This window comes from Cuculus canorus, chromosome 14, assembly GCF_017976375.1.
Source record: "Cuculus canorus isolate bCucCan1 chromosome 14, bCucCan1.pri, whole genome shotgun sequence".
In the NCBI taxonomy this organism is placed as follows: Eukaryota; Metazoa; Chordata; class Aves; order Cuculiformes; family Cuculidae; genus Cuculus; species Cuculus canorus.
Window position 1 is genome coordinate 17051664 of NC_071414.1, and position 71051 is coordinate 17122714.

Consider the following 71051-nt stretch of genomic DNA (forward strand, 5'->3'; position numbering starts at 1 on the left):
TCATTTCTAAGAGAGAATGATTTAGTAATATAGTCTACAGTGTTTGTAAAGGCTCCTTGATATAGGGCCAGGGAGAGCTGGAACAGTTTGGATCCATTTCCTCACCGCTGCTGAGGACAAATATTGCAATGTGCGTTAGGAGGCTTGAATGGAAAATAATTGCCTTCATTATTAAGTTCAATGTACAGACATATGTTCCTGGATAAACCACTTTTAGAACTAGCCAGATCCACGTAGCTTCTTTTCCATAAAAATACAAGAAGCAATATTTTCTACATTTTCAGTCAAATACATGAAATAGGCATGCATGGTTTTATCCAGCGAAGCATAAGCACATTTCTGAAATTCACATGCACACAGGTTTATTGCTTTTTCCAAGGGATGCAGGGGTGGGAATAGGTCTCACAGAGGATGAAGATGCACCAGGACTTCAGCACATGCAATGCAGAGGGAAACTGGAGACGTGGATTTTTATAGGAGACACAGCACATTGTAAAGCAAGATATCTTGGGCCAAATCCAGTTCCTCTTGTTCAGGGAAACTGACCCCTTGATTTAAGTGGTGCTTCTCACTCAGGCAAGGTAAACAAAAAACTCAGCTTTGGGCATTTATGGGAAGAATAGAGAAGTGATTTCTTTAGTGTGATGTAATAGGACTTTGTATGAGCATTAGCCCCAAGTGCCTGGAAATCTGGAATTCAAATAAAGCAAAACCTCACTACAAATAAAGAGCTTCTTAAAACCAAAGTTGTTTCCACCACTGCTTTTAAGAAGCAGAGTTGCTAGCGACTGAGAAAGTGAATAAGTGATCCTCTGGCCTGGGAGGATTCCAGTAGGATTAGTCTGGCAGTTGGAGCACAGTCAAGACAGTACTAATTTCTTCATTATTAGTTTTTAATTCTTCTAAGTCTGCTTTTCACAATGGTTTGGCACTGTCTGCCCTCCCCACTCTCTGACTGCGAAGCTGGCAAGTGGACACATTTGCTTTCTTCTTTTATTATAGCAGAGGGATGGGCTAATTAATGCTGCGAGTCCAGTGCGCCTGCAAAGCTGGGAGAAGGGGGAAGGCAACACTCCCTCACTCCAGCTGCTGCAGGAGAGACGTTTCAGCCATGAGCAGGAACAAATATTTACTAGACAGGCTTTCCAGTCATATGGTCCTAATCTTCACAGCAACATAAAACTCCCAGGATGAAATCACGGTTCTTTAATCCCAAACTGCACTTTTTCCTAGAGGACAGATCAGGTAGGTAGGAGATGAAGCACTCTCCTTCCCGCCGGGGGCTGGTGGAGAGCAATCCACAGGGTTTAAGGGACACGGTGATGTGCAAATGCACACCCATGAGCATGCATAAAGACTTGCTCCAGAGCACAACAGAGCTGCCAGGATGCAATGTTAAATTTCCAGCACCAACAGCAGGTACCTGTTGCTCTGATTTTTCAGAACTTGTCAAAATCCAATTGCTAAACTCCCTGGAAGCTCCTTCAAACAAAATACATTATCAAAAGTAGGGGAAAAAAAAAAGAATAAGATAAAACTATTTTTAAAGGTCATTCTCCCAGGTGTTTACTGCTGAGAGTACTTTTTTAAGTTGGTTGAGATGTCTTTGGTTTGCTCTTTAGCTTCCGCTGGACTTTGGTGATGTACACTTCAGACTGGAGAACCAGGGAATTCCCCAGCTGTTTTTCCTCCAGTTACTTTTTGGATTAGGAGTTATCCAAATTAGGAATTGTATCTGAATCCTGCTGAGGTCTGAGCTAACAGACTGGCTCATGACTTCCAGACAGACCCTTATTATTGTAGCCCAGATGGTACTAAATAAAGACCATCTCAAAACCCATGAGACATCCAATGGCAACATCTTAGGGCTGCAAGAGCAGCTATATTCCTTTAATTCACAGAGCAGCTATATTCCTTTAGTTTTCCCCTCACGTAAAGAGAGGTGTGCTTGTCGTATAATAATATGCCAAATATTGTGCAATATTAAGTGAAACAACTCAAAATATGTCGCTCATCAGAACACAATGTATAGCAGCACTGTGTCTAGGGACAAGGCTACGTCAAGTAGGACTGAGCCAAGGGAAAAAGCACAACCAATATATTGTGTGTTGCGTTTTCAGCTGGAAGGTTTCCCAAACCTCAGACAAGATGAAATTTGGGTCATTCCCAAAGAACCTGACAGCCAAATAATCAAAGAGGTTGGAAAGTCAGGTCATATCTCTTATTTTGAAGAAGTCTCTGAAATTTTATGTAAGACTGAGTAATTTCTGAGCGTGACTAACTGAGAGCAGCCCATTTAACTGCGGCCAAGAACTTCCCAAGAGGGGAGCTCAGGTCTCCCACAGCCCAGGTGAGCCTTGACCACCAAGCATCAGTTTTGGCTTTGGGAAATCTCTCTCTCTGCACAGTTTTTTTCCAGAAGTCTTGGGTTTTATGTCCCACCTAAAGAAAAACAACAATTAAAACCTCCAAGTTTCCATGTCTCTCCCCCACATCTGTGGCAGGACTCTCACATTCATCTCTGATCAGCGATGGGGTCTAATTGGCTCATGCCATTGAGAAGACACACAAGGTTGCTGGGCCAAAGGCAGGCTCACAGACCGAGCCTCAAACATACTCACAAAATCTAAACAGGCGTTTGTACCAGGTGGTGGTTTGGGGTTTAGTTAAATCTCTGCTCGCCACCTCCCCAGGATGAGCATCGCTCCGCCCCAGACGCTCAGTCCAGGAGAAGAAGGTGGCTGGGAAGCCACCGTGGGGGAGAGCTTCTGACCCCTCGCTACCATGCAGAAACCTGGACCGTGCCAGACTGAGCATGTTTTGCTTTCGGGGACATTGTAGTCACCTCCAAAAAATAACAGGAGAAGGGAAAAGCAAGAGAAAGCAGCTGATCCTGCAGACTTATCCTCTGATCCTGCATTGTTTACCCTCTTTCCTGACTGGGTCCTTTATTTATTTCACATGTGGTGAGACTCAGCCCTTGGCTCTTCAGTTTTCTTTTCTCCTTCTACCTCATTCCCTTTGAATCCATCAGCCAGAGAGATCAGCGGTGTCGCAGGAACCAGACCTTTCTGCTAAATCCCTTCCAGATGTCCAGAGTCACAAACATGTCAGTCATTGACAAGACCCTAATGATAAGTTGCTCCCTGTTCATTAGCGATGGCTACTGTTTCCTGGCAGAAAAACTTTTTCTCCTCTCCTCACCCCACCCCGAGAAAGCTCTGAAAGCAGTTTTTGCAGGGAGCATTTCTTCTTCCTTCCCCGGGAACGTGGCTAGTGCCTGACAGCTCATGAGGTTCTCCGTGGTGCAGCTGCCATCAAGAACTGCTCTCACCTTCCCCAGTGCTGCCCCCCAAACACCAGGCACGAGGCACCACATCGCAGAGGCATTTTAGGATATGGAGAGAAGAAACAACTGCCAGGCATGGATGCAGCCAGTGGGATTTGACAGAGACCCCAGACCGTGAGGTTCTCCAGCAGCTTGGTGGCATTAGACAATGCACCTTCTGCACAGGCATCGCCAGCCCTGAGGAGTCAGGGATGAACTCAAGCAAACACCAAGGTCAGGATGGCTTTGGAAAAGCAAGCGGGTAGGAGGGCTTTCTGGGAACAGTTCAGAATAGAAGAGAGGAAAATCTGACTACTTCTTTCTCCTAAGCACGCAGGGCCACATAGCAACATTCCTGCCTCGATAACGGAGAAGGCCGGGTGCTGTGTGTCAAAGGGCTCTCTCAAGCACAGGATGCAATGGGATATTGGATCCAAACCTGAAAGCCAAGTTCCTTTCCTTTCTGCTTGACCAAAGACATGTCATGGTTTTCCTAAACTGTTGCAATACATTAAATTTCACACCCTTCAAGTGCATTTTGTCAGTCTGTGATTGCTATGTTGGATTGGTCTAACGCCCCCAGCTCCTCACAAGCTCAGCATGTACTTCTTCCATGCTAAAATCGTCCTTACAAAAATCAATACTGCCCATTGTGGTGATTCCTGGCATTTATATTTTCCCCTCCTTTCATTTCAGTTAATGGATAGAATTTTAAAAGTGCAGCTGTCCAGGAAAGGCTGTTTCTTCCGTGGAAACTGCCAGTCTCCATGCTGGGATGGACTGATGCAACATCCTTTGCCGTGCTCCCAACCACACCACTGCAGGGAGATCATCTCCAGCAGCTCGTCCCATCTTGGCACAGAGGCTGCAGGGAGGTGCCAAGCCAAAACTTGTGCTGAAGTCTCTGAGAACTGTTCTTTTAATGTAGATGCTTATTAACACGACCCCGGTTGGGCAGATTTATTCCTTGATCCTTCAAATTACAAAAAAACATTTCAAAACTTGATCCCCATGAAGGCTGGGCATCGTGTCAGCTTTAAGAAGCTGAAAATAGTGATGGGTTCTCTGCAGTGAGCAAAAAAAAACCCACTTGGAGTCTGTCATTTGGATTTATGAATGTAAAGTCTACTCTTTTGACATAATCTTCTTGATTTAAGCTTGTGGTTTCCATACACATTTTCCATAAAAATTAATATGAGTCATCTGGGGAAATCTCTCCCAGGTTGACAGGATGAAAGGTTTGACTGCTGGAGCTTTGTTCCTCGTTTGTGGGTTCAACGCTGACCTGTGCAGGATCCAGCCCACAGCTGGGGTTTGAGCCCCGTGTCCCACTCAGCAGGGCCCTCAGTGTTTGGGTGTAAACCCAAAGCACCAGGGAAGGCTAGGAAATGCCTCTGGAAAATGCACTTCGGAGCGCAGCCTCAAACCAAGCATGAAATATTGGCTAGATAAACCAGAAAGCCAGATGCTGCTCACCTCTTTATGCTGCAGAGCTCTTGTGAGCTGAGATGTTCTGCCTGATGTGAAACCATCTCCATAGGTACCAGAACCATAAATGAGTGAGATAGAAAACGGAGCAACTCAGAAAAAGAAAACTAACCCAAACCAGGAGTTTTGGTTACGAAACAGTACAAATATATGTTGTGAAAGAACATACAGATTTCTCTTCAAATACATTAGCGCATCATTTTAAGCCAAACCCATCAGTTTTGCAGAGGATCACCCACATCACACACATTTCAAAAGCAGCTGGAGGCTGAATCCTTCCCAGATTCAGGTTATCCACGAGAGCCACCATGGCAAGCCCAGGAAAGCATTGCTTGAGAACCAGTCCTCCAGATTTCCCAAGACAAAACCACTAGAAGATGCAACCCTGTTCAACAGTGAGCCCACAAGTGCTGTCTCAGCTCGTTGTCTCTCACGCAGCTCCCACTGATGATTTATTTCCTTTTTTTTCTCCAGTACAACCAGACCCCTGACCACAGGAGAGGACCGCTAGCTCTCTCCAAAGCAAGACTGCTCTCCCCTTCCTGGCACACATTCACACACATTTGCCGGACACTCAGAAGTAGAGTGCTTTATGTTTCTCCCAAGGAAATTTGGAGAAACCCATTTCCCAAAGCCCTCTTTTTCCTTTCTCCCCCCGAGATGCGAGTTTGTTTCTCCAGCCCCCAGCTTTGCCCCACGGCTCCCCATTCCCTTTCCAAATGCCCTGGAAGGAATGCCTTTCACAGAAAATATTTCTTAAAGCAAATAGATGCGACGAAAACCTCACAAACCTGCAATATTGGGAGCGCCATGCTAATATAATAAAGCTTCTCCTGTCCCTTGAACCCTGTGCATCCCCAAGCCTGCACCCACCCAGACCCACCACCAAATGCTTCCCAGTCTCTCCCTCCTGTATGCCTCAGGGTACCTCCTCCTCCTCTTCCTCCCACCCCTCATCTCAGTGATGGAGAGCAAATATCTCAAGCCGGACCACAACTGTTTTCTTCTGAAGCGCAGACAAGTACGGTGGAAAACACAAATGTAACTTTATCCCTCCCCACGAGGGACAAAGCCATGCAATTTTTTCCAGTAAGTGATACAGCAGGACCAGAAAACAGAGGGCCCTCCAGGCATTGACTCCAGTTTGGGGAGCGAGGTGGGATGGAATGACAGAAAAGCAGAGTGAAAAATGAGATAGGTGAAACCAGGGGGCAGAGCCCTCTGCAAATGTTTTGCTTTGACGCCTGTAGCGGTGGTTATTCATTTTCCTGTAACTTTATACTGCTCTTATCCAAAAGAGGCAGTGCAAAAAAATGACATTATGAGCACTTAAGGATTTACATGAAGTGTTTGTATCAGAGCACACGCGTACGGCGAGCCCTGCAGCGGCTGCGATTGCCCCATGGCCTGGGGACAGCCTGGAAACAGGGACCGCTTGTCACCAGGAGCAGCAGCCCTGGGGGAGGTCCTGGCCACAGCCCCCAGCTTTGCCCCACACCTCAGCACGTGCCTGGGACTGAAATCAGGGTGAATGCCCTCTGTCGAGTAAATGGTTTGGATTCCTTGCTCATAGCAGCAAGAGCCCGATGTGCCCACAATATGATGATTAATGAACAACTCCACTGCATAACTCTCAATTAGTCTTTTTAAAGACTGATTAATTAAATAGGATTTTTTTTCCCCCTATCATTGGAAGGCTCTAAGTATCCTAAAGAAAGAAAAGAGGATGCGTAGCAATGCTAATTTTACTACGAGGATAAGTCCAATGCCATTTAAGTGACTGAATTTAAACCAAAAATTAGAAAATGAAGCAGAGCCCATACATACTATGGGCTATTTATTTCTTGTCACTCTGGCTTTCCAACTCTCCTTCAGCTTTCTTGCCTTTTACATAGCACACACTGCACTATTGTCTTGTAAAAGCCTTAGTTCAGCAAATGAGAAACATATTGCAGAATCTGACAATCGCAGACCACGATTCATCTGCATCGTGGTACCTACAGTAGACTCCGTGCTGCTGTCGAGGGCTGCTTCTCATTCCCAGCCACCGGCAGAGACGGGGAGGCGACCCAAGATTATGGCTCTGGGTATTAAGTGTGGGAGGATGAAATCATCACGATGAAGATGAAGAGAAGAGAGAGAAGGGAAAATATCACAAGTACTTATTGCTGTTCAATATGAGGAATTAACCAATTCCATCAAATTGTCACCTGCAAGCATAGACCAAGCCCATGCTCTCCACTACGAGTAGGTTCACCAGACTGAAGAGAAGCATCGTGAAATGGAGGTGCCTCCCTGGGTCTCACCAACCCACATGCATAAATGGTATTTGAATACCAGACGCTTCCTTAGACTCTTGGACACCTTCACATCTAGCGGTCAGAATTTGACTTTCCCATTTTGTCTGCACACTGAGAAAAGTCTGGCACTAGCATTAGTCCCTGATGCTACTGCTTCATGTTCTGCTTAGACCGTAAAAAGCAGAAAAGGAGGAAGAAATAGCCCTTCCTCTTTGAATAGGGGCTGAGGGGGGGAAAGGTAGAGTGTGAAAAAGCAAACTCAGAAGCACAGAAGTTGTGAAATGTAGTCTGCAAGACAGTCATCGAGAAAATTTTCTCCTACATCATAGCTCAGACTTCCCTTTATCTACAAAAACCATTTCCCTTCTTCCAAGAGCTATCAAGTTTTTCAGAATAAAAAGCAAGAAGGCACAAATGTCGTAAAACCTCTAAGCTCTTAAATAATTAGAAGCCTGCATTGGTATTACACCGAGATAAATGATTCCATATAGCCCAAAGCTAATCTGTACTCCTGCTAAGTACCTTAGTCTTGAGTAACTGTAGGAGTAAAGAAATATTGTACATAAATCTCTCATTCATCTTTCCATATAGAAAAATAAAGTGTGGTTGGATTTGAAAAACATCAATGGAGTTTCTGTTTTCTTCTTGTTTTATTGCACAACAATGTAATGTTGGAATTTGGACAAGTTTGTGAAACGTAAGAAATGCATTTGCATTACAGTAATAAGCAGGACTTTTGATCAGTGCTAATGTATTATTCTTTCTTATATATATATACACATACGCACACGCATATATGTTTGCAACGTGTTACTGTAAATCAAGTGAAAATGTAGAGCAGATGTTCTGTAGTAGCTGGGATTATCGTGCCTTGGTTGTGCCTCCATGGGAAGCGACCCACAGCGGCTCAGAACATGCCTTCTCTATAAAGTAATGGGGCTACTTGAAAAGAATATTTATACATGGGGCTAACCTAGTTTGTTTAAACATAAGAGGTGACTTGTCTTCTTGGTCTGCTTTTAGATGAGTCAGCCTGTATACAGACGGTCTCATTAGAAGAATATTTTCCAGTAATTGGTCATCTGTAATTGTTTGCACACCCCGAGGACAGGTTTTCTCAGCCTTTTCCCCAGCCCACGCACGGGGATGCGGCGAATTGAACCCCGGCTGCGTTTCATAGAATCACCAGGTTGGAAAGAACCCACTGAATCATCGAATCCAACCATTTTGAAACCCTGCTGGGCCCAAAAGATAAGACACCAGAACAGAGTTAAAAATAACTGGTCAGAAAGAGGTTTGTTTCTGGTGGGGAACTGCACATTGAGTGTAAACAGGTTATTTATCCCCCACTAGTCCCATTTATCCACACTGTGCCCAAGACAAGGGATTTATGTATCTGCATCCCTAAAGGGCAGCCTGAGAGAAGATCAAAATAACAATTCTTCAGAATAAACTGCTTAAATTACACTTGGTTGGCTGCTCGTATTTCTAAGGACAATGCAGTGACTGCCGCAGAGATGTGTCACTTTGCAATCCATGTTTCTCTACAGCAGAGCTTATAGGGACTAAAATCATAATATAGTACGTAAATATATAGCAATTTCTAAGAAACTAAGGATTAAAGCAGCAAAATCCTCAGCAGCACCAAATAAAGTACAGAAACAGATGCACACGTAAGCAGCATCAGAGAGAATATAGCACAAAACTATTTCAGAAACACCAACCTCTCTATCCAAGAGAGGTCAAACACGAAGGTGTGTGTGTGGAAGGGAGGACCCAGTTTCTATGTGCAAACGAAGGGGTTACACACCCTCAGGCCCTCTGCCTGCTGCTTTGGCTCTTGGCAGTGTTTCCAGCAGTTTTTTTCCCCATATTTGGGGATCTGCATGTGATTTTAGGGATGCCAAGAGCCTATTTTTGCAAGACGGAAGGGGCAGAGGGAGCCCTCGCCAGGGCGGCACCCACAGTGCAAGGAGGGGCCACCTCAGCGAGGAAGGACCGCAAACGAAACATGGGAGACATTGCAACACCCCTGCAAATATTTTCCACATCTCAGAGCGGACAGTCAGCGGTGGATGAAAAATTAGAGATTTCACACACGTACATACTTTGTTTTTTAAAGAAAAAAACACTAGTTTCTATGCCGTGCTTGCCAAGGGGCAGCTCTAACTCATCCCCTTGGCCATCCCTGTTGATTTTTCCTCTCTACAATTTGCTAAACAGTGGGATTTCCATGGTTACCAGGGCTTGCTACTGGTATGCCTCAAACATATTGTATATTTTTGTTGTGGGGATGCAGACGGCGAAGTGCTCCTGCAGGACTGCCCGGAGCAGCGGGTGCAGCCGAGCCCCGTGTCGCTCCCTGCTGGGCTCTGCCATGGGCATGAAGGTGATGGCAGGGACTAACCCAGGTGAGAGGTCGTAAGAGATGGTGCTTCATCCTTCTCCTTCACAGGGCAAGACATCATGTAGCCACTGCATGTGTCATTAAACATCTGACAAGGACCACAAGGTTGTGCTTAGAAGTGCTTAGGAACATGGTTTAGGGAGTGTTAGGAATGGTTGGACTCGATGATCCAATGGGTCCTTTCCAACCTTGTGATTCTGTGATTCTGTGCCTTGGGAGCCCCTGGTCCCCTTTCCTGGCTTTACCCCTTGTACATGCACCAGTACCTCCAGCTAAGGAATCAGCATGATTTGCTGTGCCCAACTCCCAACATCCAAATTTTTTTCCTCATTTTCTTTCTGGCACATGTACGCAAACACACACACACATATGTTGCATCAGTGGTGGGCTCATAGGAGGGAATTGCTATGTTAAAATCAGACTTTAAAATAAATAAAGCCAACACAATAATTATTTTCCACCGAGAGATCATATATTTTCCTACTTTTGATGTCTACTAAGCTAATTTCAATCAAGAGTTTGTATAATTTCCTGCTTTTGAAGTATAATGAGTAAATTGCATGGAAACCTCCATAAAGCACAGAACTCATTAATAAATGTATAGTCCCTTTGTCCAAGACTTCCAACTTTAAATCAAACGCACAACAACCAGATGGTTTTCACATTACTGCATTTCAGGATTTTACTGGAAGTGATCTCATCATACATACTTAATGTAGGTGTCCAACTGTGCGTGTTATTCCTATCACGAAGCAGACCTTGCAGCTTTAGGACACCGTGTGGCAAACACAGCTATTGTTTAAAGTGGATACCGATTACATTAAGTTGGCCACAGGGATATGAAGGAGACCCAACTAGATGTAATCCGCCAATTTTGATGAGTGTCAGAAGTGAGGAAATTATATCATTCAAACATTTGAACTTATTGTTAGGAAACACCGAGCCACTGTTTCTGGGAAAGATATTAAATTTAGTCAATCTAGTAAATCAAAGACTTTTCTGTTTTTCTTTGAAGTAGGAAATTAACTGCAAATGCAACAGATCTAGAGCAGGACAGAGAGACCTGAAACAACGTGTACGTTTCTCAAAAAGTCAAAAACCAAGGCTTGCTTGCAGGGAGGGGTGGAATAACATTTCAGTAGGAAAACACTGCTTCATCATTTTTGAAGAAAATATATACAGTTAAGCTAGGATTTGAACTTTTTGCTAGGAAGCATGGCAAGCCGGTGGAGGGAGGTTTCCTTCCCTGAAGGGATGGAGAGCACAGGATGCGGCTCAGTCAGCACACTCGCGCGCCACAGCTCCGGCTTGCTGTGGTCATTAGGGAAACACCCACTATGGATTCCAACCTAAAGGTACTAATTAGTCACCTATTAGTTAAAAGCAAGAGTTGGCCAAAAGTTATTCAGGATTGTTTATCATCAGAGCTGAGCAGTTGGCAGCATTTTGCCTGAGGGAAGCTCCCACCACATGTTCACAGCAGAAGAGCCCGAGCAACTCCCCTCCTCTTCCCCACGTGTCTGAATAAGACTTTGAATTTCCCCAACACCATAAAAAAACCAACTAAACAAACAAAAATCTCACAGGAACGTTTCTCAGGGGCCTTCATACTCTTTTTGGTTCCTTCTCCCACTATGAAATCACACAGAGCATCCCGGAGGGCAGTTGCTGGAGCAGAGTCGCTGAGGCACTTGCACACCATGGCTCTGCTCTTGGAACCAAGGGGCCATGCGAGGCAAGGAAGAGGGAAAATAAGTGTTTAATTAGAGAAATGGCTGAAATTATCTCATCTTGCCCTCCCCATCAATTCATCCCAAACCGCTTTTATGCGCCTTCCTGCAAAGATCAGGTTCCTCCATACTGCTCTGCCACAGCTTTCCGGGACACCCTCAACAGCAAGGAAAGGCTCCCAGCCTTTCTACAGGGAAAGAACCATCAAAAATGAAAATACTGCCACTTCCTATCGGGTCAGCTTTGACTCACAGCACAAGCAATGAGGAAGCAAGAATACTGCCCAGCACCTGGCTTGTTTCCTCTTTCAGAGATGTGGGAAGTTCACCCAATTTCTCAGCCCAATAATTGGGAAGGAGAGAAGAAAGCAGAAATTACTTATTTTCTCTTTCTACCAGGAAAATAAGGTCAAGAAGCTGCTGGATATATAGCTCTTACTTGCAGGGAGATCATCTGAGCCCAACACATCTGAGCAGGTTCAGTGGAAATTGTCCAAGTCCTGGTGTAACAACAAAGATCACATTGGCACATATAAACACAAAGAAGTGTCACATTTAAATGAACGCATTTTCTCCTTTTAGAGAAATAATAGGCTTTTCGAGCACATCAGCAAGCCCTTCAGTGATGTCTAGAGACAGGTCAAAATAAATAGATAAATCACACAGGCGTGAGGAGGAAAGCCCGTGGTCGCAGGCTGTACCCAGACCTGAGCTGTTGCGCTTAGCATGGCCCTAAGAGGTCAGTGGGAGCAGCAGGGCTGAATGTTGGAGCTGAAATGCTCAGTGCAGCTCCTGCAAGAATTACATCACTTTTTAGCCCTCATTAGATCAATGCACACGGCTGTTAGAGCAGCTGAGGCGATGAGGGGTCCTGCCTGGGTGCAGCCTTGCTCTTCTGATGCAAAAGAAATATATTCATCAGATTGCTCACAACACACTCGACGATATCCCATCAATAATTTTTGTAAGATCTGAATCATTACGAAGAAAATGCAGACTTGAATTCGGAGGCTGGATCCTATTAGGCTGCACTGAATCGCAATGCCCCAACTATTAAAGTGACCACGAAAGCCCGATCCCATTTGAGATGTGCAGTGTACCTGCTGGATACCTGCAGAGAGCAGATTTTGCAAACCTTCAGACCGTTTTTGCAGCAGTCCTCATTATCTCCATGCTAACTTCTGTCAATCATGACCGGCACGATTATAAAATAAGTAAATCCCCATACCACGACCAAGGAGTTGGGAACCTTCTGGAGACTTGGCACTCGTGTCGCACTGCTTGCCAGTGGGAGAACTCAGCCCAGAATCCCACTTCTATGACAATAACAAAGCCTCGATCAACTCAGCCTTCAGCATCAAGACGCAGTCTGTAATCTAGCAAAATTATCCTCTGCCCTTTCTCGGCGGGTGCCGGGATGCCCGGCTCACACCAGCACCGCTCCTGCCCGAGCAGGGGAAAAATGTCCCTTTTTGCAGGACTGGTGTTTGGGTTTGTGGTTTTTTTGTTAGATTTTGGTGTAGTAACTGCTTGATCGCCGGCAATTCTCTGGCACTGTTTGGCTGACCCTTGGTGGCAGAGAAATTATTCATGACTGGTTGATATAAGGATCATAATCAAGCGACTTCTGAACCCAGCCCTGCAAAGGAGGGCTTCATAACTGTGGTATCAAATTCCTCCTTCCCAACTGTGCGTATTGTGTGGGCAGTTTATAAAGCCTGTTATTGCAGGGGAAAAAGCTCCTGCCAGTCCATACAGCAAGGAGCAGCCGCTGAGCACTGAGAGAGGTTTCGTACTTGATTTAAAGGAGAGCTAATTTCACATAGTATTTGCATTTTGAAAGTAAGAGTATAAAGCCTCACATAATCCACCAGGTAACGCCCTCCTGTGACGCTGAGAGCTCATAGTGTGGGCAAAGCAATATTCTGTCCTTGCTACAAACACACCCCAAGAAGCATTACAAAATTTTAACTACCCCAACACAATTTGATACATAAAGGTTTCTTAAAAGCATATAAAATTAAATATAAAAGGACACTTAAACACCTCCTGTCCATTGCCTATCAAAAATCTTTTCACATAGCTGGAGATCAAAGACTGCTTTCTGAATGAGCTATAACACCGCTATACTTTTCTTTAGCATTAAGTGGAGATTGGTTTTCATATGGGTATTAAATAATTTCAGTTTGCAGACAGAAAGAGCCCCTTCCTCCCCTTTAAAAAGAAAGAATAAACAAAAGTAAGTGATAAAGAGATCCTTTCCCTGAAATTCAACTGTGCAGACATGAAAAGCTGCTGCACCCTCTGCCGGATGCTGAAGAGAGGAGTCCTTCAGACAAGCTGTGTACATTACCTTTTGTCCTGTACGACAGAAATTAATCATCCCTGAAGATGTCTTTCCAATGGTACAGCACAGATGAAACCACAACATGCCTCAAAGGAGATCTTGTCCTGGTTAGAGATGACCAGTGATGCAAACTGTGCTCTGGGCACCAGGAATGATGAACCCAGAATCAGTCACGTTTAGGAGTGAATGGGTGGCTGACAAGTTTGTTTCCAGCAATAATCAAAATTAAACATCTTTTAGCCTAAGTACCCGAAGCAGCTCATGGGACAACCTTGTAGAAGCATCCAGGAGCAAATGGAGGAGATACATCCACCACTCCTGGTTTGGGCATATCTAGGACAGAAACACTGGATAGGGTCCAAGCGCTCCTCAGTGCCCAAGAAGCATCCACCAGTTAGCAAAAATGTTCCAGGGAATTCTCCCTCCTGCACCAGGTTTTGGGGATCCACAACCCTGTGTGAGCTGGACTCCCCTCACAGCTCTCAGTGGGACACCATCTACTTCTGAGGGGCAATGGGACAGAGCTGAGAGCCATCATCCAGGTCTCAAGATAACCAGAGATAAAATGCTCTTTGTTGCCATTAAAAAAACCATTCATCCATGAGGTTTTCCAGAACCACAGGTCTCCCCCATTTTACCATACAAACAACTAAACTAAAGCTGTGTGTCTAAGCAAGACCATGCAAACAAGTAAGAATTTCTCAGAGCCCTGGAAACATGCAGACTGCCTGCAGACACTTGATTGTTTCTTAAAAGGGAAAAAAAGCCTCTTCTCTGGCTTTCATTGCATCAAAGCAACAAAGCCCAGGGAGGTTGTGCTTAACCCTTATGCACCAACAGAAGGAAACGCACAGCAGGAAAGACCGTCTTCCAATAGAATCCCTACAGGAAAATTATCAGCAACCCAAGCAATAAAACACAAGGGCAGCAAATGAACTGTGGATTTAATAGCGAAAGGAAGAGTTATTTACAGACCCTCTACTAATGGCGCAGTGCAGTTATCATACCTGAAACACATTTTCAGCAGCGCAGGGCTGATACCACTGGAAGTGGTGTTTAAGGTATCAAAGCAGCTGTGACACCTCAAATGCATCAAGGGGGACCCTGGACATGTTCACATCCTCGACTGTGAGGTTACTCACCCAAAAAAAGTCGCTACTGGGTAACTATTGGCTGTGTTTAAATTAAATGGGATGATTTCTCTAGTTTAAACTAAAATTAATTTGAATGACTGCAAACACTCCAGATTCATGTGTTTGTGGCTCCGTGGTAGGATGCCTTCTCACTCAGAGTGGCCTCAGCTCATTTTCTGGCTTGTCAACATAGCCCTATCACTCTTCTCCTCACGATTCCCCCTTGGTCATGTCAAACATTCTGATTCATCTCCATCTCAAGGCTCTTCACAGCTCATCCCCACACTGACCACCTCCCACATGCTGTCAAGCCTTCAGCACCCACTTCCAATCTGCCAGCGTCAGTTGCCTCCCCTGCCAAAGGCAAACTCTTCAGCCGGTCACCTGCTTGGCTGTGCACAGGGGACCTTTTGTCCATCACCCAAAGGCTGCCTTCAGATGTCTCCTGGAGGTTGGCTCCTTCGGTGGAAAAGCAGGCTAAGCCCTTGGCCCACGTTGCTGGCCAGTGTGGTCTCCCTGCTGCTTTCACCCTCCTGCAGGTCCAGCCCAGCAGACCCTCTCACCCCATGTGCAGATCTTTAGTGGCCTTTCACACAGCCCAGAGCATGAGGAACCAGAATGGCTTCATGGGAATCATCAGCCACGGCCACAAAGCAATGAATCATCAAACACAAAACCAGAATACTGTCCAAAATTCCAGCTTCTGGCTTTTCTCCTTGCCGAGTGAGCAACAGTTTAATGATGCCTTCCCACCATTATCAAGAGACTTGTGTCAAAACCAAACAAATCCAAGCTTTTGAACCAGTTGTGCTGCACAGCTGGATTCATGAGCCATGAACATCCTCAGCCAAGGCACTGGCTATGGAAGCAGCTCCTTCGCTGATTGCCTCCACTTTGGGAAAAGCAGGTATATACGATGGAAGTATGGGTATATGAGAAATTAATTTTAGACAGATATCAACATTCTGGCAGTAGCAGATCTTTCTACTTTGAATGACAACGCAAGCAGGTCCTCCTTCTCTGTCCATATCTGTACTCCAAGCCCCGTCCTCTTCTGTAGAAACCCTCTCCCCACACAGGCTTGAGCAGAGGAAAGGAGAGAAACTTCACCATAGCACACATTTAAACAAATAGTTAACTTTCCCTGAATCAGGACCATAGACTTTAGGAGGGATTACTTGACCTAAAGTCAGCAACTTTTTCCACCAACACTAAAAATACCCTTGAATGAGCGATGGAAATATGATAGTTTAAACGCTTAGCCGTACTTTGGGCTAGACAGTGGTTTGTAATGATACGGTTTCCATTCAGAGACCTGCCAAGGGGCCATTCTTTATTTAAGTGAGAGCAGGACTCTGCCATCCCCAGGGCAAGGGGGGCAGAGTCCTATCTGCCATCGCCCATCAGCAAAACCAGCCTCAATTCCTGCACAACGTTTTCTATCTGCCACTTTTTAGCAAGTCCAGCAGCTCCTCTTAAACTGTAAAAGAAAATACGCTAAACACAAAAGGGTAACAATCACCGCAGCAGACCTGTGGACTTATTTTTATAGTCATCTTTATGTGCTTTCATATTTGAATCCCCAATATATCGCAATTCTCGGTGCTTCTAATGCCAAAGTCCCAAGTTCTTGATGACGAGCTGATCCGAGGGGCTGGGGTACCTGCGTAGGGGAGATTTGGGAACTTGGACCCCACAAGACCTCGTTTGGGATTTTGAATTAAACAGCTTCGGTGAAATAAATGTCTCTCTTCTTTCAAATGAAAGTAAATGCGCTGGAACAGAGCCCTGGATAGCAAGAGGTGGGGGAGCACAGAGGCGTGCAAGGAAGTAAAAGTAAAACAGCATTTCCATTTCTGCCCCCAAACCTCTGTTAACGGCAGCCACCAGGTCAGTATTTAATGCCAGACAATGAGCACATCCCTGGAGGAGGCAAGAGGTTCACCCTACACTATGCACTCCTTCCTCAGCTCATGGGAGTGGGAGGGATTGCACACACAAAGCAGCAAAAGAAAGAAAGAAATGATCCCAGGGCATGTGAGCAGCCAGTGGCTGCAGGCACCAGTTCATCCCAGTGGGGAGATGCTGGTGAGCATCCACATAGACCCCAGTAGTGGGGCTGAGGTTTCCTCAATCTGAGAGGGAGCAGTAGAGATGGCAATTATACATACAGGCAAACAGAGACATTTTATCTCTATATACACACAGGTACAGCAATCCAGGAGATAAGGAAGGTCTGTTTGGCAGGACTGTATCCACCTGCTTTCCATCAGAGGGCAGTGACAGCCCAGCCTTTTCCACCATCCCCTGCACAGTCCAGTTCTGCTGATGAACACCTCCATGATCCGGAGAAACACTGCTGCCCTTCCCTGGTCCTCCCATTTCTCAGGTGTCTGAAGCCAAGACCTGGCTGGAACGAGGCTTCCACAGGCTTCTCCTGGATGAATCCAGTTGTGCCGAGAGGAGCTCTTGCTCAATAACTTTTTTTGAAAGGGAAAAAACCCATAATCCCAATCCACTCCCAAACCCAGCAACAGGACGAGAATAGAGAGGAGACCACTGAGGAAAATACACAGAGCGACCATCACCCTGGGACGTGAGGGACTTACAGGGGCTGATGCACCGCGAAGGGGTGGAAGGGACGTAGTGCTGGTGCAGCTCATCCCATTACACGCTGGTGGGGACCCAGGACCCCAAAGACATTTCTTTCTGCGAGAGCCAACAGGTGTTTGCACACAGTAAATGGTGAGATTTAACGCTAACAATGGACTAAATTAAACACTGAGTGCAAAGCCTCACAACCTGCCTTCTCCTGGGCTTGGAGGGGCATCTCCTGGGACAACCCAGAGGCAGCTCTGCATCAGCTAAGGAAGTGCTGGAGAGACAAGTGTGTTTTCACGATTGCACACAGCAGCTTCGGTTGCTCACATTAACTAATAAAAAACCACTATGTGTTTCTACAGATTGAAGCAAGGCTTTTTGAGGAACCACAACCCCCTTCTTTTCCACAGGCTGCACGTTTCTAAACTATTTCCCGACAAACTCTGCAATAAAGTCTCTCTAAATTACCCTCATTAGTTAAATTGGGTTTCATTACCATCCTTTCCCTCAGTGCCCATTACACCAGCTGGATGCTGCATTTCAAGAATCTATTACATTCAACAAAAATGTTTCCTCTTAACAACATAACAGATAATTATGAAAAAAAAAAAGACTTCTAAGTCTAGAAGACTTCTAGATAACTAATTCTTATTTCCTTAAAGGTCCAAGATGCTATCAGAGAAGGGGAGGCAGATGAGACAGCTGCTTTTGGACACCAGAGCGCTCTCTAGAATGCCCTCTTCTTCCAACTTATATATGTTTAATACACACAATTAACAGAAGCAATAAGTTGTTATCCACATAGATAACAGCTTTTTGACCAATCCAAGTCCTCTTTCATGCACTTGGCGGTCTCTAGGGAACACAGGCAACACAGCAAGAGGTAAAGTGTGCTGCCTCATGGGATTACAGCTCATCTCCTTCTTGATTGGCTCCTGTGTGGCATTTGCCACCATCAAAAAAGCAAGAAACAAAAATAAGACGTTGATAATAGGCATCTGCAGTGCCATGCCTCAGGGCTTACTTCCCTTAATGTCATAGTAGAAATTAAACTAGAATCTTGCACAACCTGGATATTTCCAAAACCCGACATTTAGGTAACCAACTGCCCTCTTTCCTTCACTGCAAGCTGCTCATACCCAGGGCTTCCACTCTACTTGAATCCTAAGGTCTTTTAAGCAGATTGAGGTGTTTCAGGTTGCACTAGCCAGTCAACAGAAGAAAATAAGAAGGCTCCTGTCTACTGGGTGTAAACGCTGGGTAATTCCAGTAAAGCGCAGCCCGGAGCAGGCTGTGAGCTTCAGCGTGCCTGGGTCACCGAAAGCTCAGGATTGAAAGGGTGGGAGGGAGGAGGAAAGAGCATAAGTTGGGAATTCACAGCCTTTCGAGCATTGCCAATAAACTCAGTCACACCTTAGTAGTTGGTAAAACAGAAAGGAAATTATTACAACAATTTGCATCCCTTCCATAACACTGGGGGGGAAAAACTCCCTCATATTGCCGAGTGCCAGGCTGAGACAAACATTTCCTTTTCAATGAAAACTTTATTAGATCCCAGCACGGTTACAATTTTGGAAATTGCTTTTAGTGAGTTTGATGAGGTTTAGAGCTACGATTTAACGTCATTGTCTTTCAAATTTATTCTTATTCGAACTGCATTTTATTTGATTGCTCTGTGGTGCTTACTTGCACACCAGTAGTTCACCATTTTGCTACTTGTTCACACATTTGCAAGCAAAACACCCACCTCCCCCAGTGCTATCCCCAAACACAGCACAGTGGGGATTCAGAAACCACAGGGCACCCTGCAGAGCCTACAGAGCTGCAGTATTTGGGGTTTTTTTGTGATTTCCCCCCCTCCCCCCTCCACACATCAATGCTATCCAGGCTCTGCAGCTGCTGCTAGAGAGAATTGCCTTTCCACACACATACATTTTACCTCTATTTCTCAGTAGCTCCCAGCACCACCCAAGGAAAAGCCCTATCCTGACTCACTTACCTCCCACACAGCTTCCCCCACCTTGTCCCCTGTCGAGGAGCCCCTCATTGCTGGCAGCACACAGGCTCTGCCCCCCCCTTGTCCTACTTTTAACTCTTTCACACACCTGTTGTCAATGCAAAATTAAGTAATTGCCAGTTGCTCCCACCTTTCTGCAACCTTTTTTTTTTCTGCCAAGACAAAAAAACAGCTTTGGCTACAGCTGGCAATGAGCAAAATGTGAAGAAATTAATAGGTTACGTTACTTCTGCCCTTGCAATGCTGTTCAGACACAGAATGAGGCTGTAACCCTCATGCAACGCAGCGTGGTGGGCGCAGAGAAGGTGAACAAGGGATCAGCTGTACTTGCATAGTTCACACTAAATCTACATTAATCATTCTTTACCTCCTTGATTTTTATCTCAAGGTATAATGTGAAATGTCAGCAAATAATTCACTCTTCACCGCGTTTAATTCACTCAACAAGCTCCGTAAAAACTTCTCAACTCAGTTAGCTGAGTCAAAACAAAGCCAAAAAACATCACAGGGGGGTGCACAGAGCAATGCTTCAAAGACCTTTTTAGTCTTCCCATATTCCACACACCAGAGGCAGCAAGAGACCCTGGAGAAACTAAGACACATTCTGGGAATCCAGATTTCCAAAGAGCTCTTTGCTCAAATTTCTCAGTTACAAACTGTCCTTAACATATGGGGAATGGATGAGTGGCTGGGAGGTGGTGGATCCTCGATGCTACAGCTCGCTCATCGTGGACTTCGCTGCTCTCTGCAACCGAACATGAACATTCCTTCAATAAGCCAGAAATTTCACTTGTGACTGCATATGGAAAAGCACATTATTAAAGGGCTGCTTCACTACAAATTGCTTTGATTTTCTTCGGTGCTGTCTCAGAATTTGTGCTGCATTCTCTTTTGTTTAATGCAGCTGGGGAGAAAAAAAACTGTATAAAGCTAAAACCCAAATCTTTCCTAAGACCAATGACTGCAAACATAAAACAACATTAACGAAGGAACTCGCTCCTTTTCCCCAGACTCCTGCTTCAGGATTGCCTTGGCACACCCAGGCTTCTTTTTGTCCATGTGAGGCATTTATTTCCATCAGTGAATCAGCTGAAGTCTTTCCCGGGACAACAAACTCTTGTGAATAGGACAGGGCTCTTCAGGCCAAGGCTGCCAACATGCTACAGGGGCTAAAAGGGCTCTACGAGTGCTGCAGCCTCACTTCTTTACTGACACAACTGCAGCCCTGGGTGAGAAGGGAAATTGCTTCAGTGGGAGCTGAGCGGTGGTCCTGACAGCAGATTTGTACTTCCTAAGGATCTACAGAAAGATATTTGCTACATCCCTGAAAAGCGCTTAACCTGCTGTGTGCCACTCACCTTCCCAGGAACCACTTCAGCTTTGCTATGGATGAAACATCAGTGTTGTATACATATACAACCCAATCCCACAGGGCAGATAGCAACCATCACTGACGGTGAGCCAGATCAACTGAGTGCTCTGTGAAAAGAGCTTTTCCTTATGCTGAGAACAGAAACATCTCAGCAAAATTCCTCAGGGTTATGCAGTTTTGATCAAGTTTTTTTGTTCATTTTTACTTCCACCTGAGTTTCGCTCGGTTAAAATCTCAGTTTTTAACCCAGTTATCAGCTTCTCCCATTTGAAACAGGAAGGTCCCAATCAAGCCCCCACTTCTCCAAGCAAAGCCCAACAGAAGGCTGAGCTGCCCTTGCAGACTGAGCAGGGCATCGAGCCTCCAGCCTTAATACACTCTACTACAAAATTAACATATTTACTTTGTTTTAGTCTTTGTATGGGACAGAAAACATGTTTCAACACTATTCTTTTTCCAGCAAAGACAGGTAAGCTCTTCCCTGGGTCACACTTGTCTCCCTTCCCCTCCCTCAGCTGTCCTATGCATCAGGAACCATCAGGGACAGAAGATCCCATCGCCTCCTTTCTAAAGCAGAGCACAGAAGTATCACCAGGGCACTGAGAGGAACACGGATGCCAAAAAACCACTGAGACACCACAGCCTGTCTTCTCTGTGCCCTCGGGATAGCATCCTGCCCTCCTGCAGCTGGGAGAGACCACACGGTAGTGCCCACCCCCAAGGACTCGTGGTCCCCCTGCTATGTGACAGAGCTGCTCCCAACTCACCAACTCTGCTCCTCCGTGAGTGACATTTTCACCTGGACATTAATGACAACAGCTCAGTACTTTCTGGTCTTTCCCCATAGATTTGTTTCACAAACCTTTTCCTGGAGCTATTATTTAATCTGAGTTTTGCCAGCTTTGGTGCAGGGATGTGGGATGCTCCAGCAGGTGTCTGAAAGGCAAAGGTAAAGGGCAAATGCTAAAACCCCTGGGTTAGCTGGGAGTGTCACCCAATGGCTAAGAAGAAAAAGTAAATACCACTTTCTCTTTCAGGTTACAGAGCAGTTGGGGCAAACAGTGTAAGTAAATCCAGTTTTATCTTTTCAGTCTGGTTAAACAAAAAAAAAATGGTTGTAGAAGAAGGGAAAATAGAATTTGTAGCTGACTCTGGGAAGGAAATAAAGAGCTGGTAAAATACGCAATTCTAGAAATATTCAAGGTGAGGGGAAAGGGTGCTGGGGGAAGTAATTGGGGTAACAAGGCTTTTCAGGAAAGAGCTGGCAGTCTCAGGCTGTGAAGAATTCCTTTTCTCTCTGCATCGGTTCTGCAAGGATCTTTTTGTTTGCTCTCTCTTTCATTTTATAAGTTTGCACCACAAGGTCTCAGACAGAGACTTAATCTGGGACCCCAAACTGTGGAAGTCCTGGCTTAAGCCCAAAGCTACACTATGTATTCCCTTCTATTCCCTGAGCATTAAAGAGCCTCTGGAGGATTCAGCAAGAACTTTGTCCTCCACACAGGTTAGGACACCAGTAGCAAAATTATTTTCTTTGAATTCCTCCATCCTCCCCACTAAAACTTGCCTAACTCAGGGTAAGCAAGTAAATTACAAAGGCAAAAGAAACCCGAGGTGGGGTCTTCAATCAGAATACCAATCACCAGCACAGCTTCAGCTTCATCTTCAGCTCATACTTAGCAAAGAGAGGCAACGTACTCGGATCTCTGCAGCGTGCTGTCTGCTTAAAACGTTACCGACCATGCCTTTTGGCTGATCAGCTAGCGCAACCTGCTGATTTTCCAACAATACTACAATATAAGCCATGTAGACAAAGCTTAATTAATTGTTGTGGCAAAATTTGTCTTATTTAGCCTGATCAAGTGATCCAAAACCTGAACAAATAGCAACTGTCGGCTCCTAATGAGCCAAAATACGTGTAAAGGAAGCAATGGAGAAACCAGCCCTGACTTGTGGGTGAATGTTGATGGTGGTTACTGGTGGCATAAAAGGGTAAAAATGGGCAACTTGCACCATGTGCACTAGAAAAAGGAGTTAGTGTTTCCCAGGTCAGCCCACCTGCTCTTGGTAACTCCTCTCCACTCCCTCGCCCGTTCCCCACCACATGGAAGGAAACAGTGCAATGCCAGCTCACTTCTGTTAGCGTGTGCTAAGTGGCCAGTTTGTCTTTCACAACAGCACCTACCAACTATTATACTAACTTCTCCGTTGCTCAACACGGGAATCCCACCAACTTCAGTTCAGAGCTTCTTCACACCCAAGGTGAGAGGTCTGAACCTCTCAGCTAACCCAGGAAACACAGGGAAATCTCAGCTGCAATGCCATATACTTGAAAACTATTCTATTAAGAACACTTTACAAGAAGTGCATTAGGTCTATTATTGTAGCAAATGACATTTTGACATGTATTAAAAAGAACAGAGCAAGATACAGGGCTGTTAAGATCTGTTATGGAGAAAATATAAAGTACACAGCTACAAGCAACTTGGAGTCAGCTCTGTAAGAGCAAGGAGATGGAAAAAAATGCAAAGAATGGATAGCTTAGAGCCATTTTACAAAATACCAGACTGCAAAACAGGACTCGGGGAAAAGCTGCTTCAATGTCTGTGCACCTACAACACAGTTGTGCTTTCCTCCTCGTGTCCACCAACTCGGCCGGCTCTACATTCAGCCTTTACCTCACAAGATCTTGTAGGGTGGGTTGAGCTGCTGCAACACCTTCTTCGGTAAAATTAGGAACATGAGAGTTCACAGAAGTCTATAAAAATTGTTAGCTTTTCAAGGCATGTGTGACCAAGGTAAAATCTATATAATCAGATACGTAAAATACAAACTGGCAGGATTAAACCAGAAATAAATTCCGGTTGAGACAGAACATTATTGGAGAAATCCCAGTTCTTCAACTGGGAATGGTCAGGTACCATCCAAATAAAGTCTTTATTTTTAAATGTGTTCATTTCCAGTAGGGAAAAAAGTAGGAAAAAAAGGGGGAGAAAGCAGCAGGGGTAAAAAGCCACTTGTAAGAACCCCAGGGAGGGCTAAAATATTGGTTATATGAAAAAAAAACAACAAAAATCCTTGGAACCAAGCTAAAGATTTGTCTCCAGCTGCTTGTTCCATGGAGATTTTCAGAAAACATGATGTACTGATACTCTTTACAAACCAGAAGTGGGACAGAGAGACATCTGTTTCTCCTCTGAATAAAACCTGCAGATCTTACGGAGGTTTCTGTAACTTAGAATATCCAATAGTTTGTGACAGCACCAGGACTCGTTTGAATTTTGTATTAACTAAGGTATATCCATGATGAAAATCTAACACTTTTCTATAAGCCATGCAGAAAATTCAAATTGAAGGGTTAAAAGGGACACTAAGGAGCCTGCTTAAGGGTACAACAGCTGAAATAAAGCAGATACCAAATGAACCATTTTAATTTTTTAACTCCATGTCAGTTATGCCGTGTAATTTGTGTTTGCAAGTGTTTGTTTCAGAACTTGAAGAGGTTTTAATAAGAATTTAGTTGTCAAAAACTAGGGATTCAGTGAAGAGATTTAATGGATTTAATCCCAGGCTGGTTGATAATTTCAGATGAACAGGAATAAAAAAAAGAGTTACATGTTTCCATGCAAAAGCATCTGCGTTTCTTAGCCTAAGTGAATACTCATGCTACAAGAAGCATAACACCTTCATGTGTTCTCTGTCACTCTGTTAGAAAGCTTTAATGGGCACATACACCTGGAACAAGTAGTAAAGGACAAAGTAGTTACATCTGCTGTGGAGTTTCGCCCATCTTTTCCCTCCAACTCAGTCCTCTGGACCACATCGTTGGCTCCTACCATTTTTAGCCTAAGCATGCTCTTGCTTCAGGAGGGAGAAGAAAAGATGTTAAGAAACAGTTCAAACGGAGCTTCCTGAAATGTGGGATTGTTCATTTCCATCTGTGTGCTAAGAGACTGATTATTTTATCCGTCTTTCCCAATCAGCTCTAAAAACTGTTAAGAGTTTGTAGACATCCTCAGTGCCTAATATGGCAACACCACCTGCCCAGAGCTGTAACACTCTGCTCAAGACCAATTGGCCAAGAGAAGAGACCCGGGCTTTCAAAACCAGATAAATACCCCAGGCAGCTACTTCTAAACGTCTTTGATTTGATCAAAGAACACCGCTGAAGCAGCCACAAAATGTCAGCTCTCAGTCTGGTCGCTCTGGTCAGCCTGGTGTCCACTGGTGAGTTGGGATTGCAATATCGCAGTTGGCCTTGACTGCTTTTAGGCAGACACTAAGGAATTAAATTTGCTCAAAAATAACCAATGTTGCCTTTTCAGTCCAGTTTTATATTAATGTACAGTTATGACTATTATAAAATACGGAATTAGATGTGTTTAGTCACAAATCGTTTAAAGATTTCTTGAAGAAAGTGAAAATAATTTGACTTATTTCACAAATATTAAAAATATTTATCTATAGCTTTGCTTTTTTTTAGGGTATGTACCTTAAAATAAGACCTCAAGAAAAAGAGGATTACATCTGTATAGCATGTTCTATATATAGCTATATACAATGTTATTTACCTATAGTTTCTGGAATTATAAACTCCCATGAGCTCATGTCTTCCACCTAAACTATCTAGTTTTCACCTTAACACTTTCTGTTGTACTGTACTAAGAACATGGTTGAATTTTCCCTGTTTTCTTCTCTTACACATCAAGTTTTTGGCAAAGAGTTGGACGCTCACCCACCCCAACAGCAACACAGACACTGGGCACAGATCTGCAGCGGGAATCCCACCAACAAAATCCGGGGCTGCGATAGATACGGCTGTGGCCAGTTCGGCGCTGACAGGTACCGCAGCAGAGCATCGGGTGTCTGGAGCAGCAGGGTTTGCTGTTGCTTTCCTAAATCAAATGTTCAGATGGGAGAAAGAGTAGAGTTTAACCAGATCTGACATCAGAATGAGATTAGACTGTTGTCTGCAGGACCCCTTACTCACTTACAGGCTGTTATTTGGCAATCTTGCAGAACTGCAGTGATACCACTGCTGCTGCCTGATGCGTGGGGGAAGGAACGAGAGCATTACACAAATTAGCAGCCAGAGTAAAGGAAATGGAACGTATTTCGAGGATTTTTGTCACTTATTCTTGTTCCTTATAGACTAGATACTTAACTAACATTCAACAACAGCTTACAGAAAGCTAATTATCTTACCTTACACAAGCTAAAGGTCTGACTGCATCGTTGTCTTTAAGCAAACGCCTCATAACAGGTTATATTTCTCTAAAATACATAGAATGACTCCTGCTTTCCCTACATTTTCCTGTTGTCTTCTTTCACCAGGTGCTATAAGAGTCTGTCCTCACCATGCAACTTCTGAATTTGTAAAGGAGAAAATGCCAAACATAAGATTCTATTTTGCACCAGAACAGATTTATTTTGGGTAGTACAGGGATACTTTTATGTAACAGCTTTAAATGCCCCATGACCTTGGGAAAATTAAAAATATGCTTAAGATCTGCATTTAAAGAAAGTAGGAGTAATATAAACAGTTTGCAATAAAAAAAAAAAAGATGATTTAAAGCCACTATTTCTTTTCCATTTCATTGCAGATGCAAAAAATTTGTCAGACAAGCTTCAGATATGTGTTAACCTGTCTACCCAGACATAAAGTTAAGCCTGACAGACTTCTCTAATGACATATTTACATTTTCAGGGACAGTGGTAAAGGCAGGCATAAAAAACATGAGGGCGTGGATGTCATCTGTGCCGACGGAGCGACAGTGTACGCTCCTTTTAGCGGCCAGCTCTCCGGACCTGTTAGATTCTTTCATAACGGGAATGCCATCGACGATGGAGTCCAGATCAGGGGATCAGGCAAGTAATAACAGCAGATATGTTGAGGCCTACATGAGTAACTATTTGATTTACTCAAGTAAGATTTTTGTGGCTCTTCAATTCAGACAGAGTGGTGAATAATCTTACACTCTTTCTAGTTCCTACATTGAAGCACAACTAAGAAATATGTTAAGTCAGCAGCAGCAGGATGTTCTCTTTTCCTATGCTTTTCCTGGAGAGAAGAGCAGAAAGGAGCTGGAGAACAGGTAGCAGGAAAACAACTTCGCCAAATCAAAAAAAGGAAACAGTGAAAATAAAATATCAGAAATATGCCCTCAGTTTTGCGTAGAGGATGTTTTCTGTTCCTGTTTTCCAATTCTCTCTTTTCTTCTTCTTCATAGCAAAGTAAGGAATTTTGATTTTAGGATTGTTGGTGCCTCAACTACATTTCTCCATCACAGCCTCCAGTAACACGCTAGCACAGAAAGTTTCTTGCTCACCCCAAGAAGCCAGTTTTTCCTGACCTCGCTTCCTCTCCCATCTCTTCCAGGTTTCTGTGTAAAGCTCGTCTGTATTCACCCCATCCGATACCACGGCCAAATCGAGAGAGGGCAACAGCTCGGGAGAATGCTGCCAATGCAAAAAGTATTTCCTGGCATTATCTCTCACATCCACGTTGAGAACTGTGACCACTCTGATCCTACTCATCTACTTACGCCTGGTAAAAAAAAAACCCCAAATAATACAAACCCTATAATAAGTACAATAATGAATGAAAATTAAATTACCAATTAATTTCAACTACGGACAACAATATGAAATAGCAAGTCCCCTCTGTCTTAGGTTTTCCCTGACAGCATCATCTAAAAGAGTATCTGCATTATAAATACAGACGCAGATAGTGTTACAGGAAGAATATATCAGCTTATCAAGTAGTAATTTCTTACCTCGCTGTGACACATCATTAAATCTTCAAAATAAACTGAGTCAGACAACTCTGTACCCTTTCAACTATTAACAATGCGTTCACTATTGCATCTTAGCAGACTTTAGGAGGATTCTTTGCAAATACAAATACTACACTGGTAGTACTGGAGAGGACTTGAGAAGTCCAGTCCCATCAGCCTGGGCAGAGAATAAGAAACAAAACTGAGTCTTTTCACATCTCTCAGTTTACACTCCAAGAACTGTGATAGTCTCTTTGAATTTTTGTCTTTAAAGCACGTTCCCTATATGAGATAGCCCTATTCTAGAGACATTACTATCCAGTTTTAGCTGTATGTTCTGGACAAGTTTTGTGGAAGAGATATCCAACTATATGCATGGGATATAATTCCAGTATGTTCCTACTTAATTAAAATTAAAACACAGTTACAAATATGCAACACTTAAAAAAGAACCTAAAAGCTACTTTTGATATGCTCTGTTTCTGTATTTCAAAGCTGTTCTGCCACTGCCACAACAAGACAGTCGCTGGGCAGTAGTATGCTCTGGGAATCCTACAAACGAGATAAGAGGCTGTGACAGATACGGCTGCGGATACTACGGAGCTCCAAGGTACCATAAGTGGAACACATGGGGTTTTGTTGCTGCTCCACTGAAAGAGAGTGGAGAATAAGAATTTATTTAGTTTAAGATTTAAAAACGTAAGAATTACCGCATTGAAGGTTTAAGTCGCACATGGGGCAACATTTTCAATAAGAGAGGTAATGCAGCACCAGAACAAGGTACCCACATTGTTCATAAAACCTCTGTGCTTGGAGGGTTTTATGACTCAGACTAATCTGTGCCTGACCTGACGTGGTGTTGGGAACAATCTTGGCTCAAGTGGAAGCTTGGACTTGACATCCTCTACAGCTTCCGGCCAACCAACATTTCTGGTCTCTACGGTTCTACCAAAAGACTTGGAAGCACTGTTTTTCTCCAATTTGCAAACTGCACCTTAAGAGATCATCAACACTACATGGCGTTACATTTTACACCAAAAAACGTTCTTACAGATTCTTCAGTTGGTCAGCTCTGCCAACACTCAGTACATACAACCCTTTTCCAGGTCTTGTAGTGTGCTGACTGCTTTCTATATAATGTTAGGCCTGACCAGAGACTTCTCTAATTACGCTTTTGGTTTCAGACAAAACGGTAAAGGAAAGCACAAAGGTGTGGATGTCATTTGTGCTGATGGAGCAACTGTGTATGCTCCCTTTTCTGGCAAGCTCTCTGGACCCATTAAATTCTTCCACAACGGAAATGCCATTGATGACGGAGTCCAAATTGAGGGAGAAGGTAAATAGCAATTTTTCATTTAATCTCTTTCTGCCTTGAGTTCAAGTAGGCCACATTACCTTGCAGCTGCCCAAGTAGTTAAGCAAAGTATCCATTTGAAACACTGCCTCTTCTATCTATTTACACGCAGAACCTTTTGCTCCTCTTAAGAGTAAAAATACAGGACACCCACACTTATATACAAGAGGTGACATCTCACATGCAGGACCTATTATTTTTTCTCTCTTTGAGTACTGAGGTTGGAGCCCAAATTACAATGCAGGGAAAACTCTGAAAACATAGGGAGTTCTGGAATTCTCACCTCCAGTCTGCTTCACGCTTTCCTTCATAAGCCAACAACTTCAGCCACCATCTCTTTTTGTTACCACAGTTTCTTTGTTAGCATTTCCACTGCTGCTATCTCAATGGAAAGGACAACATTAATGTTTCTGGAACAGTTAGAAGAACAAATGCTTTATCAGTCATCTGATGTTTTCCCTTCTCTTGCTCTCACCAGGTTCCTGTGTAAAACTACTCTGCATCCATCCCATCAGATACAACGGTAGAATTTCCAAGGGACAAGTCCTTGGGAGAATGCTGCCAATGCAAAGAGTATTTCCTGGAATCACATCTCATATTCACGTTGAGAACTGTGATCGCTCAGATCCTACTGGCAATCTTGAAAGGGGGAAATGGCGCAAAGAGTGAAATGGAAATGTAGTAAACTCCAAATAAATTCATCTCAGCATCCAAAAGTTGTTTTTTCTTCTCTCGCACAACAGTTTATACTGGTACTGATTCAATACTTTCAGCCTTACATAATATTGCAAGATGCTAACATTATAAGGCCACTGTTTTATAAGTACCTGTAACTGTTGTGGATTGTCTACCTTAAGCCAATTAACAAACTTTACTACCCCTTGGCTCAAGATTACTTTAGATTGTGAAGGAATTTAGAGGAAAACTAGAGGGAAATTTATTGAAATACTTCACAGGCCATGAAGAGAAACAGCGTTTCCATTGGATGGCAAAAGGGACTCCACACAAGGAAGGAAGTTTTAAGCTTTAGTTGGAATATGCATTTAAAAGGGAATCAGAAAATTAGCAATGACAAATTATAAACTTTCTCAAGGAGTCTGCAAAGTCATCAAGCCTGGAGGCTGGCTCACCCACCCCCTCATGTGGTGGAAAAAAAATGCACTACTGTTAGCTTCTCACTGGAACTCCTACGTTTTAGCAGCCTTACAAATCTCTTTAGCATATGAGGTGAAAAATTCTGCACCCCATTTGGAGGATTTTAGTTACTCTTACAAACTGCATCATCGCCTTACGTGCTTTAGAGACAGGGTTTTAAAAAGTGTCTTCAGGGCAGCGAAACCAGGAAAAGCCATTAAAACAGACAAAATTTGCCTCAGCTACCACATGCAGAGCTTGAGCACAAGCTCCTCAAGGGACAGTGGGAAGTAAAAGGAGCAGGCAGATGCCTTCAGGCTGTTGCCAAGTGCAATACCTCCAATGAAGCCATTCAGGAAGACATGAAGTAAAAAAAGGAAAAGAAGAACTAGCACTGCTTTATACAGGGCAGTGTTTTGACACACGTCCCCAAAGCACAATGCATATACCAACACTAAAATTCAGCGTTAACTTAATGTCAGAAGTTATCTTTCAATTAAAATTAGGCTCCCAAACTACCAGTGAAGTATCACTAGTTCCAATCGAGATTAATGCATAGGATTTGTTGGCATTTAATTATACACTCAAGTATCAATTGTTAATCAACTGTCTTACTTGTTAAGATCAGTTAGTAGAGCAAATGCACAAAAAAAACCACCACATAAAACTTCACGTTAAGAAATGCAGGCCCATCTTTTTAGAAACTTGAGAGCTGGAGCAATCTAACATTCATGGCTTCACCGACAAGCTGCTTTGGTAAAAGGGAGAGAGAAAGGGACACCATTCAAAGCAGCATATTTTAACTTCTGAATCTGACTAGCTTGCTTCTGAACTCTTATTTCTGTACATAGTCAGTGTTTGATACGTCATTAATGCAGTTCTGTTGGCTAGAGAGATATTAAGGACTCTAGGACTCTACCAGCCATCTACAAGACTTGTCCACAATCCATTTCACACTTTCAGCATGCTAAAAATCCTTATGTTTGAGGCATGAACAGGAAGTGACAATGACTAGTTCATATAATCCAAGAGTTAAACATCACTACTGCCTCTCCCCAGGTCTGTTAAGTTCATGGCTTCTAACAGGACACAAGTCTGCCTAACAGGACACAGAAGGAGTCTATCAGTGTACGTATCAGATCACTTTATTATGTTTACATTTAAATCAAACCATACATCTTAAACCAAATACTGTTTAGAAGTACTTCAGTCTTTTGTTTAAAATACAATTTTAATCCTCTTGATTATGGAAGCAAGTGTTGGGGTAACAGGTGCCAGTAACCAGTCAGATGCTTCTTAACTGGGCAGCAGGCCATATCGCATTGCTGATTCAGACATACATTACATATAACCTTAAACCCTGTAGCTTGCAACCAGAACAAGTCTTGTTGAAGACAAACGTGGTTTAACCCTTTAGCCGCTGTTTTGGCAGTAAAGCAGTAAGTGTGGAACAAACTGACATTTCACCTGATGTGGCAAATGCCATCAGCAAACCAAACACAGACTTCTCATTATTAATAGGAAGACAGAACAACTACAGCATGAAAATAAGTACAGTTAGACTTATATACAATGCATTTCAGGTTACATTGTGCAAAATGTCAACACAAAAAACCATACTTTAATTCCCATCAACTCACCATTCCTTTCCTCTTTAAAGAAAATAAAGAAATTAAAAAAAAAGATCATCTTCCTCAAAAATCAAATAGCAATAGTATTAAAACGGTCCTGAATTAAAAATTTCAGGATCAACTCTAGAAACAGGGTCTTACAGCACAGCTCTGCAAGACACAGGCATGATGACCACCAGTCATTTCAGCCTCTAACTGGCAAATAATTTTTTTAATGCTCTAAATACTTGATTCCAGATAGAAAGTGATCAAAGACAACTGCATTCCATTTGATCCTTCCTTCTCAGTAGCCACATTTATGAGATCCTCCTTATTTCTTAATAATGAAAGTATGAAACAGCATTTAGACATCAATCTTCGTAATCAACGACTTAAACCCTCAAACCTTCCAAAAGCTTCTAAAGTGCTTCGTTATTCACCAAAGCAATCAACCTAGATCCAAACTTTAAAATTCACCCATTTTAATTAAGTCTCTTCCCCATCCATTTAACACAGAGAGAAAACCAATATATTGCACGGTTCAGTCTACAGTTTATCTAAGCTGACAGAATTTATTTAAAGTGCAATTTAAAATTGGAAAGTTTTTTGTAAGCATAAGCTTATTTACCACAACAGTTTAATATAGTGGCATGAGTTTAAGATATAATCTCAGTAATCTGGGCCAGCTTAAGTATTTTAATATACGAGCTGCTACATCTATAACATTAAGATTTTGAAAAATAGCTGCATCACGACAAATAGTACATTTTTTCTGAACTCTAAGTTGTATCCAGTTTCCCTTAAAGTTAGACTTCCTAACGAAAAAAAAAGCTTCTCTAGTCCTTTTCTGACTCTATCAGAAAGACTCAAAGACAAAAAAAAAATCATTAATGTGAATGGAACATTTAAACCGAAGTGTAGAGAAAATCCACTTCACTGAAGTTTGAAGCACCTATAAACACAGACATACTTTCAGCAGCGTTAAGTACACTTAATCTATTTCCTATTTCAATATACCATTAGCATTCCAGAACGCTTTACTGCTACACTAGTAGGGGCTATCAAGGTAGAAAAACTCAGACCTGGAAACAAGTTTTCAAATTTCATTTTTGCAATTCTTTGTTTGCATAGAAAGCAAGACCCTGATGCCACTAGTTTACGCACAAGCGTAGAGAATTTACCATGATGGCATCATATCAGGAAACCACATTCTTCCAAGGTGTTTGGAGACTTCCAGATGAAGTCGTTCCAAGCTATAATCATTATCTGGAATCAGAACCTCCTCCATTATTGAAAGCTGGGTAAGCCTGCCTCCACACATCTTTACAAATTCAATAAAACCTCTGCAAGTTACTTCACATTCCCCAAGTCCCATTGCTGTTAAGTTCTTACAGTGCTCTGCAATCCGAATAAGTTCATCGTCCAAAGGTTGAAGTCCATTAGCACACACAACCAACTCAATTAACCTTGGGCAGTTCAGGCCAATACGACCCAACATTGCTTTGCTTACTGCACGACCAAAATACAGGTGTGTAACAGGAGTTTCCTCTCTGAAAAAAGCATCAAATTCCTCTTCATATAAGAAGAAATACATCACTATGTTGACTTTCGGGGAGTGTTTAACAAGAGCATCCCAGCTTTGCTTTTTAATAGTATGAAATTCAACTTGTCCAGGATTTTCACTCACAACGTCTATGCGAAGGTGTTCAAGGTTAGCATGTTTTTCACTTGAAAGAGCCAGCAGCAGTTCATCACTTAGTATGTAGTAGTTCAAAGCCAGCTCCTTAAGTCCATGACACTGGTCAGCAACACAAAGAATTCCTGAGGAACAACAAAAAACACTGCTCTGTAAAATGAATTCTGAATATAATCACAGTTGTTTGCTGTAAAGCCAAGAACTACTAATGCTATTGGCTTGAGTATTCATGCCGATATAAAAAAAAATACAAAACGTGATCAATTTCTAGATCTCCACATCCTTTTACAGGGTTTGGCCACAAACATCAGTAAAAGAAGCAAGCTGGTCACATTCATCTTGGATCTGCATATCTTTCTGTCTCTTTGCCCTTCCCTCTGCAGAATTTCCTCAGCTTTGAGGACACATCTGAAATCAGGTAATATTCAGCTGAAGCTGCCACTGTTCCCTGCCCCAATATTCCTCCCTTCAACGTTCATCTAAGCATTCTATTTAAATGACTCGGCAGCCCAGGTTAACAACTAAGCCAAAACAGACACTGCTTTGAATTACAATTTAACTGCTCTTAACCTGCTGGAATACAAAGTACACAGATTCAACCACCTTTTATAGACTCTCCAATAATAAAGGAAAGAGAGCAAACAAAGGATTCCCTTTCCCTGGCACCAAGGTTTCAGGAGAAAGGTAAGTGAGAAGGGACCCAAAAGCCCCCTGAACTCGCTGGCAAGCCTGTATTTTGAAGAGAGTGAGCCCTTCACCCCCCAGTGCTAAAATGCACAAGTTCACACTCCCGGATCTGGACACAAGAGGGCACTGCAGGAAATGAAATACAGTCTTAACTTCCAGTTTTTGACATTTGTACATATGCCATGGGTTTTTTTTAATAGAACTTTTATGTATTAGCACTTTCAAGCTAAGTTAAACTCACAGCACCTCGCAAACCACTTACTGACAACTGCTTTTACCTCCTCTACCTCACTAATCAACAGCTGATTAACAGGTTGAGGTCTCTGCACCTGCGTTGCCACAGAATGTCAGTTAACTAAGTTTATGAAGTTGCACATATTAAGCATCACTCACTTGGTTACCCTTACACAGAACTGGCAACGAACATCAAAAAAGTCCTTGGAATACACGTTAAAGGCTTGTACTACTTTTGCATGCCTTCCAGAGGCACTGAAGCAGCTAAGAATGGAAAAAACATCTCCAAGATTCTAGATGATACAGTCGAGTGAGGAGCACTTGTACCCTGATTAATTCAACTCATTCAGTAACACAAAGATAGACACTCTTCTTTCCCTGCCAACTCTTTAAAGCCAAGGCCAGGTCAATAAAAGGCCTTTGCTAAGCAATTCTAAAAAGCACTAGAAATGTTATTAACAACTTGTTTCAAGCTATTGTTTTATGATCCACTATTACTACACTCTTTGTATGCATTCACTACTCACCAGCAGGTGACACATGAGGACAGCTGCTCATTTTCAGCAGTTTTAGAGTATCACTATTGTTAGCCACAAGAACCTTCAAGGAAGGGTCATCGAGTGGTGTGTCATCTATCTTGACTGAGGATAATGACTTGGAATTTACAAAAACCACTGTCAGAGCTGAAGCAAAGTGAGCCTGTTTGAAGAAAGTGAAGGAGGGGAAAAAAAAATCTTAATAAAAGATAAGTAGAACTTCAGCATTTAAACCTCAAGTCTTATATGAACAGAAAGTATGAAGATAACCAGTTCTTAGGTACTGTCCTTGCATAATAAAGAAAGGCTTGATTGGACGGAGCATAAGAAGTCTCTTCTCTGTTTGTAAATAAGCTGCTGCATGTGACAAAAACCAACTTTGCACTTAGCAGTTAACTCATCCACTCTGATTTATCTTTTCACTGTAATAAAAGAGGCAAGTGGACACAGCAACGAGTCTAAACTATCCGCAGGAAAAAAAAAAAACAAACAGTGTTTCTTTTATTTTCCAGAACATAATTTTGCTGTGACCTTCTAAATGATTCCCTATCTCTATGCCACCAACACTACTAAAGCTAATGAATGGATTCAACGTTTAATTATTTTCCTAATACTAATGGACACCACAAATTAAAGACGACAGAAGATATGCCAATAAATACCACTGTTTCATAAAACTTGCCATCAAATGAATAACAACACGACTGGACTCGATCTTAAAGGCCTTTTCCAACCTAAGTGGTTCTATGATTCTAATACAAAAGCTAAAAGTGGTGTAAGAGTGAATTAAGTCACTTGAGTTAGTTTGTAGACCATTACCTTAGAGACATTCATGAAGCTTGGTTTTGCTGTAGAAATCAACCCCAGTGTCTTGATAGAACAGTTCACCAACTGAGAAAGGATGTCACAGGCTGCTTCTGCTGCCTCAGTACTACTATCAACCTGGGAAAGCAATTTAAAAATCATTAAGCCATTCATTACTATTCTTTAGAGAACAGCATCCTGGACACCCAAGACTGCAAGATCCACACCCACTTTGCTGTACCGCACCGAACTGCATTTACCAGAGGGACAAAACTCAACATTAATAAGAAATTACAAAACAAGAAGAGTAAGCCTATCCTTCAAATAACCTCACGCCTTCCTAAACAATTCTAATTAGTATTGCTGTTATACACCTTCTTCTAAATGCCAATTGTGAACTCTTAGAGCATAACAAAGATTTAATAAAGTCTAGATACTATACTCCAACAAACTAATCAATTTTACCTGCAGGGACAACACCTTTGCATCTTGAATAATGAACTGATTCTCAATTTATCTGTAGGTCTGACGACTAACTTTGGACAAATCACTACATCTCGCCTTCCTTCTCTGGAGCAGCAGAAATGACAAGAGAGCAGCTGAAAAAGCATTAAAATTGCATTAAGAAATTATAATGCCAAATCAATATAATCAGTTATATGAAGTGTAGAAGTTACAGGTATATAATACCTGATTATCCATGAACTGCTGTGCAAGCAAATCATGGTATCTCTAAATGCAAAACTGCTACCGGTGCAAAGAAAAAACAGCTTCTGAGTTTCACCCTAGCTTTAATATCAATGCTTTCTTCTGCTCTTCCTTCACAGCATAGAACTATGGCCTCCTCCAAGAAGTGTCTGCTAGAAGTGAACCACTTGTGATCTTCTCAGATAAAGAGAGTGAAGTGTACCAAGTATTCAAATGACAGTTGTCTGAATTAATGCAGTCTTGAGACCACAAACGTAGCCTGCATTTAAATCAAGTTTACTGTTACTTATGTGTCAGTTACCTGAATTTACAGGCAAAGAATCTTTCTCCCTTACCCATAGTTTTTTCAAAGCAGGGTTCTAAAATTTCAAGTAATTCTTCATGTATAGCTCTATTTTGCAAATAAATTATACACACAAGACAAACTTATTTCCTCAAATGCTTTCACACGTACAAAATAATTATCTGCACAATAATCTGCTGAGCACTCAGATTGCCGCTAACAAAGATTCACAGAAACTACGTATTCTGTATATTCTGAAAACGTATCATTCAATCTTCAGCACTGCACTGCATGATGTTAACTCTTTCTTTACTTTATAGAGACCAAAGCATAGAAAATTGAAGGAAACCATGTGCGTGTGTGGAAATAAACTGGAGTAGTAGTTGCACTTTTAAATGTAAGACTTCTTGGGTACAACACTTGACCCAGCCAACACAGAGAAGCTGCCTGCATTCACTAAGCACAGTAATGTGACAGAAGCAGCCTCCATTCATCCAAGGCTTACCTTGAAGCTGACGTACTGCAGATGATCAGCATGTCTCTTGATAATCTGCTGAATGAGATCAGGATGTGTGGACTTTAGGTAAGAAGTAGCTGGCTGGCTAAGTTCAAATTCAAATCTCCTCCAGAGATCTGGGATGTGAAAAACTTCATTCCACCTTCGACAAACAGAAGATGCCCTGGCTCGATCTACTAAAGGCAGAAACTGAAAAATATGCAGAATAACATGGTGTGGAAGGCTCCCCCAGTCCATCGAGCCATACAAACGAGTCTTCTGTCTTTTGCTTTTCTGCGATGTTTGAGGAGCTTCATTTTCAGCCACAACTTTCTGCCTGGCTCTCTTCATCATGACAGTTTGGGGTACTGCAATGATTCAGTGTATTCGAACTGCACAACTTCCTGAAAGTTCTCACCTACAGTTGGTCTCTGAAAAAAAAGTATATCCATAAGTCAATCTCCAGAGCACAGACATTAGCAAGGACCCACTTTCTCAATACCTGACATATTGTAAACTTTATTTGAATCTGGAGAACATGGGTTTATTTACCAAGTGTAGTTTCATGTGTTAGTATTTCACAGTATATCAAACATTTTGCAGGGAAAAGAAAAAGAAGTACTTAATAGCAATTTAGTTTAGTAGTAGCAAATTGTGTATGTATGCATTGGAACTCAGTAGACAAACTATAGAATCTACTCATTATTCCTAGAAGAATTTTATCGGCTACAAACCCAATTAATAAACTCCCTTTTTAAACAATGATGGAATAGACATGTTTAGAAGAGTCAGATTCAAAAGCTTTGCCCAACTCTCCCACTGCTTTGCTTTGTTGTTTTTTTGTTTTTAAATCATGTCAAGCAAGCAGAGGAAAAATATTTGTACAACTAACAAAAAAACACTTCAGAGGCCACTTATCAAAACAGGGTAAAGTGAATGAGGTCCACGTGCTGGTCTGCAGCAGGAGAAAAGGACAGCGATCATGGAGTACAGCAAATTCCATAAATCTACTTCACTGAAGAACATTTGCCACGAGCCAGAGCTCAAAAAGAGCAGCATAAAGAAAAGCTCTGCTTTCATGTCCTGAAGCAGTGCAATCTCTTCAAGCCCATTCTAAACTGAATTCTGTTACTCAGTCAATTCTCAACAACTCTCTCAACCATTTCAAGTGCCACTTCATTTTATAGTGAGATGAAGCCCCTTCTCAAATGTCCTAATTAGATGTTCAGACAGACCCTATCTCATCCCAACCAGCCTGAAGCTGAAATTTTCTAAGCAACCATGCATTCCTCAAGAACCAACAAAACATTTCATTTTTACTGAACAACCTTCCACAGCAACCCTCACAGCATGCTTTTCCTACACTGAAAATTTTCCATAGTATCTTCATTATGGGGGGAAAAAACCCAAATTCATTAACTGCCGCCAAAACACAGACTATCCTATCAAAAGGGTATCTGATATTTCCCACAACTTATAAAATCTGATCTGTATGGCTGAGGCGGTGTTTAATATGAAAGCGTATGTCCATTTTTATGAAAAGAAAGTATGTTAATTCCTTGACAAGTGGGAAAAAATTAGCCAATTAATCAAGAGCTGCTTGTACATCCTTTTAAAACTGGCAACTCTACAATTTCTGGGTTTAGTATTCTATACTGCAGGCTTTAAATCTAGCAAAATAACACTATATTACTCACTGTGGAGTGCAAAGCCAGAAAAAGGTTCCAATTGTTACATAACACAAAGTTGTTACCAAACATGAAGCCCTAATATTTCCTGTGACAATGTGAATGCTTATTTCATTCTGAATATTTAAACCACGAACAGTATATAGTTTAAAACACAACTGAAGTTAACTAAATTATAGTCCATGAGATGTAATCCAGGTGGTATTCAATGAGAGCTTTACATGTGCACATACCTCCAAAGAATCCGGAAGTTCCTGTCAAGTTATCGGTAACTTTCTGGCATCTGAACATCCATCCCACTGTTGAGTCATCCTGTATGCGTGCGTGGATTCTTTAACCAGAAGGCAGGGAAGGGTCCCAGAAGGTAAGCTGACCTGTGAAGCCACCGACCGAAAGAGAAAACTGTTCTGCAACGTCTGGGAGTCCCACTGGAGGGACTAAACTCAGCCTTATAGTTGTAAATTTTAACACAAGTGTAGTTATGTGTTAATTACAAATACAACAAGAGAAGCAGCCTGTGTCCTAAGCAAAAGCAAACTCAAGCAACAAAATCTGTGCTGTTGCTCAGCTTGCACATCAGAAAATGTAATTGCAGCGTGGTGATGCTTGTCTATAATTAGAAAGTTGATTCACATTAGTAAATTTGTTTGTAGATGGCATCTGAAGAAGTTTCCAGTTTATGGAGGCCTCTATTGCACAGAGTCTAGAAGCATTACATATTATTATGTGAAACAGCACTGTCCCTTTGCTAACTCTGCAGAGCACATAAAATGAATCTGAAAAAGTGCTGCCAGTTTCTACCACATAAAACATAGGTTTAGAGTGACAGAACACAAATAACATAAGTGAGAGCACAAAACACCAAGATACACTGTAAAGATTCAACACTGAAGTATATTAAGTGCAAGTTTATAAACGACATGACATATTTTGAAGCAGCTTTCTTACCTAAAGAGTGCTTCCAAGTTACAATAGGCAATAAATGAATGAACTGAGGCAGGTGCAGCCATGGGGCACTCACAAGCATCTGTCTTGCTTTCCCCTCCTGTCCAGATAAAATGCCACAAAACCCTTGATTAATTTTTTTTAAAAAATAAACTTTGTATTTTTGCATGCAACAATGATAGAACACATTAACATGAACTTTTGCATTATCATTACCATTAGCAGTGAAGTTTCGTAAACAACATTGTCTAAAACTACTAATGTTAACCAAGAGTCAGGCAAAATGGGAGAAAGAAAAACCCAAAACGTTTCTTCCTGCCTTTTCCCCTTCACTGACATGGCTGCCTGTTGGACAGATGATCAAAACAGAGGCCACACGGCACAGTTTCCTACCACCAAAGGTGCAGCAGCAGTGAGTCACCGACCCAGCACAGTCCTGGGAACACAGTCACATGGCAGCGAGCAAGCCAGAAGCTGCAGTCCCTCACAACAAACCACCCAGCCTGCAGCCTCCTCCCTGTTCCTGAGCTCCCAGAGAGCAGAGGACAGTCTGTACAAACTATCACAAACGACAGCATCAGGGGTGTCTTTGATCAAAAGCCCCCTGCCTCCCTCCACGCTGTTTTCTTTTAATATTACTTCCTAGAGGAGTTTGTGTTCCACCACAAAGAATCATTCAAAGCTTTACACCCCCAAGAATATCACTGTCTGATTTTACAAAAGCAAAAAAAAAAAACCAAAAGTACACCAAGTAACCAAAATCTCCCTCACAATAAACTTGACAACCTTATCACGGGACACAAGAGTGGGGAGGGTCTACCCTTTCACCTGTTCTAAACTCAGGATTTCAGTATTCTTCCCAACACTCTCAGTGTGCCTGCAAGAAAAGTAATTGTTAATAGTAATATAACAGATGAAAATTGAGAAAAGGACAGTAAGATCCTTTTATATTAAGATATGTGTCAAATACATTTCTATTAGTGTAGCCAATAAAGACTGGCTACAACATTCAGCAGGCTTCCCAAATTCACAAAGATTTGAACTGGTTACCTAAATCAGTCAAATGCTTCCTCCTAACCACAGGCAGCAGTGACACAGCTGCTGACATGAAACTTTGACAACCGATGAGGTTTATCAAGTCTATTCATATCCTCCTCCACGTAGAGCAAAGTATCAAATATTGGTGCTCTACACTTCACAGCTGTTTTCCTCTATAAACTTTTTGACCTCAATATCCTACAATCAAGTATTTTGCACAGCTGCATGTTATCCTACTCAAAGAAACTCAAATCCACAAAAATCAACAGGGATCCAGAAAGATTAAAGATAAATAACTGTTACTGCAGCTTAGCCTGGTAACAGTACCTAAACTTCGGGTAAAATTAAGATGTTAAAATCTCTCCCATGACATGGGGTCTCAGTAAGGGATTCTGAGAAGTGGTCAGCAGCAGCTCAGTTAACCTGGCAGCTGTTCTCTGCCTCCCATGCTACAAGGCCAGTGCTAAAAAGGTTTTATTACTATAACCCAACATATCAGTTTCAAGCCACGAAGAAATAACTGCTTGCTCCAATTCGTAGATTCTCCTTTCAGTTAACACCAGGAATTCTGCAGGAATTAATAAAATAAAACGCAGCAAACAAGTGAAGTCACTGAGAAATAAAAAACCTTTCAGATAACGAAGCTTAGAAAATCACTGGGATAAAGCAGGCATCGTGATAATTACGCTTCAGCTTTCCAACACTTGGAAAGTAGCATTTATGGATCTGCCTGTATCAGCTGAAATACCTGTCACATTAACCAGAGTGTCTTTAAGAAATCACAGTGAAATCACAGAAATTCAGTGAAAGTATCAAGGTTACCCACTCGCAAAGTTAAGGAATTCAGAGCCTGTCTGGGGAATGAGAGCAGCAGACACTGCACACAGGGAAGTTAGTGCTGAAAAGCTGCTGCAGCCTACAATTCCACTGCTGAGTTAAGTTTCAAAACACAGATTAAAAATACATTTAAAACTTAAGTCTCAGAAGATCTAGTCCTTCAGCGTGATGTGGTCCGAGATTAAGCTTTTCCTCCCTTTAGGACAGAGCAATCTTTTAACGTCTGGCTTGTTTGGTTTTTTTTCTTTAAAATCAACCCTCATCTTTCTGCAAACTGAGCCTCTGAGCCTCCCTCTCGAGGGATTCATCACATTTTTACCATGTTTACGACGAAACCCGAGAGACCTAAAAATAACAGCATTCAGCTGAAGATCCTTCTGCTTGCATTAGTTTTAGCTGAAGAAATACAAAGGCATTGCCACAGTTATTTAGGCAATGAAATTAAGCTATTCATGTTCTACTGACGCACTACTTTCTGGGGAAAGACACCTCTATTTTAGCAACCTCTGGAATACAAGATTTAGCTATTTGTGTTCTACTGACACTCTACTTTTTAAGGAAAGCCACCCCTATTTTAACAACCTCTAGACTACAAACAACGCCCGAGACTGCCCTCGTTTTACCAAGTGACACATCTGCGGCTCTATAAAAGTTCTCCCAAGGGCTCACCCAAACCTTACAGAGCAGGAAAATAAAAACCACGCAACACAACCTCTTCCTCCAGGTTCTCTAGACTGTTTTGACCCCAAAATCAAGCTCTATAATGGAAAAAAACACTCTTTTCCAGCCAGCAGCCGCAGCACACCCGAGCCCTGCAGTGCCCCAAATCCTCCTTTGAAACCCCAAACACTCCTTTAAAACCCCGAACACTCCTTTGTGCCCCCAGACCTCCCCTGCGCTCCCCCAAACCCCTCCCTTGCACCCCCAAAATGCCCCTTGTAGCCCCCAAACACTCCTTTGCACCCCCTCAAACCCTCCCTGCACCCCCTAAACCCTCCTCTGCATTTCCAAACCCTCCCTGAACCCCCCAAACCCTCATGTGCGCCCTCAAACCCTCTTTGCACCCCCACAACCCCTCCTTTGCACCTCCAAACTCCTCTTTGCACCCCCAAATACCCCTTTGCGCCACCCCCAAGCCCTCCCTGCAGCCCCCCCAAGCCCTGCCTTGCACGCAGGAGAACGGGGAAGGGCACGGCCAAGGAGCCCCGGAGCCTCCCTGCCCACGCCACGGCCCGCCGAAGGGGAGGATGGAGGCGGTGCAGCCTCAGCGCGCAGCCGCCATGTGGAGCCCCGGGGCGGGGCTTGGTCACGTGACGGCGGGGCGCCATTTCATGTCCAGCTGAGCTCGCAATTAGAGCTGCAATGGAGGAGCGGGGGTTGGGAGGGGGGTGCAGAAATAAGACAAATAAACTCTCTAAGACACGTTTTGGGAGATTAAAAAGCAAGCATCCTTTCAATGCAAGCTTGAGCAATAGGAAGAAGTGGTTTCCGTCCGTGGTGCAGCCAGACGAGCTGGGGACAGATTATGTTTCCCACTTACATGCACGTGTATAAATTTTGCCAGAAATCTTATATCTATTTTATCACTTTCCAAGGGCTAATTTTATGTTACTATGAACTTAACTGCCTAATCTCTTCTAATCTGAAAATGACTCCAGTCTGACCTTGGTTTTTGAGACGGGGAAAGGCTGCAAACAGAGGCGACTATAGTAGCAAGGACTCATCTGTTCAACACAGATCACACTGAACACAAGATGTGACTGTCTGGGAAAACACTATTTGAGGAAAACATGCTATAAAAAAAATTCTGTTAAAAAATACGCTACCAGAGACATTCTGTCTAGCTAGACATTGCGTCTGACTTTGGAAAAATACAGTTACTGGGGTGAAAACTTAGCTCTATGATAGCTTAAATCAAAATATTCCACTTTTCATATCAGTGATATAGAAAATAGCAGCAAATAAACACTCCAAGTCCATTTTGGAGTTTTCGACAGCAAGCATCCCTTCAAGGCAGGCTTGGGCAACAAAAGGGAGTGATCTCCATCAATCATGCAGCCAGACAAGAGCTGGGGACAGAATATATTTCCCATTTCTACACATATGTATAAATCTTGGCAGAAATCTTACGTGTATTCTATCACTGCCAGGGACGGGGCTGATTGCTGGGTCCTGTGCTCAAACCAGAGACGCCGAAAGTACACCTCTAATTAAAAACAAATGGAGATTCTGTCTCTGTAGACATACTGCATAATGGCTCATCTCTACTCATGTTTCTCTACTACTTGTGTTTCTCTACTCATGTTTCTTTATGATTATAGTTATATCTGAACAATTCTGGTTTTGTTACCAACTGCTACAAAACACCTGCAACCACAAATTTCCTGGTTCTGGCCTATAGCAATAATTAACCAATAACAAGCCTTTATAATATTTTTTATGAAGAGATAATACTAAATACATGAAGTATTTCACTAGTAGATTGTATCTGCCCTATATAAAAGCAAAGCTGGCAAAAAGCAACTGAGAATTCATGTAACATCAAAATATGTTTTTTTCAAGCAGATCTGAAAAACTAGAAAATGAGCATGATAAAGGGCTAATGAAACAAGCTGAAAGGAATATCATACAGTGACCATGATGTCTTCCAAGAACACAGTTTCTTCAAAGAGAATGACAAAACACTCTGCATATTTAAAAGTTGGTTTAGTTTAGAAGATATCTAAACCGCTGTTACCTATATGGTTCTCAACGGTTATGTTCCGACCCTAAAGGAAGAAGATGATTAAGTTCCAAGTTGTTTTTTTCAAGGCTTTTGTTCCTGGTACTTGTTTTTAAACTGATTTTTCAGAAAATACTGCTAAGAAAAGCACCTGTAACTTGGGAGCTACTATCTGTAGACAGTAATAGAGGATAGATTGTAAACAGAGATTAAAGGAGATTTATAGCTAGTATCTAATCCACCAGTCATGGCTTTCTTTGGTGCATTGCCAATAACCTTTGGGCTGCTGTTCAAGAACAGGTTCAAATGTACTTCAGAAATATTCGTTTAGACTAATCTCTGAGGCTTTCCGTGTAGAAGAGTTTCCTCTTCAGGCAGAGACATATTGTATAACTGACTTAAAAAATGGAGAAGTATAGAACAGTATAGAAGAATTCTATGCCCTTTATAGCTATACTCATTATTGCTCTAAAATATTGCAGGTATATGCAAACAACAAAAAATCAGCTGTGGATTTGTCAGTACTGGAAGGAAATAAGCACAAACATGGGCACATATCAGAAGTCTTCTCCCAGGTATCGAAGGGGCCTGGCACTGAGCTGCTACTTGTCCCTCCAGATCCTTCATACAAGATAGAAGGAGCTGAAGGCAGACTGTGCTGTGGATATAGAATCTCCTCCTGACTCAAAGTCAAGCTTAGCCCTCCTCCTGCAGTTGTCTCTCCTGGAGGCAGATTTACAGAAAAAGACATTCTACTCACGTCTCATGTTTATGGTGGTTACATGAATATTTTGCATAATATTTCATTCAGGTTTCATAGTATACTCTTTCTGTACTTTGATCAACGAATTTAAATTTAACTGAGCAGACTTGAGTAGCAAATGCCCAGAAAGTAGGTTAGTATGTCATGTTTGCTGACGGATTGCGAGCTGCTCTGTTCAACACCAGCTGCTGCAGAGGGAGAGAACAAGAAACAACCTAACTTGTATTAGGAATAGAAACCACCCAAGTTCTTTTGTAAGAGTTTCTATAATTCACACTGAATCTGAAGTAAAATTAGTGAAAACAATAGCTTATTTGTATGATTGTTTACAATGCCTTCCTTATAAGAAAGACTTAAAACGTGGGTTTGTATGGACAAATCCTTATGAAATTATATTAAGCTTTCAGAAATGCAAGAGTAAGCTAGTATCATCTCTCCAGAAGTAAGCATGAATCACTAAAGGCAGTAACTCCAAATATGCTGTAATCGCACAGAATCACAGAATGTCTTGAGTTGGAAGGAGCCTACAAGGATCATCAAGTCCAACTCCTGTCCCTGCACAGGACAACCCTAACACTCACACCGTCCCAGTGCGTTATCCAAATGCTTCTTGGATATTGTCAGGCTTGGTGCTTCCCTGGGGAGGTGTTCCAGTGCTCCACCACCCTCTGGGTGAAGAACCTTTTCCTAATGTCCAACCTAACCCTCTCCTGGGTCATCTTTCTGCCATTCCGTTGTCATTCTTTCTTTTTGCAGCGGGTAGAGAATTAAGCCTTTATATTCCTTTCACAACATTTACACCACTTCTTTATATATAAATCCTCAAACAAACCAATAGCACAGAGAGAATTTGGGGACTGAAATATCAGAAACACTGTAACCTGATGAAACCTTGTACCTGTTTGCAAATCTGAAAGTCACTTTGTTCCCAGCACACGAATAAAGCCAACTTGGTGGAAGGGAACACGGAGTGCGATGAGCATCAACAGCTGCCACGCACACGCCGACAGGCAGTGAGGTCTGGGAGTGCCAGGCAGAAATCAGAGACCTAGGGATTTAGGGAAAAGTGGAGCACCTCTCTCTACAGGTTTCCATCGGATCAATTCCTCTGTAAAGGGCACAGCAACAGCTCTTCTGGTGCTCCTCCACTACCTGGCAGCTGACCCTTTGCAGCATCTCAGCTCCGACCTACACCAACCCTCCTTGCTGTGTGACAGCCTGGGCTGTGGAGGATCAACTCCTTGGCCAGTCACCGGCCAAACAGATTGGACTTTCACTGGCACCAGCCTTCTCCGAGGGAAACTGAGTCTGCTTTTTAAAATGTTGGATCAATGGTCCATGAACAACAAAATTCAGAACTGACATGTTCTCTGCAGTTTGAATTCTTTCTTTTCTTTCTTTTCTTTAAACACATATTTTGTGTTTGCTCTCAGATGTTACTATAGCATCACTTGGTCACAAGAGGGAACTCACATATCAGTCTCTGATTTATTTATTATATGAAAGCTCTGAGGTCTCTGCAGATTAATAAAGAGGATATATTTTGATACGCGTGTGTGTGACATGTGAATGTGCATATATAAATCTGTATATATTTCTATATCCATGCCTTTTAGTTACCAAAGAAAGGAAATCATTCATAGAAATAAGGAGCAATAACCGTAGCAGGCGCGACAGCAGAAAAGAGCCTTAGAATGACCCAGAAATCACTTTCTAATGGGTGAATATATCACAGTCATGAGTATGTGCTCATAGGTTGTGTCTTATCTTTGTTCCCACACTGATGTTCTGTAGATCTCAAGACTCATATTGCCTTAAGGTATCAGGACACGGATGAAGCAGAACATGTTCCCTCCCAGCAGAACCTGAGCAGCAGGGATTACTCTCACTAATTGTTTTGAGCAGCTCTTAGTTTTAACATTCTGTTTTGAGCCCAGGATCACCTTTCATCTTTGCAGAGACCCTTCTGCCAACCAAGACTTGACTGTATTGGCAATCTATCCCACAAGTCTTAGAATTGAATGTGTATGCATATTGTTTGATTGTTAACTGTGCTTAATAAAGGAGAAGACTCAGATACTAATTCGTTGCCAGTTTCTGCTGGATCCCAGTGGCAGCAGCACAGATTGTATCGAATCTGCTCGAGGCTTGTTTTCTAGAATAAATAAACCTCTAAATCCAGAGCTTTCTAACCTGAAAATGAATGTTGCCCTCAGAATTTGATGTCACGCATTTTCCTACGCCCACGTTCCCACTGATCAAGCAGTTGATTAGCAATCCAGCTAATCTGTTTGGAAGTTCCTTGAAGAAAACACATGATGAATCCCCCAAATAAGCACGAGCTTATGTATGGGAACTGTTTTTTTGGAAACCAGCTGCTGTTTCTGTCCAGCTGCTAGGCAAGACAGCCTGTCCACAGCTTGCAAGATAATCCTAGGCAGTTCAATAGCATCTGGGTTTAGCAATATTTGAATTTTAGATGCTCTTGGTGGTTGGTTTGCCAGGAACAGGTAACAGCCTTTTTCTGTGAATGTGAACTACCTTGTCTCCCCCCTGGGATGTGTCTGGTTCCTCACACAGATTCCTTAAGCACTGCTGTCTCAAGCACGAATTGTAGTGGCTCTTTAGTTTATCCCATGGCTGTGAAGCAGTGCAAACCTACTGCATTATGCTGCCATGAGCTACATAATAGGGTAATAGTTGCGGCATACAGTCCTATTGCTCTGTCTTTCAGATGTATCTTGTCCATTGTGGACGTTTTCCATTTTGTCCTCTGGCTTTATGAGTTCCTTAGTTCCCTTTAAGTTTTCTTTCTGTACAACGGCTACCCTTCAAATACAGCATCGTAAGGAACATGCCCACCTCAGCCAGTGGCACAGCTACAGATGGAGTGGCCATTGGGCCACACATTGCTGAGGTGTCGCAATTAATTTGGAACCCTTGAGAAAAGAGGAGACATCCTGTGCCATAGGGCTGGTTCCTAGGAAACCTGCTGCATATTTTGTTTGGGATCTGGGAGCAGATGTTTGGAGAGGTGTGCAAGTTTCAAGAAGCAGAGTGAATTCTGTTAAGCTGATGCTTTTTTATGCAGTGAAAGACACTGTTGACATAAGAACGCGGCTTTTCCAACTTGACTTCGGTTACTGAACCACGTGGATATCTGTCAGTTTTGATTGATGGTAGGGCCTCTAGCCTTAAAACTTCTAAAAGAAGCGTGTGTGTAACTAATCATTACCTATAATCCATACATCTGACTATTGAACAATTTAATAATTAATTTAATTGCACCATACTTGGATACTACTGTTCTTTTTATTTAACTTAGTGGCATAAGAAAATCTGCATAATCTAATTTTGAAAATCTTAGATGTTTGGAATTAGTCCAAGATAATTACAAATAATAAGGGTAGACCTCAAGCCAGGTGTACAGTTATGGACATGTCTCATGCTATGAGGACCTATCACATGGTACTGCAACCTGAGTACAAGCACAAACACACTGTCAGAAAGGTGAAGACCCTTTCAAGGCTGTATCTCTAACTGTTGTAGTATTTCTCTGTGCTCTTGCTTACTCTGGAGTTGATTTGTGTCTTTTACTTTCTGTTATTAATTCTCCTAAGTTTTTCTTTGAATATCTCATTCAAAGAACAGAATAATTTCCTTAGTTTTGTCTTTATAAAGATGAAAGCATGTCCATAAGCTTTCCAGTGGGAATATGAACTGGTAGATACTGTTTGAAGATATTTCTACTTTGAGGACACAGCCATAGATCGTACAATTAGTATGAAAAAGATTCAGTTACATTTTGTAAGAATTGATTACGGATCCATCCGTTATAATTTTCATGTCAAAGACTTATAAGGAGTCATAATTATGCCAGGTTTCCTTTCATTATTGATAAATCTAAAATGGCTGAAGCATGTTGCCATGAGTAATTACCTGAGTGTTGATTAAAAAGATAACTTTAATGAATGCAGTAACAACTGGCTTTTTTGAACAGCAAAACTGTCAGCTTGTCCAAGAACAAGATAATGATGTGCCTAAACCTTAATTGAGGGCACCAAGTGCAGGTATAGTCTCATTCTTCTTCACCCTCTCCGACTTATATGAGGAGTTTGATGGAAAACAAAGGATCATTTTCATGTTGGACAGTTTTCCATCTGTCCCACCCAGCCCTATGATTCCTGCGCAGGAAATTGCACAGCCAGATTGTTCCAAAGCCCAGGTATTTTCTAGTCATGGGATCACCTGCTGGGGCCATCAGGTGGCAAAACTGTCAGCACTGGGTAGGGTCTTCTAACCACCACTTGCCCAGAGAGTCATGGCAGTCAGGAGAAGTCTCTGGTGACTGGAAGAAGGGTAACATTGTGCCATATTTAAAAAGGGTAGAAAAGATGACCCTGGGAGGTACCGACCTGTCAGGCTCACCTCTGTGCCTGAGAAGGTCATGGAACAGATCCTCCTAGAAGCTATGCTAAAGCATATGGAGTACAGGAGGTAGTTAGAGACAGCCAGCATGGGTTCACCAAGGGCAAATCCTGCCTGACCAACCTAGTGACTTTTTATGATAGGGTAACCACGTCAGTGGACACGGGAAAAGCAATGGCTGTGATCTGTGTGGACTTCTGTAAAGCCCTTGAGACAGTCCCGCACAACATCCTTCTCTCTAAATCAGAGAGATATGGATTTGATGGGTAGGCTGTTTGGTGGATAAGGAATCGGCTGGATGGGTGCATACAGAGGGTAGTGGTCAATGGCTTGATGTTCAGGTGGAGATCTTCAGCAGGTGGTGTCCCTCAGAGGTCTGTACTGGGACCAGTGCTGTTTAGTATCTTCATCAATGATACAGACAGTAAGATTGAGTGCATGCTCAGCAAGTTTGCAGATGACAACGAGCTGAGGGGTGCAGGTGCAGTCATCACACCAGAAGGACAGGACATCATCCAGAGGGACCTGGACAAGTTGGAGAAGTGGGGCTGTGCGAACCTCATGAGGTTCAACAAGGCCAAGTGCAAGGTCCTGCACCTGAGTCGGGGCAATCAACGATATCACAGAGTTTGCAAGACCATACTTCAAAACACCTAAATTTCCCTTCCATGTTCCCCAAAACTGTTCCATGAATTTTGCTGCCTCAGCCACCTGTGAAGGTGCACACTGGGTCCTAAATGCCTGTTTTCTTAAATCATTGTGAGATGTGCTAACACAACTATTCTTTAGGAGTATTTGCCTCTAACTAGGTGATAATGTGATTAAATGCATTTGTCTTCCTTGTGAGTACCTTCATTTCTAACTGCACTATGTTGCTGAAAATACCTTGTGGTCACTGGGCATCTCTACGTCTTTGTGCTTTCCTTTCTGTCATATTTTAAAGATACGATGTCAGGTGTATGGAAGCACGTCCAAATGAGAGTGAGATATTTTTTCTGCCAGTGTGGAACAGTCTTATCTCTCAGTGGCTGATTTGTATCCTGCCTGAAGTCAAAGTCAGACAGAATATCTCTCTTCTCTCCCACAGGCCGCTTGCGAAGTCAGAAGTAGGCTGATCATTATCTACATCTCTTAAGTCATGATTTCCCTCTTATTTCATTCTTTTACAATTCCAATTTTGTGGGGAGTCAGAGGGAACTCCCCTCACTCCTGGGCTTTTTGTTGACCTATTACCCCTGGAAAATATTTATTTAGTCTAAAATGCTTCCTTGCTTTTACCAAGCAAAATGCTTGCTTTTACCAAGCAAAAACTAGCAGTCTGAACGCAATAAACAAATCAAGGGCATCTGTTTCCTTGTGAAGTCTCTTGATGATGCTGTTTCTGAGATGAGTAAATCTCACTGATATTTTACATAGAAAATCATTTTTAATGTAGTTTCTTACTTAATGTCACTTCTTCTAGATTATAACCTGATACAAGCTTAGTATTGTTTCATGTATTAGATTTAAGATAGTGGAAACAATTCAGACAGGTTGCTTATTTGTAAGCATCTTTGATTTTTAAAGCCATATGTGAATCAGAAAAAAAAGACCATTATGGCAACCTAGGTGTTGTGTAAGTGAAGCATTTCGCCTTTTCTTTCCAGCCCATTCCCTCCTTTGGTTGCCCGAGCCATTCTGCTGCTGAGCTTTAATCCATTGTGTATCTCTATAGGATGAAGACAACATTTATCTTTTATCTCATAACACTAGTGTGAACATTCAGAATTGTTTACACAAATTCCTATAAGACAACAAAGGTTACTGTTTGAACTGGTGCTTGGTGTGCAACTTCCAGTACAGAGCATGTGCCCATGAAGATGCTGCCATTTATTCATCACTATGATTGCTTCCATAAGAGGTGCACATAGAAGTCCAGGGATTTTTTTAGTTCATGCAATCAAGTGTGGGAGATCAATAGAGATGGTGGGAAGGGAGCTATAGGAAGCTGTGGTCAGGTACAGGTTTATCTGGGGGGAAAACAGGTTGGAAATGGTAGTTACTTTAGTCTTCCCAGTAGCACCACCTGATCTTATGTGTGCTGTTATTTGTGTCTTGGCAATGTTTAACCCTGACGTGATGAGCTCTGCAAGCAAACGGTATCAGTCTTCAGACAGTTGTAAAATGCAGACTGTTGGGGAGAAATGAGTTCTGTATCTCACCAACCTCTTGTTTCCTTACTCTTCTGTAAAACTAGAGGAGTGAATATGTCCACATGCCTCAGGAGGGTGTTGTGAGGATTAGCCAGATAAGATCAGTTTTCTTATACAGATACGTAAAAGTGCTTTTAAACGCCACGTGTAATTTATCACTGGGAAGCATTTGAATGGTAGCCCAGTGCCTCTCCTTTCCATAGCATGTCATATACCAGACTTGTTCTTACAGGGGTGTAAGACACTCAGGCAAAAACAAGAACATGCTGCAAGGGACAATTCTAGTCCCTGAAAAAATATCTTCTAGACCATGTTTGTCTATGTGTTTGCCATTTTACAAGAGCATGTAGTGATAGGACGAGGGGTAACAGTTTTAAGGGGAAAGAAGGGAGATTTAGAATAGATATTAGGAAGAAATATTTTATAATGAGGGTGATGAGGCACTGGAACAGGTTGCCAGAGAAGTTGTGGCTGCCCCATCCCTGGAGGTGTTCAAGGCCAGGTTGGATGGGGCTTTGAGCAACCTGGTCTGGTGGAAAGCATCCCCTGCCATGGCAGGGGAGTTGGAATTGGATGATTTTTAAGGTCCCTTCCAACACAAGGCATTTTGTGATTCGTTGATCCTGTGTCATTGGAAATGGCCTCTTATTAGATTATTGACACTGTGTGGAGCTTGGGCTTGTTCTGCAGCTGGTTGTGGAGCTGCAGCAGGGATGGTGGACTGGAGAGCAAGAGCTTTGGCTCTGCTGCTGTACGCTGGCTTGATACGTATTGTAGTAGAAACTCAAGCAAAATTAAATAGTTGTTTTATTTCTTGATTTCATTGGCATAAGCATTACCACAGAATGTCTTTTATAGTTTAATATTTGTTATTTTCCCATCCTATTTGAACCAGGTGGCAGAAACACATCAAGAAATGCATTTGATCTGATATATGTAATGTAGTTTTAAATCCTTTCATGTAGTTGTATCAGATGTATTTTTTATAATCTAGTTTTCTCTTTTCCCCCAAGTCCATGTTCGTGAAAACCTTAAGAATAATAATGTAGTTGGTGAGTTTTTCCATCATGCTTTTGAGCCTGGAAAAATGTTCATTCCATCAGTATCACTCTTAATGCTGAGAAAAGAAAGGGAATTAAAAGCCTGTGTCGTTTCCTTGATGTCTGAAAAATCTGCCGTAGTTGATGAAGAAATGCTGTGGTTGGAGGGCTTTTAAGGCCCTCCATATCAAAGACCAGCCCTATTACAATGCCTCATCTCTTTATTTCCTCTCTGAAGCACAAAGGAGATGAAATCTGATCTCTCACCTGTTTGAGAATTTCCCTTGCGTGAAGAGATCTAAGAAATTGCTAGTAAGGCTGGAATAGATGGCTGAGATAAGCATCTCGCCTTACATATTTCTTTTTTTCCAGCAAAGCTCTCTTTTTGCCTCTTTTGTTTCTGTTGAGCTGAATGGAGAGCTGGCTGAGAAGCTCGGGACACTACAGAAAGATCTTCAAAGCCAGCATGAAATGCATCTTGAGAAAAGAGCAGTTGTCCACAACCATTCCAAATACACCAGCCTATTAAGTACTTGTAATTAACCCTGGGTATGGTCTTGGTTTGGCATGTTAGGGTGTTCATGAATTCTCTACTACTGACTATTTAGAAGAAAAAATGTGGCCGCAACCTTGCAAGAAAGAAGCTAAGCTGCTTATTCCTGTAGATATTATCAAAGTGATGCAGAAAGCAAGCACAGAATTTCTGTTTTGAATCTCAAATCCGCAAATGTTTCTGGTGCCATACAGTGGTCAAACTGAGCATTTTGCTGTAGCATCTTATGTGAATGATATTGGAGTTTTGTAGAAGCATTTTGACACCCACTGGTATGAAAACAGGATGTTCAAACCTTCCACCAAGTACAAAACATAAAAAATGAAGACTCCTGAATACTTTTGTTGCTCAGGTTAATTATAGTTTTATTGGTTTAGCAGTTTATTTCTACATTTTATATTTCAGGTGAGCAATAAATACAATAAATAATTTTTCTATTCCCCTTTCTTATTGAAGAGTTTGGGGAGTTTTGAAGCTTTTTTAGATTCTGGGTTTTTTAAGCTCTAGGTTTATTGATTGCTCGATAGGTTCTCAGGATTTTATTCAAAAATTCCTCCACATCTCCCTTGGTCTTGTACTGGCATTGATCCCCACGTGCCAGGCTCTGTGGTGGGAGAAAGAACAAAGATTGGGTTACGAAAGATTTTATAAAAAGTAAAAATAAAGGATTATAATATACACTCACAGAGCTAAGCAAGGTTTAAAAAAACAATTCCTAAAGTGCTGTTCCTTGAGCAGTAAGTGTAAGCATGGCTTTTCACAGCGACTAACAAGGTGCCAGCTGGACCCTTTACAGCTGAAGTAATTTAAATTAGGCTGTTTTAACCCAGTAAGCAAGGCAGATAGTGCAGTATGAGAAGCTGGGTAGGATGAGGGAGGTGGGTCTGTTCACTGTCTAACAATATTCCCCCTTGCAAGTCTGAGGCTACCTCAAAGGAGCTGGAGACACTGCAGCATCTTCAGTGTCTCATTGAATTACACAACAGTTCTGCTCAGAATGTAAATAAGGGATGTTTCACTGCCTCAGAGAAGGTGTCTAGGGCTCTAGGAGTCTTCCTGAGCATCATCACAAGTTTGAATGTGCTGCAGGTGACAGCGGTATTTCATGCCCAAGGGTCCTTGATGCAGAATTAATGCTGCAGAAGAGGATGTCTCTACCTGCTTGTCCCCAGCCAAGCTGCTTCCACACATCCCACTTTATATCATTACTACTTAATGTAGAAACACATATTGAGAAAGGAGAATGTAAAAGCAATTTAAATTGAGCTCCTGTCCCAGACATATGTGTTTAAAGATCCTCATGCTAAAAGGGGTTTGGAGGAGAGAAAGGGCACTCATCTCCCTGCTTCCTCTGACAATTTTAATCACTTTGCATTGTCTCATGCATATTGCAGCTGTCATAGCTGGCTGCTGTATAAAACAAGTATTTAAAACACATTTGAAATTAATGAAATGCTTAGCTACAAAGTTTAAGTTAGGAAAAAAAATCTCTGTTGTAAAAGATAGACCAAAATCTATAGAAAAGTAAGAAAAGTCTTACTTCACAGAGTTTTCTGTCCAGTTGAGTCTGAAAGGTCAGGTTAAGCCTTTCAATTATTGCTTTTGAAGATATGTTGTTTTTCAGCATGTGTTCGGTTCCTTCCACAAAGCATGGCAGTTCGTGGCCAGGCTGTTAAACATCGAAGGCATTAGAAAAAGCTAGAATGCATTTTGTGTTTGTCTACAGAAAGAAGAGCTATGTATTCCCAAGCATGGCAGAACTTCCCAATGAAACCTATCGTGTTTTGCATTTGATTGAAAACTGATATAAGAATTTGGGAGCAGTTGTGAGACACCGAATCATCATATATATTGTAAGAAACACCTTCCACATCTCTCCAAAACTTTCTAAACCTAAAAGTAACCTGCTTGAAGTATAGTTTAATCTAATGCTGTGTTTCACGATATCTGAGGTGGGGTTTGGATACACCTAGGGCTGAGCACCTGAGGCCTGACATCTCTGGCCCAGGTTCACTCACTGTTTTGGCATCTAACCATAAAACAAGGTCTTGCTGAGATTTTCAAAGCAAGAACCTCTATTTCTTGCTTTAGTCAAGCCCATTTGGGCTTGACTTTGGAGGACTCTGGGCTTGGTTTTGATTACACTGATAACATGGAGACTTCTGCCTCTTTTCCCACCATATTAATCAAGCTCAGTTTTGCTGCTAGTAGGGTATTAAAATCTTCCTCATAACCGAAAGCAAAAGCTACATAAGGAGCAACGTAAACAAACTCAAACTCAGTCAATACTGAGCTTCTTTAACAACTACAGTAGCTTAAAAAAGTACTTACTTCAGGAATGGGCAGACAGGAACATGACTGAAAATGAAAAGAGTGAGCATTAAAATTCAGCGTTGGTAACAATCAGCACACAAGCACGTTTTTGCATAGTTTCATGATACTCTCATAAGCAATGTACTCACACTGACAGCTGTCTCTCTACATGGGCAGCTTAGAGAACTTTTGTCCTGCAAGAATAACAAGTGAGAAGTCAGTATTTATTATCATCGACTCTACATGAATGCATTTTTAGAGAATTAGGGTGCTAAACAGCCACTTACGAGCAGACGTGTTGTAAAGCGGATAATTTCATGGACACTGCATTTCTGTGCTTGCACAGAGAGCAGCAAAAAAGAGAAGAGTATGTATGACAGCATGCTGACACTCATGTTGAATGCAGTCTGATGGGTGACAGAAGAATAGGAGGACACTCCTTTTAATTGAGTCTTCACAAAATTCCCATTCTCATATGGAAAAACCCAATTATAAAACTGATACTGGGTGCCCACTACTTTTTCCCACTAGCTTGGACAGCATTTTAGAGAAATCAAATGTGGAATTGAGTCACCTACTGCAGTGACTTTTCTTTGGTACTGCGGAAATTCACAACTGCTCCTCAGAAGTGATTAATTTGAACATTATGATATCACAGTCTAACAGGAAACAATACTTCAAAATCTACAAAAGCATTTTTTTCAGATGTCGGGTTTGTCTCTTGTGCTTATGTAATTTACAGTTCCATGAAAGCGAAGAGGCAATGATGATCAGCATTGCTGAAGTTCCAGAGGAAACAAAATGACAGGCTGGCAGCTGGCTTCCCCTTGGATTCAAGGCAGGACCTTTCTCAAAGAAGGTTGTTAATGCTGCAGGGGTCTGTTGAGCAGACAGACAAACAGGCAGAGTTGTGGAATGATGCCTGGAGAAGTTGTCATGCTGAGTTGCAGCTGTCAGACCTGGAGAGCAATCCCATAGTCCTTGACTGTGATCCCACCTCTGCTATGTGCAAGTGCACCAGTGGGCAGATAAGGATCGGGCCCTCCAAGTGCAAGCACTGACCACAATGTCACATTCCACCCGTTCCCTTGTAAGCAGAAAGGAGTAGAGGCAAAAATAGTCCTGAGTGACCAAAATAGTATTAACTTGGAAATTCTCTCAGATGGAGCCTCCAAGTGGGGTTGAGTGTCTGCTGGAGCTTTCTGTGGCCACAGACGTTCTCAGTTTACAGCAGAGCAAGTGGTAGACCTTCAGATTTCTTTGAGATCTCCAGTGTTGAGTTTTAAGCTTCCCTCCTGTTTGCCTTAAATCCTTTTATGTGTCAAAGATCTTCTCCAAAAGCTTGAGCTTTCTGTTGGTCAGTCTGCCTGAAGGATGAGCGCAATTCCTCTGGAAACTGTCCTGGAGAGAGAAAACATTGGGTTGCAATTCACTGTTTTTTCTCTGGCATTTGCCTACCGGCAAGGGATTCATCTGGCCAAGTGTGGCTCTGCTGCCTGCCCACGGGCCCAGGGGAGCAGGAGAGGATCCGCCTGCACACCAAGCAGCAGCTCGGGGCTGGGGAAGATTCTCCCTGCTTTTCCGTTGAAATTTGTACCCAGGAGATTTAGTGTGGGTCCCATGAGGCACCTAGAGCTTTCACAGGGGCCCCAGGGAATACCGAGAGAAGTTAAAGCTTCCTTGGCAAGTTAAAGCTGGCAGCAGGGTACGTTATGATCAAGAGTGCACAGAAATATGTTGCAGATGGCATTCATGAGCCGGGCAGTGGTATCTTCAAGGGCACTGGGCTGTTGGAGGAGGGGTAAAATAATTGATATGTGATTGAGAGCCTGTAATTCCCTGAGAAGCAGTAGGGAGGCTTTGTGACGGGTGTGTCTCCCTTGAGAAACAATGGCCATGCTCCTCTCCAATTCTTCAGCCAGTAAAGCCCTAGAGCAACAGCTGGAACAATTAGTTCAAAACATAAATCCCTGAAGGAACTAAATTGTCCGTAACATTGCAGGACACTTGGTTTCTCAGATGATTTTACATGATTTTAGAGGAAAGAATTCACAAGTATCTTTGATTTAGCTAAAAGTTGTGCAAGGAATACGATACCAAGCTACCAGGAGAGAGAGCAAGGGGCTCTTTGTGACAGCCCGGAGTTTCTACTGCTTCTTGGTTTTAAGGAAAATATGTTCATTAGAGATCCCAATTTGTCCAATAGTCGCTACGCTCTGTCTTTTCAAGGATTTTGTAAAATCTGATTTACTGAGTTGGGTTTCTAGGGCCTTTTCACCTAAGGAATGGTGTCTCAATGCAGCTGCTGTGCTCTGTAAGGAAAGCAATCAGTGGCATAAATTGTAGGCAAGATACATAATCAGGACCTTGACATACACGAGATGTAATTAGGTTCACTGAGCAGTGAGTAGATCAGGTAACTTCTTCCTAGGCCTATTGCCCAAAAGGACGAGATCTATATTTTTGTTAGTAGTTGAAAATGAGGATGCCAGAGCTTCCAGAGCCACTCCCGAGCTGCTCCACTGGCCTGTGGTTCCTCCTCGCAGTCTCTGTCTGCCAGCAGTTCCAGTGCTATCTCTACATCTTTTCATTTCTATTTGATTGCTTCATTGAGATCCTTTCACACTGTTGTTTCTCCAGGGCAAATTGCTCCAGAAGTCAAACTGGCAGAGGAAAAACTTTCATGTATTGGTTAGAACAGCAAAAGTGAGTGGCACTGGTTACGGCTCTCTTTGGAGAGTTTAGGCTCTATTCCAGCATTTAGAGGCTGATCCAAAGACCATGGAGATTGATATTTGCTGCCATCCCAACATATTTCTGTGGTTTGCTATAGGCAGCCCCTTCTGGCTCCTTTGGAAATGCTCATCTAATGTCCTGTACGTTTTTTATTTATATATAAATACTTTGGGATATACTCTTTTTAAATGCATCTATTTTGAGGAGAGGTTGGTGGACAAAAAATGCTGCACCAATTTCCAAATAACTGTTTTAGCCTGGTCAGCATGAACCTTTTGATCTTCTCAGTTCTCACGAGAGAATTTGCATCCCATTGTAGTATTTCCAAGAAACTCTGTATAGTTTGGGGTTTTTTAATGTAGCAAAAAGATTCCCTGTACAAAAAAACATACCAAGATAACGTACTAGTTGTTTTACTTTTAGTGTGTTCACTGATCATGATGTAAGAGTTTGCAAAGACCACAAATGAAAAGATGCTTTTGATAGTTTCAGAGATTAGGTAGCTTGGAGTATTTTTTCCCCCTTCTTTTAGATAAGGATGACATATGCTAGTGTAGAAATAAAGGAAAATAGGGTCATACTCCTCCACAAAAGGGTAAACCATAGCAGAGTAATAGGAAGATTGTCTATGACTTAAAGGAGTGAAATCTAGATGAACTCATGGAACAGTTCACATGCCAGCTTGAAGAAGGCATTGGCAGCTTCTGATGTTCACATGCTCTGCTCTGTCCTAGCAGATGGACCAGGGGATATCCTCAGGACTCATATTAGCTTTTATAGGTAATTGAGTCCCCATTACTTTCAGAAGAGTTTTAATTAATTTGAAGCCATTTAAACTAACTAATCAAAACTTGCGGTTCTCGGGAGCTGTGAGATGGAGCACCATGCTTGAAAGGAACCATCAGCACTGCGAGTCATCCTTCTTTCATGCAACAGTACAATTGCCGGAGCTTTCCTGGCGTTCCTGTCTGGGGAGCCAAGCTTTCCATGCTGCAGTGATATTTAGCAACAGCTAAAGCGTCTAAAAGCAAAACACATTGACAACAACACGCTGGGTATTGCACATATTGCAAGTGCATCTCACAACCAAAAGTCTCCAGAAGTAAGCAAAGGGAAGCAGGAATTGTCCACAAAGGTCAGCAGTTCTCTTGTATGATAGGGTTTTCCTGATGCCATTGCTTTCACTCAGCATCCCCCTTTTGTGGGCCTAACTGCTTCCACATCAGGAAAGAGAAACATTGCAGAGCTGTCCTATTATAAGTCCACTCACCCTTTCTCTCTTGTCCCACTGTGAGATGACCCTGCGTGTTGGATTTCCCTCTCAGTGCAGCACGCAGAAGAAGGTTGAACGTGTAGGACAGGCAGACAGTGGAAGGCTTTCACTCCATGGCTGTGTTAGAGCCCTCCACCAGCCATACCCTCAGCGCAGCTTGCTTTTCCTGCTGGAAGCATTGAAAAACCACCTGCAGACTGCTTGACTGAAACATGGCAGTCACAATTTAATAACGAAATAAGCACAGATATTGGTTCACACCTAACTGCGTGACTAACAATAGGCTGGCCCTCTTCCACAAGAGTTGGCAAGATTTTCTGTACTACATGTCAAATAGGCTATGTTGATGCTAAATGTTTCAAAACACGGGGGAATAGACCATGAGCCAGTCCAATCCTTGAAGATGAGCTGTGTAAGTCCTTGTGCTTTTACAGCAGATGAGGCCATGTAAGTGCCAGTACGGAAGCACCAAGTGTTGGAGGCAGGGTGCCTGTACTTCTCTAGCTGCAAGTTTCTTGTTTCTCCAAATCTTTCTCCTTGTGACCCAAGGTTATCCATTGCTTTGTCCATCACTGAAGAGGACCTTCATATTCTTTATAGAAACTGGGTGATCTGCAGTCCAGTAGCCTTGTTATTTCACTTATACTAAGGAAGGACCTGTTGATGTATTCAGTATTTTGTATCTTACAGTGGAACTTCATATGGGTCCTCTGAGACTCCCTTAAGAAGGTACTCCCCTCCTGCTGCATGTATGGCTCTTAACAGGTTGGTTATTCCACTAGGGTCTGGTTCTGGAGCTGTCACAGGATGTACAGGTTAGGAAAACTACTTCCATTTCCCCTCGGTGCATGGCTTAATTCCTTTTGGAGTCTATCTCTGGAAGGATACTTTACATGCTGCTTATCTAAGCTGGCAGCAGTCAGTCCGTGCACCACTATAGGAGCATATAGAGGAAGAAGATGGCTTTATAAAGCCAAGGAAGGAAGCTGTTCTTAATACAATGTATATTCAGTTTAGCACCTTGAACTTCTTCCTACTTGTGTCCTTGGATCTGACCATTTCTTCTGACTCTGCCACTTTCTTCATGGGTACAAGACAGGCATTGGCCTTCTTAGCGTACATAAATGCAGTGTCTAGGAGAGAAACCTCTACAACGAAACTAAGAACTTGAGATAAACCAAGGAGATATAATATATCTTAATGTCTGCAAAGACGTCACCTACTCCTCTGTCTCAGAGTACAACAAAAAAAGAGAAACCGAGATGAAGACTGTGATCTCACCTTCCGCCAATATGCGGACACACCACAAAGTGTGAAAAGGCATGAGAAAATCTCAGCTTGGCCCAGAGCCATCATGCAAAGGGCTTCATCAGGCTCTAAAACCACTGTGGGCGAGCTCCTGCATGGGATGTCAGCTGAACCCTGCCTGGGGGAAGGACTTATGGACATTGTAGGTGCTCAGCAACAGCAGGGACGCAGAAACAGGGAGGTGAACTGGCCCTCTCCTTGCCTCCTGGCCAGATGGCAGCCCCAACCTGCTCCCACTCACACCCCGTGGTCACCATGAGGCACCTCTCAGCACCAGAGACATTCCTCCAGGTCAGAGCTGTTATCCAGAAAAATAGCTTTTCATTAGGAAATCGGTTCCTGATTGTTTTTTTTTTTTCTTTTTAACCGGTGAAATAAGCTGCTGTTGTCTTTTTTTTTCCTAACAGCACTCTGTAGTGTATAAACAGGAAAAACAGCTACACAGCCAGCATCTCATTAAGTAATATGGGGTGTTGTAAGAGCTGGAACACCACCAGCAGTATGGAAGTTGGGCAATTACAAACTCATTTGAGGCATGACAGTTCCAAGTATGCTTTCGTATTCCAGGCAAGAAAAGCACAGAAGTAGGTGTCCTGGTCCTTCTAGTCTCCCTTATCATTTTTCACCAGTTTCAGGATTTACTGCATTTCTCTCAGAAATGTGGGGCTCTGTGAGCATCTACAACCTATCAAGCAGATGGCTTCTCCCCCTCCAGAGTGCCCGGTGCTGGCGAACGTGCCACCGATGGCAGGTCACTGTGGCCACACCACTGACAGAGGAGGCGGTCTGTATCCTGAATTCCATTGACACGGGGGTTTTCTTTTGTGTAATTCAGGGACAAAACCACCCATATATGCAATCAGTGCCCCATACAAGGGATCTGAATCAGCTGTATGCATGGCTGCAGGCACTCAAGGCAAAGTCCCTGAAGAGGATTCCTTAGAGATCTTAATTTCTATCAATGGCTAATGATATTGATATTATCATCTCTAAAAATGAATGCATTTGAAATATCATAAAGAAAATAATTCACAAGATGCAAACTTGTCAAGTTTCTGCATGCCTAAATTGTAATTGCCATCCCTCATCTTTGAGACATGAGGCTGGACTGTGGCATCACTCAGCCTCGCCACCAGACCTGTTTTCTTGGTGACACAGCCAGGCACTCACTACTTCAAAAGCAAGACTAAATCATTTCTCAGACTCCACGTGCAGGGATCCACTGTGATTCATCACAGCGATGGGTACAAGCATGCCACAAAGTGCTGCACCTCAAACACTGCTTGTCCCAACCCTGATGGATCTGACCCAGCATCAGCCTGACCTCCTGCGTGGAGTCTGAGTGTGCTGTCACCCTCAAAATCCTTATGCTCCAACCCAGTGTTGCTTTGCCTCATTCATGGTTTGCCTACGAGTGTTAATGGGGTGGTATGCTCATTAACCAGTGCTCCCAGGCGACAGCAGGGTAGGATCACCCCAAAACCACCTGCCTGCTGGGCAGCCCTGTTGAGAACAGAACGTGTGCTGCTCTGGTAGCAAACCCGGACTTGAGGTTTAAACGACCAAGATGGAAAGAGATGGCTTGGCAGCTCGAGCAAGTGGTGCAGAGAGCAGCACAGGGCTGAAGGCTGAGGATGCCATCATGTGGCCAAAGCCTTTCGTTCACTCCCCATTCACTCTGCATATTTTTATATTAAAAGCTTTCTGCCCTCGGCTCCGTTTCAACACCGAGGAGTCCACAGCTCTCCCTGAGAGCTCCTTCTGGCAGATGTGTGTTACATGAGAGTTTTGTTTCGGTAAATCCTTGGCATCCATCTCAAAATTAGTTTAATGGGATGGAGAATATCGGGAAAAATCACCACATGACTCCAGCGCGGGTTTCGGGGCTTTACTCCAAGGGGGACACTCAACACACCAAACCTGAACATTGTGAGGACAGATTATTCAGATACATGGCTTGTTGCAAACCTCATCAGCTTAATTAATCCATGGTCCATTTTACATAATGCAGACAGATAAGCAACACCATTTATTTTCACCAGTCTCCCTGAGTATCATCCCTGGAGACATATCACATTATGCATCTAAAGAACTTGTTTTAGTATACACATTAGAACACGTAACATGGAAAGGATGAATCCTTAAATGCAGCCGACAACAAATACTTGTGTGAAGGCTCATCAATTTTATTTGTATTGTTTATTAAAGACAGCGCCTTGTGTACTTGCCAAGCTCAAAGGCAGCGTGAGCTTCCTCGCCTGCAAGTCCTGAGATGAAGCAACAACAGCTGTTTCTCCCACTTTTTCAGTCTGCTTTGGGGGGAAGCCACACTTCTGTTTTTAGTTTGGGCCCCAGTGAAGAGGAGGCCAAGGTTAGGGACCCCATTTCTGAGTACTGCTCCAGACTTGAGGTTTTAGGCACTTTCTGCTGAGGTCTTTAAGGCTTATCACAAATTCCTCCGTTCATACAGGGAAGAGGACCTAATGAGTTTCTCTTTCCTTCTCCTTTTATGGAGGAAAGCTGGATCACTGCACCCGGTTGTCTTCAGAAATGTTTATTGAGGGATTCTGCTAAATCTGCTATTGCTGGGCTTTTTACCCCAGAGCTCTTCTTTTTCAGAGGAAGATGAGGGGAACCATACATCTCCCAGAGGACAGTGCTGTCCCATACTGCTCCCCGATGCTGCGTGTCACTCTGTGTGCGAGGCTGTTACCCCTCAGCCTCTCCTGCCAGTGCCACCAGAGTCCTCTTGTCCCAGCAGAGCTGGTTCTTCTTGGGTTTTGGCATCAGAAGCTGCAGGCTTTGAAAATAAAGCATGGAGACATTTAACAGCATACACAGAAAGAAACATGATGTAAAAGATCTTGGAATAACTGAAAGGTTGAGGTAGACCAAAGAGAGACCTGAGTGTGCCCCAGTTGTCTCAGTGGGATTGCAGCAAAGAGCTGGAGGTCTAAAGCTGGCCCATGTATTTTAGATAATAGGTTGGGATAAACTCTGCATCCTTTGAAGAGACTTCCTTTGCTGGTGGTGTCTCAAAACTGCAAAGTGATATCTGCAGGATTTGGCAGCTGGCAAGCTGGACTGTCAGGGAAATGAGATGGTCTAACGAGATCCCTCTAGCACATACATGGAGGGCTGCACATGGCAAGTTATGTAAATTAATAGGCAGCCATCTATATGAAACATGGACTTATTTTATTGTTTTCTGAAGAAAAAGAGCAGCTTAGTCTCTGAATTTAATGTCCTCCTGTTTCCCAGGTTAATTTGTATCTTGGACAAACAACAAACTGAAAATGTTGAAGCCCTTTACATCATAATCGTTCCTGAATTAACTGAATGAAAGTGAAGAGTTCTGTGGCATTTGTTCATACAGGTGGGGTCATCCATTTCTTTGATCCTGAAAACAAGCTAGGATCTGTTGGGAATCCAGACCTTCCTATATGAACAGCATGTGCATCGCACCTCTCTGTTTCCTTGTTCATAACAAAGATGAGCATTATATGCAGTGTTGTACGAAAACTGCTCCTTCAGCTGTTGTCTGGCTGCTGTTGGCATATCTTACTCTTATGGATAAAGGAAGTATGTTGTTTTCTCTGGTCAACAGGAAAAATGCAAACGGGAAAAAAGTCATCAGTGAAAAAGCCCAACACCAACATGGGAATTATTAAGTGCTCTGAGTCAACAGAGTGAAAGATTTGATCAGAAAATTGTCTTCAGATTTAACTTAGCTGGTGCAGTTTTCAAAGTCCTCCAGGGGGTAAGTCTGTGGCAGAAGATAATGCAGATGCCATAGGTGCGTGACGGGAGTCTTCAGTCAGAGCAGCTGAGTCCTCACCAGCACCACACTGCTGATCTGGCCCAGGAAAGTAGGATACTTTAAGGTCTTCTTGGCAACAACACTTTTGAAGTAAGAAAGAAGGAGGTTTATAAGGTACTGCATGAAACAGCAAAGACTAAGAGTAATCTTGAGTATTTAACTGCTAAAAAAGTCTCTGTAATCACGTATTTTTAATGCTGCTCCTTTGTGCAACCCTAGGTTTATGAGGGAAAGAGTAAAACTGTGACTTGATAGTCAAGACACTTTGAAATGGCTCAATTTCAGGTCTTTGTGGATGGATAAAGGGAGGAAAGGATATTAATGCAGCGACTTCAGTGAGAAACTCTCCTTTCAGATTTTCTTTTCTGATTCATGGTGATCAAAAGAATCACAACAATAAGAATGGATTGTAATGAAATTCCAGGAGATCTGGAATGAAACTAAAATCCACCAGCACATCTGTTGTCTGCTCTGAATCCCACAGACCCAAATTTGAAAAGTGTCTGACTATCTAGGTGTAGGTACCCACGTAAATTATCTGACTTTCAGAGGATCTATACAATTGCAAGTCCATTTGATTCAAAGGTTAATTCTCAATTTTTCATAAAGCTAGAGGGTCTTTATGCGCTGACCTGGAGGTTAAGGTTTGATCTCAGTTTGGTCTCTTTTCATTGCTTTGAGGGAAAGTTCATAGCCAAGAAACATGGCTGAACTCATTGGGAATCCTCGCACTGCATTGATCGTGATGCCCCTAAAAAAGACCTGTTGGGGATGGAGAAAGGTTAGAGCATAGGAACATACTGGCTGTTTTAAGAAGAAAACATTGAATGAAGTCGTGGTGGGATTCTGAAGAACCAGATCTTGGTTTGCTCAGTAGATACACTCTCACTGCCAATCTTTGCTGAAGTGTGCTCTGGAGAACGGAAACGCAGTAGTCACTGCTGTGGTATCATTGTGCTCTTCGCTCCCTATGGGCCCCTCTCCGTGTCTGCCAGCAAGATCTACAAGAGACGGGGGGTAAAACGTGGCCTCATGCCACTGTTGTAGAGTGGAAAGCAAGAAACCTAAAATGTCTTCTAGTATTGTCCTGCCTCGCTACAGTCCCCGCTTCCCTTTGCACACATAAGCACGCAGGGATCACGCAAACCCCCCCAGGGTACAACAAGAGAGCTGTTGCTTTCATGCAGCAAATGCTCTGACTCCTGGCGCTGGGTCCATGCATGCAGATGACATTTGGGAAATGGAGAGGGAGCGGGGCGGCTGTGAGCCAGCTGGGCCGATGCGGGGCACTGTGCCACAGGGACTGTTTTGCAGGTTTCACTTTTGAGCATAGGAACAATTTCTCAATCAGCAGAAAACTAGCCTTACTCTGTGCCTTGCTGAGAACTGGCTCCTACCACCAGCTCAGGGAAAAATATTTGATAGAAGCTGATATTTTTACATGTGTGTTCCTAAGGTCAAGCTTTGTTTCCTGTATGTATCTCAGAGTCTTCTTTCATTAAAATAATATATTCACAGCCAGCCTTCCACATTCTGCTCAATATATGTTCCTTGAAAAGATGCTGGCACTTACAAGAGTGAAAGACTTGTGGCTTTTAAGTGCTTGGCCAATGAAGTGCTTTCTGGGAAGTGGAGAAGGGGCTTTTGTTGCTTCTTGCTCCTGGCCTTGGCTTGTCTCCCTTTGAAAATCCCCCTCGCTACAAACACTCTTGCCTGGTATGTGCAAGGCTGTGCACAAACCACTCATTCTGAGATGAGCCTATTTACAAAATGATGACTACAAGGAGTATCTCTGCTGGCCTGTTTCTGACAAAATCACTCCATTACCCACCCAGGCTAATCACAGGGATCACTAATCTAAACACCAGCGGTTCAGAACAGATACGAACAGTAACATCAGCAAAAGCAAACCTCCTTTAAGGCTCTACAAAGGCAAAGCTCCCACAGCTCCTGTGAGAAAGCACGGAAGATCTCAGCTACAAGAGCAGATGCCCATAGATTAAAGTGTCTAACAAGTATTTTCCCTGAAACACTGAGCACTGCTAAACACAACCAGATCTTGTATCCAGTAAACCCAGTGCATGGTGCCGACTTGTACAAGACAACCAAAACACCTTCACATTGTTTAGGATGGAGTTTGCAATGCGAAATTTCAATATTGGGATATTTAGGCTATTACTGGACTTAATGGAGTACTTTATTTTGTTAGGAAGAATAGAATTTTCTGGGAGGAAATTCAGATTTTTGCAGTATCCTTACAGTCACATGAGAGAACCAAGTCAAATAACAATGAAGATTTATGAAGCAAAGCCCAGAGGCATAAATTTTTCTCATCAGAATGAACCCATCTGACTATGGAGGAATAAGAGGGCTATATTTACATTTTTTTGTGTACATCAGGTAATTATTTTCAGTAGTAAGAATGCTGTTCCTTTTTCCCAGAATGAAAATGTCCAGAGCTAGGTTTGCTGTTTATCAGTTCTGCGTCTCCCAACATATAAAAGAGAGTTTCCTTATGAGAGAAGGATCTAGTCTTATCAACTATTACTCAATCCTATTGCCGGCTTTGGTCTGGGTGCCAGGCATGAGAACAAAAGTTGCCTGAATTAGTTGTTAATATTCAGGCAAAACAAAGAAGGTTGGGGGTGAGGATGAGGATGAAGATAGAAGGGGAGACTCATGGAAATTCCCTTTTTAGCCACCCTGTGTTTTACTGCCAAGCTTGTGCCCAACAGGACGTGCAGAGCAGGATGCCTGCATAGAGCCTGGGACACCCTGACCCTCCTCTGACCGCTTGAGCTTGATCTTTAGCATCTCTTCAGGTGCTCGTTCTTCCTATGAATGTGTCTTTCTTCACTCAATGGCCAAAAAAGAACCAGACCACAGGCTCCTGTGATAGCAAGCATAGCATAGTGGTGGGGTGGCAAATATCTAAGCCCCACCGACTTGTGATTTAGCAGATTTGGGAGTTGGTTGTGGGGGTTTTTCTGTAACTTGTTACTTTTCCCTCAGAATGTGAAAATGAACACTTTGGAGCTAAGAGCCCACGTGATATTTTGATGACAACTTAAATACAAATTTATTTCATTCTCAGAAGACATCGTTTCTCATAACCATGCATCGGCAGTGCAATAAAGCTGCAAACCCTGGTTCTCTGCCGTTCACATTTAACTGAGGCAAAGTTTGCAGGTAGAACAAACAAAGTCAGAAAAAGGAGATAAGGGTTTTTTTGGCACATAGCCCTTCTTCACAGTTGAAGCTGAAGCAATTCTGATTTAAGAGCATTTTGAATCTGTTCCATCTTGGTGGAAACTGAGGATAGGCAGTGTAAACCACAACATCGATTCCACCAAAGTGTTGCCCAAAGCAACCAAATGCTACTTGGGTGCCAGTATGGTCCCACTGGAATCAGTTCCCTCTGACTTCAGTGTCAATGGGAAACATCTGACCTCTGCATTTTGTAGAAGCAATCACAGAGGCAAGATTTTCTACTTCTGATTTACGATAAGATAAATCATATCCACGATTAAATGCACTGACATGAAGTGTCATATTAAGTTAATTACACCAGGACACTGTGACCCCCAGTCATTCATTTTTTCATTGCTGTAAGGCACATTATTATTCACACTATTTTGATTTAGAAATAATCTGCGCTATAGTAAGCTACTATCATTATTATAATTTAACAGTGACTGCCTGTAGCTGTCTCCTAACCCTGCAGATAGATTTGAAACAGCCATTCTATATCTCAACTGAAAATTAAATGCCTAATACCCAGATTTTACTTCAAATACCACTTACTTTTAAGCCCTCATTTTGGTAGCTCTGCAAGATACAGTCTAGGGTCCCTTTGTACTTGTTTAAATAAACTCCATCCGCCTGAAGTCGACTTTTCACAACATCCATTGGAGTAGCAGTCCCCCAGGAAATGGCGCCTAGAAAAATGCAGAAGTATTTGAACAATTTTTTCTTTATATTTCCCTGGCCGTAAGTCAGTGAACTCAGAAATTCACCTCTCATCTACCACGTCACATTCATGGGATTTTCATTTCAGGGCATTCACCCTGCTTAGGCACAGGAGTGGTATTTCTGGGAGCAAGTTCCCCATGTCTGGAAAAAGCATTGAGATTTTGGGGGTTACACTGGTAATCAAACACAGGCAGCCCAGGAGGACCTTCTCTCCAGGTACAAATGCATCTTCTGCCATGCTTCTGGTGGAGCATGGATTTGCCGTGGGAGAAGCCTGAGCTGCAGGGAGCTGCTGCTTGGGGCAATTGCAGAAAAACTGGAATCCTCAGATAATACTGTTGAAAAGCAAAAGTTGAGCCGAGAATGCGAATAAGAGGCTGTTCCCACTCACACAACCAGAATTAGGCTCTACACAGCTGAAATACATCATCATTCCTATAAAGAAACCATCTGTTTATATTGATTAGTCTGCAGCCAGCGGGGAGATTATACCTCTCTGAAAAGGTCAGTGTGTGACCACAATACATGGCCCAGTTGGACACACAAGAGTTTGTCTGGACCTACATGGTGTGTTGGGGCATACAGGAGAAGGTGTCTGGATGGGCCAGGGCTCTGTTTACTGGCAGGAGAAACGGAGAGGTCATTTTGCAATCATTACCTGAGCTAAGGATTGATCTGCATTTAGGGGTCTGCAATTTAGAAATGACCAAGAAATGGGGAGTGGGCGTAGGGGTGACCTTACACATTTACCAGTCTTACTGGCAGGTGTACACAGCGCAAAAAGATCAATAACAGTTAACACTGCTTCTGCTGCATGCAGGTAGGGTGCACACCCTCCTGGTGGGCAGCCAACATGCTAAAGTCCTCTTCTGGAGGCATCTTGGCTGTTGTGTGTCACTGGCAACGCGATATGCAGGCTGACGTGAGACATTCAGGGAGATGAAGGTGCTGGGTGTTTTCCTTCTTGCTGACATTGAGCCTGATGAAGATCTGATAACATGACTTCCATAAAGTTTGTCAAGTCATAAAGTGCAGCTGTGGTGCCAGGGGACCTGGCCCTGACGGAGGAAGTTCATGCAGCCCCATGTCCTCTCCTGGTGACCCGGAATCATAGAATCACTAGGTTGGAAAAGACCTCTAGGATCATCGAGTCCAACCATTCCTATCTGCCACTTGGTCCATCTCTTTTAAATACCTGCAGGGATGGTGACTCCCCCCACTCCCTGGAGAGCCTCTGCCAGTGTCCAATGATGCTTTTAGTGAAAATTTTTTTCCTGCTATCCAGTCTGACCCTCCTCTGGCACAACTTGAGGCCATTCCCCTTGTCCTGTCCCCTGTCCCTTGGGAGAAGAGCCCAGCTCCCTCCTCTCTACAACCTCCTTTCAGGTAGTTGTAGAGAGTAATAAGGTCTCCCCTCAGCCTCCTCTTCTCCAGGCTAAGGAGATGTGGCAGACCCTGAGCCACCCCTGGGAACCTCCCTGTCCTTGCTTTGCCACTGCTTGGGGGAAAAAAAGGTGCTTACCTGCTACACCCCCTGCCAGCCAGATGGAGGAGGGATTTGGGGAAATACATCCATCAGGGGTAATCCATCCACAGAAAAATGTGTAAGGGATGAAATAGAGGCAATAGCCAGGAATATCCCTCAGAAGCGTTGCTACTACACCTCGGTAGATTCCCACTATCCCCTCTTTCTGTAGCACTGTCCAAAAGCAGTGAATTGGGCCTCGGTACACAGGTAATCCAGGAACTGTGGGCTTTAGTGTAACGTTTGCTGCAAAAAGAAAATATACAGCTGTTACAATAGATACACTGCTACAGAGCTTCTCTCACAATCCCCCCACTATCCGACAGAAATCACTGCCATTTTCTTTTGCTGGGATCAATATGTAATGTGGGCAAAAACATTTTTAGAAAGAGGACTTAGGTCCACTTTTAAAAGACATTTAAGCACTTCAGGACAGACTTTTCTTAGATGCATTGCACGCCTCCCAACAGATATGCGCCCAGTGAAGTTATATCTGCATGATTTTAAGACTGTGCCAATTTTCATGGATTTTAAACACATCTCCTGCCAAGCTGTATCTTTGAAAGCCTTGAAGCAGAATCTGGCCCTTCCCATGTAGACCAAGTTGCTTTTGGAAAGGGCATTAGGCTGCTAGGCTGCATGGAGGCTTTTAAAAATGGACATAATATTATTTTATCAAAGCAATACAAAATATCAATTTGGCGCAGTTAAACACAGCTGTAATCATGAGAAAGGCATTCATGAAACTGCTGAAATCCAAGCAGTTCAGCTCTGAAGCTGCACCATCTCTTCCATCGGCTGTGGATGTGCTCTGGTGGGGTTTGCTCCGTGCTGGCAGCCCGCGATGAAATTCAGCT

The 71051-nt window shown here is 42.7% G+C and overlaps 4 protein-coding genes across 10 annotated transcripts in view; 1 reads left to right on the forward strand and 3 right to left on the reverse strand.

Annotated features, from left to right (window-relative positions):
• Positions 1–24849: 24849 nt before the first annotated feature.
• On the forward strand, positions 24850–30324 carry LECT2 (leukocyte cell derived chemotaxin 2). The gene is made up of 7 exons (XM_009560743.2): positions 24850–24950; positions 25433–25565; positions 26431–26591; positions 27103–27273; positions 27995–28109; positions 28684–28835; positions 29332–30324. Exons 1-7 carry the CDS (start codon positions 24905–24907, stop codon positions 29520–29522), a joined length of 969 nt encoding a protein of 322 aa, XP_009559038.2. The 5' UTR covers positions 24850–24904; the 3' UTR covers positions 29523–30324.
• A 1940-nt stretch (positions 30325–32264) lies between these two features.
• On the reverse strand, positions 32265–39780 carry FBXL21P (Putative F-box/LRR-repeat protein 21). The gene is made up of 6 exons (XM_009560733.2): positions 39678–39780; positions 38963–39103; positions 37051–37472; positions 35570–35692; positions 34742–34913; positions 32265–33418 (listed from the first exon to the last, which is right to left on the reverse strand). Exons 3-6 carry the CDS (start codon positions 37393–37395, stop codon positions 32775–32777), a joined length of 1284 nt encoding a protein of 427 aa, XP_009559028.1. The 5' UTR covers positions 37396–37472; positions 38963–39103; positions 39678–39780; the 3' UTR covers positions 32265–32774.
• A 13963-nt stretch (positions 39781–53743) lies between these two features.
• Positions 53744–59742, reverse strand: LOC104059792 (interleukin-9). The gene is made up of 6 exons (XM_009561509.2): positions 59567–59742; positions 55848–56961; positions 55710–55754; positions 55579–55605; positions 54788–54916; positions 53744–53851 (listed from the first exon to the last, which is right to left on the reverse strand). The coding sequence occupies exons 2-6, from the start codon at positions 55953–55955 to the stop codon at positions 53744–53746; spliced, it is 417 nt and encodes a 138-aa protein (XP_009559804.2). The 5' UTR covers positions 55956–56961; positions 59567–59742.
• Positions 59743–62757: 3015 nt separating this feature from the next.
• The window catches only part of SLC25A48 (solute carrier family 25 member 48), a 16120-nt gene continuing 7826 nt past the window's right edge, over positions 62758–71051 (reverse strand). For 4 of the 7 annotated variants that reach the window (XM_054079932.1, XM_054079933.1, XM_054079934.1 and 1 more), the window contains 3 exons: positions 70192–70440; positions 68502–68635; positions 62758–64779 (listed from right to left, as the gene is read on the reverse strand). In XM_054079932.1, the coding sequence (XP_053935907.1) occupies positions 64621–64779; positions 68502–68635; positions 70192–70440 (542 nt within the window). In that variant the 3' untranslated portion in view covers positions 62758–64620. Of the gene's footprint in view, positions 64780–65329; positions 65460–65498; positions 65699–68501; positions 68636–70191; positions 70441–71051 lie in introns of all 7 variants that reach the window. The other 3 variants (XM_054079935.1, XR_008452313.1, XM_054079936.1) reach the window with 3 other exon arrangements.

Coding starts and splice junctions, on each gene's coding strand:
- FBXL21P (XM_009560733.2), bottom strand. CDS start 37,395: ATGATGAAGAGAGCCAGGCAGAAAGTTGTGGCTGAAAATGAAGCTCCT. Junction 34,914..35,569: donor GCTTCATGAATGTCTCTAAG/GTAATGGTCTAC, acceptor TTCTTCAAACAG/GCTCACTTTGCTTCAGCTCT. Junction 33,419..34,741: donor TCCTCATGTGTCACCTGCTG/GTGAGTAGTGAA, acceptor GTTGTTCCTCAG/GAATTCTTTGTGTTGCTGAC.
- LECT2 (XM_009560743.2), top strand. CDS start 24,905: ATGTCAGCTCTCAGTCTGGTCGCTCTGGTCAGCCTGGTGTCCACTG. Junction 26,592..27,102: donor AGTCCAGATCAGGGGATCAG/GCAAGTAATAAC, acceptor CATCTCTTCCAG/GTTTCTGTGTAAAGCTCGTC. Junction 28,110..28,683: donor GGATACTACGGAGCTCCAAG/GTACCATAAGTG, acceptor TTTTGGTTTCAG/ACAAAACGGTAAAGGAAAGC.
- LOC104059792 (XM_009561509.2), bottom strand. CDS start 55,955: ATGAGTGTCAGCATGCTGTCATACATACTCTTCTCTTTTTTGCTGCTC. Junction 54,917..55,578: donor CCTGTCTGCCCATTCCTGAA/GTAAGTACTTTT, acceptor GATGTTTAACAG/CCTGGCCACGAACTGCCATG. Junction 53,852..54,787: donor TGGACAGAAAACTCTGTGAA/GTAAGACTTTTC, acceptor CTCCCACCACAG/AGCCTGGCACGTGGGGATCA.